Source organism: Stegostoma tigrinum, chromosome 19 (assembly GCF_030684315.1).
Source record: "Stegostoma tigrinum isolate sSteTig4 chromosome 19, sSteTig4.hap1, whole genome shotgun sequence".
NCBI lineage: Eukaryota > Metazoa > Chordata > Chondrichthyes > Orectolobiformes > Stegostomatidae > Stegostoma > Stegostoma tigrinum.
This window is the reverse complement of record NC_081372.1, coordinates 57,888,403-57,960,491: the sequence shown is the minus strand read 5'-3', so window position 1 is coordinate 57,960,491 and position 72,089 is coordinate 57,888,403. Positions and strand designations below refer to the sequence as shown.

At 42.2% G+C, this 72,089-nt stretch overlaps 2 protein-coding genes across 3 annotated transcripts; one reads left to right on the top strand and one right to left on the bottom strand.

Moving 5' to 3' along the window:
• Positions 1-10,252: 10,252 nt before the first annotated feature.
• eapp (e2f-associated phosphoprotein) lies at positions 10,253-22,921 on the top strand. Its single transcript, XM_048549674.2, has 6 exons — positions 10,253-10,451; positions 15,514-15,692; positions 18,392-18,496; positions 20,570-20,687; positions 21,199-21,312; positions 22,207-22,921. The coding sequence occupies exons 1-6, from the start codon at positions 10,381-10,383 to the stop codon at positions 22,484-22,486; spliced, it is 867 nt and encodes a 288-aa protein (XP_048405631.1). The 5' UTR covers positions 10,253-10,380; the 3' UTR covers positions 22,487-22,921.
• Positions 22,922-28,331: 5,410 nt separating this feature from the next.
• tpx2 (TPX2 microtubule nucleation factor) lies at positions 28,332-68,784 on the bottom strand. Of its 2 annotated transcripts, none has more exons than XM_048549666.2 (15): positions 68,660-68,784; positions 59,273-59,375; positions 57,844-57,957; positions 57,135-57,227; positions 56,122-56,258; positions 54,674-54,831; positions 49,126-49,303; positions 43,984-44,119; positions 42,000-42,219; positions 41,583-41,678; positions 36,630-36,806; positions 35,651-35,797; positions 34,886-34,997; positions 31,934-32,118; positions 28,332-28,632 (listed from the first exon to the last, which is right to left on the bottom strand). In XM_048549666.2, the coding sequence occupies exons 1-15, from the start codon at positions 68,775-68,777 to the stop codon at positions 28,522-28,524; spliced, it is 2,085 nt and encodes a 694-aa protein (XP_048405623.2). In that variant the 5' UTR covers positions 68,778-68,784; the 3' UTR covers positions 28,332-28,521. The 2 variants fall into 2 exon arrangements, with proteins under 2 accessions (XP_048405623.2, XP_059508858.1); XM_059652875.1 differs by having other exon boundaries at positions 31,934-32,100.
• Between the last annotated feature and the right edge of the window lie 3,305 nt (positions 68,785-72,089).

The window sequence follows — 72,089 nt, the reverse complement described above, 5'->3', positions numbered from 1 at the left end:
AACCAGCCAGATGTATTTTTACTACAGTGAATGGCAATTTCATCCTCATCACTAGTGAAACTAGCTACATATTCGAGAATCATTGATTCAATTTAAATTCCACTGGTTTTTGTGGTGATATTTGAACTTATGACCCAGAACATTAGTCATGATGCTACCGCTACCCCACCATTCCATGAATTACCATTCAATAAAGCTGTAAAAGATACATTTATTCTGATTCTCTTCTTTGTATCCTATCAGTTAGTCAATTTTCTAACCATGTTAATATACCAGCCCACTCTTAATTCTAAGAGCTGTTATCTTGTGCAGTAACCTTGTAGGTCGCACCTATTGAATGTCTTTCAGAAATTGAAATATACTTCATCTAATGATTCCCCTTTATTCACCTGCTTACTACTAACTAACAAACCCTACTAATTTGTCAAACATGATTTCCCTTTCATGAAACCATGTTGACTCTGCTTGATCATTTTATGATTTCTTAAATTCCTGTTATTACTTCCTTAATAATGGATTCCTGCATTTTCCCAGTGACAGATTGTTGTCCATGTGGATAACAACCTAGGACTAAGAAAGAGTTTATGTTAAGACAGTAACATGTCTATAATGGTTAGCATATCCTGCCATCCATTCAGTTATCTTATTACAAATCTTCCCAAATCTTAATCTTTTCTGCTTTCAGATAAAGAGCCTTTAATTCTGCCTTTTTAACCACTTTTCTTTAGTCTCACTCTTTTAGTGTGTGTATGCTCTGTCTCTTCCTGTCTGGTTATCATTACCCATATTGCGACACTGCACTACAGACTTGTCCTGTCTCTTTAACTTTCTAAGCCACCCCGCATATGAACCCTCCAGCCCTGTAAAAGATTAGCTGAAGTCCTCTCCACAGCCCTACTTGCCTGATTCACCATTGTACCGATCCTAGCACAGTTCAAGTGAAGTACATCTAATTGAAAAGCTTCCTATTTCCCCAGAATTAGTGACAAAAGTGCTCATCAGTTGAAGCCCATTTCTCTCACACTTGTCTTTGAACTTTGCATGCAATGTTGTTGATCTTTTTTTTAGATTATAGCAGTTTGCTCCTTGCTTATAACAAACTAACAGCCTGTTGCTTTAATGGTTCTGCTGTTTAACTTGGCCCATTGCCATTCATTTGGCCTTGACAAACACTCTTTCTTTACCCTATTTTGTTCACCTGGACAACAACAATGTATATTTACCTTACCCTCCCATTCTTAAGTCCCTTTCCAGCATGAAAGAGATTCCCCCAGACTGAATGTCCTCTGTATCATGGTGCTGTGATCAGTTTGCTCAACTCCACAGGTTGTAAGAACCTCCGCTCGGTTCGCAACAAACAACTGCACCTCCCAGTCGCGAACCATTTCAACTCCCCGTCCCATTCCTCAGACGACATGTCCATCATGGGCCTCCTGCAGTGCCACAATGATGCCACCCGAAGGTTGCAGGAACAGCAACTCATATTCCGCTTGGGAACCCTGCAGCCCAATGGTATCAATGTGGACGTCACAAGCTTCAAAATCTCCCCTTGCCCCACTGCATCCCAAAACCAGCCCAGTTCTTCCCCTCCCCCCACTGCATCACTTAACCAGCCCAGCTCGTCCCCTCCCCCCACTGCATCCCAAAACCAGCCCAGCCTGTCTCTGCTTCCCTGATCTGTTCTTCCTCTCACCCATCCCTTCCTTCCACCTCAAGCCGCACCTCCATTTCCTACCTACCACCTCATCCCACCTCCTTGACCTGTCCATCTTCCCTGGACTGACCTATCCCCTCACTACCTCCTCACCTATATTCTCCTCTCTACCTATCTTGTTTTCTCTCCATCTTCGGTCTGCCTCCCCCTCTCTCCCTATTTATTCCAGTTCCCTCTCCCCATCCCCCTCTCTGATGAAGGGTTTAGGCCCGAAACGTCAGCTTTTGTGCTCCTGAGATGCTGCTTGGCCTGCTGTGTTCATCCAGCTCCACACTTTGTTATCTTGTAAGAATCTCAAACATATTGGACAAAAGCAAGGGCTCAGTTTTTTCCAGTGCTACATTTTGGATCCCTACATGTGTCTAGTCACACTCTCTACAGGGACCACGGACCAAACTAGTGTTCACCAGCACCCACATGCTACAGGTTTCTGACAGATAGTAGTGGAAAACCATTGGGGGATTTTCCAATGATCAAAGAAGAAAAGGAGAGAAAAAGTGAATTTGAGCTTAGAATAAAGCCTCTTACTGCACTTGTTTCACAGTAGCCAGTGAGAAACTCTGTTTGTTGCCCGATTATGGACAGTTTGCTATGGACCAACGGAATCACCTAGGTCAGAAATCCGAAAGCTGGTGTCATGTGATTTCTGACCTCATTCACCCCAGTCCAACACCAAGACCTCCACATCATGGATCAGCTGGATTCTGCGCCAAACTCTTACAGCCAGTCAGGTGAAACAATCAACTTGTCTGAGGTTAAATCTGATTTATCTTTATGACATTCCCGAATGGTTTAATACTGAGCATTAAGGTAGAGTTTACGGTTAGGGGATCTATGAGCTTGGAGAATTTCTCTACTAGGCATTTTGATAAATATTCCTTTCACCTACATATACTCCTTTCCTGTCCACTCTAGACTGATTTACACCCTTTCCCATTTCCTTCCTCAAAACCTACAACAATTCACACTTCTGAGCTCCAATGAAAGGTTATCAGTCTTAAACGTTAACTGGCTCACTCTCCACAGTTTGTTTTTATTCTTTAATGAGATGCAAGCATCACTGGCAAGGCCAGAATTTGCTGCCTGTCCCTACCTGAACTGGATCTAACCAAGGCATTTTCAGAGAACAGTTGAGAAACACCACGTTGTTATGGATCTGGAGTCACATCCAGGCTAGTGCAGTTAAGGATGGCCAATTTTCATCCCTAAAGTTCTTGTTACAACCCCAAACTAGACCATCAAATTTATGCTACAATCTGACTAAGGGCAAGTCATTCTTTTTAAAAAGTGCACATGATGTCTGATCCCAAATCCTTGCAAAAGAGAATAAAGCCACAACATTCTAAGGTTTGGGCAAACACTAATAAACTTTACTATGCAAAGTCATAAAAGGATATAAGACAATCTACTATATATATGCCTAAATTCTAATATCCAATTAGAATTAATTTAAATATGGATAACAAATATATTGTGGGCAGTCACTCCATCGGACATATCAAATAGCAAATGCTGTCAAGACAGATCTCAGAGATTCCTAAGCAACCCCCTGACTTTATTAATATTGTGGGTCACCAATTAAAACTTGAGGTCAGTTTTTGAATTTCCTCAGAGAAAGTAAGGACTGCAGATGCTGGTATCAGAGGTAACATGGTGTGGAGCGGAGGAACACAGCAGGCCAGACAGCATGGGAGGAGCAGCAAAGTTGATGTATTGGGTCAGGACCCACCTTCAGAAATGGGTCCCGACCTGAAACGTCAACTTTCCTGCTCCTCCGATGCTGCGTGGCCTGCTGTGTTCCACTAGCTCCACACTGTGTTATCTTTGGAATTTCTTCATGAGCTGCTCCATCACAGGCTGCTTCAACAACATTCTGGTAATTCAATCTCCCAATCAGAACTGCATTCCCCTGGATTCTGGAAACTGCACTCCGGCATTTATCGACAAGCACAATTTCAGGTTGCAGAGACAGCTAGTATTGACAAAATGGTATACTGCATCTGTGTTTCTCCAAGTGCTAATTTTTCGCAGCAGCACAAAGAAAGTGTTGCATGGGGCTTCCTTCGCCTTGTCTTTTAGTTGTATCTAACTTCTTGAAAACATTCAATGTTTTGGCCTCAACCACTTTCTGTTGCAGAGAATTTCACAGGCCCATCACTGTCTGGGTGAAGAAATTTCTCATTTCAGTCCTAAATGAGCTACCTTTCCTTAAACTGTGAACCCTTCTTCTGGATTATTTGGTCATCAGCAACAGCCTTCCTGCATTTACTCTAACTAGTCTTATTTGAATTTATAGGTTACTATGAGATCCCAGCCCCACTTCATTCTTCTATGCTCCAGCGAATACAGTCCTAAACTGATCCAGTCTCTCCTCATATGTCAGTTCTGCCATCCCAAGAATCAATTCAGTAAACATTAATTGTACTCCCTCCATAGTCAGAAAATCCTTCCGCAGGAACGAAGACCAAAACTACACACAGTACTCCACATGCATTTCCACTAATGCTCTGTACAATTGCAGCAAGACATCTCAGCACATCTCAGCTCCTACAGATGAATTCTGACACTATGGGAAGGTGATGACCTAGTGATATTATCAATTGGCTATTAATCCAGACACCCAGGTAATGATCTGGGGATCCATATTTGAATACTGCCATCCTGAATTATCTCCCTTCCTGATTTTGCCACCAAAGTGAATAACTTCACATTTATCAGCATTGTACTTTATCTGCCATGCATTTGTCCACTCACTCTACTTGTCCAAATCACAATCAAACTCTCATATCCGTAAAACTCACCCTCCCACCCAACTCTGTGTCATCTGTAAACTTGGAAATACTATGTTTAGTTCCATCATCTAAATCATTACTATGTCTTGTGAATAGCTGGGATCCAAACACTAAAGTACCCCACTAGTCACTGCCTGCCACTTGGAAAAAGACCTATTTATTTCTACTCTTTAAACAGAATGCCAACGAGTTTGCTACCTGACAGCCAATCCATGCAATTCAGACATAGAAGCTGGGAGAGAGAAGGCATTGTAATCAAAATGGAGGACAGTGTACATGCTGTGAATTTGTTGAATTCAATGTGGAGTCCTGAAGGTTGTGTACAAAGTGAAGAATGAAATCACAGAGTAGGAGAGCATGGAAACAGGCCCTTTGGCACAGACTGGTCCATGCTGTCTGTAGTGCCCACTCAGCTAGTTCCAATTGCCCACATTTGGTCCATATCCCTCGAAACCCTTCCCTTCCTTCTGGTTTTGAATGTTTTTGTACCTGACTCAACCACTTTGTCAGCCTGTTCCATACACACACCACTGTATGTGCGAAGAAGGTTTTAGATTAGATTCCCTACAGTGTGGAAACAGGCCCTTCAGCCCAACAAGTCCACACCGCCCCTTGAAGCATCCCACCCAGACCAATCCCCCTATAACCCACAGACCCCTGAACACTACGGGCAATTTACCATGGCCAATCCACCCAGCCTGCACATCTTTGGACTGTGGGAGGAAACTGGAGTACCCAGAGGAATCCCACGCAGACACGGGAAGAATGTGCACCTCCACACAGACAGTCGCCCAAGGCTGGAATCGAATCCAGATCCCTGGTGCTGTGAGGCTGCAGTGCTAACCACTGAGCCACCGTGCCTCCCCTCAGGTCCTCCTTAAATCTTTCCCCTGTCACCTTAAAACTATGCCCTCTTGTTTTCAATTCCCCATCACTGGGGAAAAGACTATATGCATGCATCCTATCTATCCCCCTCATGATTTTATACACTCAGTAAGTCAGCCCTCATTCTCTGACATTCCTAGGAATAAAGTCCTATCCTGGCCAAACTCTCCCTACAACTCAGGCCTACTAGTCCTGGCAACATCCTTGTAAAGACAACAAAATGTGAGGCTGGATGAACACAGCAGGCCAAGCAGCATCCCAGGAGCACAAAAGCTGACGTTTCAGGCCCTCTGGGAGGGGTAACCGGTCTCAACTCCATGTAAGGCAGGAGGTAACGTCTCAAGGTTGCTGTCTCGGTATGGACCTTGTTGCGGATTTTGAGCATGTACAACCTAGCGACTTTGGAATTGTCCAGCGTCTGCAGTTCCCGTTATCTCTAACATCCTTGTAAATCTTCTTTGCACACTTTCCAGTTTAACACTGCCTTTCCTATAACAGGGTGACCATAAGGGCAGCCTCACCAACAACTTATACCATAGTAACATAATGTCCCAACTCCTATACTCAATGCCTCGACCGATAAAGGCCAGCATGCTAAAAGTCTTCCTCACCATCCTGTCCACCTGTGATACCACTTTCAACTTGTATTCCTAGGTCCCTCTGTTCCACAACACTCCTCAGGACTGCATTTGGTCCATATCCCTCTAAATCCTTCCCATCTGAATGTTTTGTACAGAGATAATGGGAACTGTAGATGCTGGAGAATCTGAGATAACAAAGTGTGGAGCTGGATGCATACAGCAGGCCAAGCAGCATCTTAGGAGCACACAAGAGCTGACTTTTCGGGTCTAGACCCTTCATCAGAAAAGGGGGATGGGGAGAGGATTCTGAAATAAATACGGAGAGAGTGGGAGACAGACCGAAGATGGATAGAGAAGATAGGTCGAGAGGCGAGTATGGGTGGGGAGGTAGGGAGGGGATAGGTCAGTCCAGGGAGGACGGACAGGTCAAGGGGGCAGGATAAGGTTAGTAGATAGGAAATGGAGGTGCAGCTTGAGGTGGGAGGAGGGGATAGGTGAGAGGAAGAACAGGTTAGGCAGGCGGGGACGAGCTGGGCTGGTTTTGGGATGCAGTGGGGCCAAGGGAGATTTTGAAGCTGGCGAAATCCACATTGATACCATTGGGCTGCAGGGTTCCCAAGTGGAATATGAGTTGCTGTTCCTGCAATCTATGGGTGGCATCATTATGGCACTGCAGGAGGCCCAGGATGGACATGTCGTTGAAGGAATGGAGGGGGAGTTGAAATGGTTCACAACTGGGAGGTGCAGTTGTTTATTGTGAACGAGCGTAGGTGTTCGACAAAGCGGTCCCCAAGCCTCTGCTTGGTTTCCCCAATGTAGAGAGAGCCACACCATGTACAGCGGATGCAGTATACCACATTGGCGGACGTGCAGGTGAACATCTGCTTGATGTCGAAAGTCATCTTGGGGTCTGGGATGGGGGTGAAAGAGGTGTGGGGGCAGGTGTAGCACTTCCTGCGGTTGCAGGGGGAAGTGGTGATGTGGTGGGGTTGGAGGGGATGTGGAGCGGACAAGGGAGTTGCAGAGAGAGTGGTCTCTCGTGGAGAGTGGTGAGATCGGATTGTAGATGGCAGAAGTGTCGGAGGATGATGTGTTGTATCCGGAGGTTGGTGGGGTGATATGTGAGGACTAGGGGATTCTCTTTTGGCGGTTATTGCGGGGGCGGGGGGAGGGTTGCGGTCCTTGAAGAACGAGGACATTTGGGATGTACGGGTGCGGAATGCCTCATCCTGGGACCAGATGTGGCGGAAGTGAAGGAATTGGGAATAGGGGATGGAATTTTTGCAGGAGGGTGGGTGGGAGGAGGTGTGTTCTAGGTAGCTGTAGGAGTCGGTGGGCTTGAAATGGACATTGGTTTGTAGGTGGTTGCCTGAGATAGAGGCAGAGAGGTCCAGGAAGGTGAGGGATGTGTTGGAGATGGCCCAGGTGAACTTGAGGTTGGGGTGGAAGGTGTTGGTGAAGTGGATGAACTGTTTGAGCTCCTCTTGGGAGCACGAGGCGGCGCCAATACAGTCATCAATGTAACAGAGGAGAGGTGGGGTTTGGGGCCAGTGTAGGTGCGGAAGAGGAACTGTTCCACGTAACCTACAAAGAGGCAGGCATAGCTTGGGCCCATGCGGGTACCCATGGCCACCCCCTTCGTCTGTAGGAAGTGGGAGGAATCAAAAGAGACGTTGAGGGTGAGGACGAGTTCGGTAGGTGGATGAGGGTGTCGGTGGAGGGGGACTGGTCGGGTCTCCGGGCCAGGAGGAAGCAGACGGCCTTTAGGCTATCTGCATGTGGAATGCAGGCGTATAGGAACTGGATGTCCATAGTGAAAATGTGGTGTTGGGGACCGGGGAATTGGAAGTTCTGGAGGAGATGGAGAGCGTGGGTGGTGTCATGGACGTAGGTGGGCAGTTCCTGGACCAAGGGGGAGAAAATGGAGTTGACATCAGTGGGGCAGGATGTTGTTTTTGTACCTGTCTCAACCACTTCCTCTGACATTTACGTTATATTCCATACAAGTTCTGAGGAAGGGTCACCAGACCCAAAACGCTAACTCTGTTTTCTTCTCCACAGATGCTGCCAGACCTGCTGAGCTTTTCCAGCAACTTTGTTTTTATTCCATATACGCATTTACTTTATTCCATTTAGTGAATAAATCCTAACGTGGTTTGACTTTCCAAAGTGCCACACTTCACACTTCTGTATTTTATTGCATTTGCCAATCTTCAACCCACTTCCCCACCTGATCAAGATCCCTCTGCAATTTTGATAACGTTCCTCACTATCAATGATACCTGTTATTTTTGGGTGTTGTTCTTCCTGCTCTTTCAGGCTCAATACCAACGGATGTTTGTAGCTCATATTTATTCTTTTTCTTTCTGTACCCTGTCTTTCTTTCTCTACTTCAACACTGGGTTTCTCTCCCATTTTGATGCTGGAACTCGCACCTTCTCATTTCAACACTGGGTTTCTCTTTCTTTCTCTTTTTCAATTCTGAGTTTCTGTCTTAGAACATAGAACATTGCAGGTAGAGTCCGTAATTAAGAAAGCGAATGTAATGTTGTCGTTTATCTCAAGAGGGTTGGAATATAAAAGCAGAGAAGTGCTTCTGAGGCTTTATAAGGCTCTAGTTAGGCCCCATTTAGAATACTGTGTCCAATTTGGGCCCCACACCTCAGGAAGGACATACTAGCCCTGGAGCATGTCCAGCAGAGATTCACACAGATGATCCCTGGAATGGTAGGTTTAGCGTATGATGAACGGCTAAGGATCCTGGGATTGTACTCATGAGAGTTTAGAAGGTTGAGGGGAGATCTAATAGAAACTTACAAGATAATGTATGGCTTAGAAAGGGTGGACGCTGGGAAGTTGTTTCCGTTAGGCGGGAAGACTAGGACCCGTGGGCACAGCCTTAAAATTAGAGGGGGAAAATTTAAAACTGAAATGACACAACATTTCTTCAGCCAGAGAGTGGTGGGCTTGTGGAATTCATTGCCATGGAGTGCAGTGGAGGCCGGGACGTTAGATGCCTTCAAGGCAGAGATTGATAAATTCTTGATCTCACAAGGAATCAAGAGCTACAGGGAGAGTGCAGGGAAGTGGAGTTGAAATTCCCATCAGCCATGATTTAAATGGTGGAGTGGACTTGATGGGCCGAATGGCCTTACTTCCACTCCTATATCTTATGGCCTTGTGGTCTTACGGAATGGGTGCTTCATTTTAGTGTCCTCCAGATTTAGCCTTCTGTTTAGTTCTATTCTTTTCAATTTTGGGTCTCTCTTTTTAAATATAATAAACTGTGACCCTTCGGTCTAGGCCCGAAACGTCAGCTTTTGTGCTCCTGAGATGCTGCTTGGCCTGCTGTGTTCATCCAGCCTCACATTTTATTATCTTGGAATTCTCCAGCATCTGCAGTTCCTATTATCTCTCTCTTTTTAAATGTTGGGTTTCACTATCTCTCTCCTCCCTTTCAGCTCTGGGTCCCTCTCTTTTCAATTTGGAGTTTCTCTTTTACCCTTTCAAATCTGGCTTCCTGGTTAAATGGCCAAAAACTAAGCAAACCAGTCACATAATGGCACAGCTAACTGATGATGCAGTGTTAATGTGGAAACAGCAACACATGAAGTTACAGGACAAGGATAATAAAGTGCTGAAAAGTCTGTCAAGGAATTCTTAAACGACGGCAATCAAAGTAGCATCTGCTTCTCTTACAGTCACACCTATCTGTCCCTGCACTACAAGTCAAATCTAAATTATGTAGCCTAAAATATGTGGTTGCTTCCTGGAACAGAGTATTCTGACAATTTACCTCCCCCGATACATCACATTGTGCAAGTTTCTGAATCCAGTTCCAGTGATTGTTGTGGACCACATGCTTCGGCTGAAACAGTCCACTGTTTTTTTTATATTCCATTACTGCTTCTGTACCTTCCTATCACTTTCCTGTTGTTTTTAAATAGTTTTCTGGTTAGATTCAGTAGTTAATCAGTCCACAGTTTCCCTTGTTCTTGATTCTGTTCCTCTTGAAAGTGTTACCACAGACGCAGTTTGAGATTGACAGCGCTGGTTTCATCAATGGGGCTTGGCGACGGGCAAAGGCTTAGGGCTACCAGGACAGGGAACCGGGCGAGTGGCTGGGCAGGGGCAAGACAGGGGCCAAGATCAGCACATGGATGGAGCCAGAACAGGTGGCCGTCTCACTGCAACGGACGAGGGTCAGTGGAGAGGGCGGCGTCTAGTGCAGAAAGCTCATTGCGTAATATGTCAGCGCCAAAAGTAACTCAGGCCCCTCTCCTTGCGGCGCGTTTTAGTGACGCGACCTAGGGGGTCCAACGGCAGCGTCGATAATCCCGATTCGAGTGAGGCCTTGGAGCGGGCCCGGGGCTCGGGTGAAAGGAGAGGGGCGGGCCCGGGCTCCAACATGAACCGCCAGGAGCAGGATGACCCGTATCTGGTGGAGGAACCGAGTGACCCAGAGGATCTGAGTTCCAGGTGAGGGGTGGGGAGGCTCTCAAAGCTGGGGTTTCCCAAACCCAGCGAGGTTGGTGCAGCAGGGGTCTGAGCGAACAGGCTACGCGGGTTATCGAGGCTGCTCTGCAGCCGAGGGCGAGTTCCCATCAAAATTACTGCAGTCGCTGCAACTCTGAAATGCAAACCTAGAACCTCAGCAGGACTGGCCGCATTTGTGAAGGGACTTATCGCCTCGGGTCAACATAACTTTTCGCCAGAACTGAGTAAAGATAGAAATGTAAATTTGGCTCGAAACTAAACACAGTCTCTGGACAAGGGCCCAATAACTTGGGACTGATGAGAAATTTCTTCACTTAACAGTTTATGGAATTCTGACCTGCAATGAGTTTTGGATGCTTCATCAACTTGTTGGAGGAGGTGTCTGTAGAGAGAGTTGCTATTTTGGTTATTATTTTCCTAGTTTCTTTTGACTCTGGAATGATTCCAAATGTCACCCCACTATTTTAGAAGGGAACAAGGGAGAAAACTGAACTGCAGACCTGTCAGCTTTGTATCAGTGGTAGGTAAATACTAGAATCTGTCATTAGGGATGGGATTTATTAAATAGACACCTGATTGATAATGAGAGATAATGGGAACTGCAGATGCTGGAGAATTCCAAGATAATAAAATGTGAGGCTGGATGAACACAGCAGGCCAAGCAGCATCTCAGGAGCACCTGAGATGCTGCTTGGCCTGCTGTGTTCATCCAGCCTCACATTTTATTAACCTGATTGATAATGATTAGGTTGGGCAATAGGTTAGTTAGAAAAGTTAAAGCACTTGGGATAGGAAGTAACTACTAGCATAGATTAATGACTAAAAGGAAGAAAAGAGAGTAAATCAAGTCATTCTCTCATTGGTAGCTTATGACTAGTAGGGTTACCACCAGGATCAGTACTTGGGCCTGAGCTTATAATATATATCAATGATGTAGAGTTGGTAACCAAAGGGAATATTTCCAAAATTACAGACGATGCAAAGCTAAGGTGGAATGTTTATTGTGAGTTGATTTCAGGAGGATTTGCACAATGGGCTAATCATGGCACATGGGATGTAATGTGGAAAAATGTAAGGTTTTCCATTTTGGTGGGTGTAACAGTCTATTTGTTAAACGGTAAGAGAGTGGAAAGTGTAAGTGTACAAATGGATTAGGAACCCTTATTGATAAATCAGTAAAAGCTAGCCTGTAGATGCAGTGAGTTATTAGCAAGGCTAGTAAAGTTTGTGGGAGTGTAGGAATAGTGAAGTGTTGGTTTAATTGTGGAGGAGCTTGGTTAGATCAAACCTGGGGTACTTATCACAGGAAAGATAATATTGCCATCGTGTGCAACAAAAAAATCCACCAAGACTTACTCCTGGGATGATCATGCAATATATTAATGATTCATATTAACAATATATATATTAATGATTTAGAGAGGAAGTTGTCAAATCTCCAAGTTTGCAGATGACACAAAGCTAGATTGTAGAGTATGATGTGAGAAGCATGTAGAGATGCTTCAATGTGTTTTGGGCAAATGTAGTAGAATGTGGGCCAATAAGTTATCACTTTGATAGCAAAAACAGGAAGGGTAGATTATTATCTGAATGGTGATGAATTGGCGAAGTGGGTAAACTCTGTACTTGTACACCAATCACTGAAACTAAGAATGCAGTGAAGAAGGCAAATGGTATGTTGGCCTTCATTGTGAGAACAGTCAAGTATGGAACCACGCATGTCTTTCTGCAAATGTACAGAACATTGGTAAGACAACACAAGGAGTATTGTGTGCAGTTTTATCTCCTTATCTGACGAAGGATGTTCTGGCTGTTGAGGTACTGCAAAGAAGGCTCATTCCTGGGATGGCAGGACTGACATACAGGGAGAGACTGGATTGGTTAGGATTATAGTCACTACAATGAGGGATCATCTAGAAAAATATAAAAATCTGACAGGATTATACAGGGCAGATACAGGAAGGATGTTCTTGTTGACCAGAGCATCCAGGGAGTCACTAGTTGAGAATACAGCGTAAGACATTTAGGACTGAGACCAGATGAAGTCTTCACCCAGAGAGTGGTCAGCCTGTGGAATTCTGTCTCCGAAGACAGTTAAGACCAAAACATCGAAAACCTTCAAGACAGATATAGGTATAGTTCTTAGGACTAAAGGGATCAGAGTATGAAAAGAAAGTGGGAACAAGGTACTGAAGCAATCAGCCAAGATTATACTGATTGGAGCAGGTTTGAAAGGCTGAATGGGCTGCACCTATATTTTGTTTCTGTGAAATGAGATTGGTAAACTGGACTACACATATATTTAAGATTGGGACAGACTTAATTTAGATTTCTTGGAGAGTTAAGTGTTATGGGTGGTGGATGAGACAGTGGGGTTGAGTAGAAGGTAAGCCACAATCATATTGAATAGTTGAGCAGGCTTGAAAGGTTATGCAGTTTATTCCTTTGCCTGGTATAAGGAAGGATAATAAACATGTGACCCTGTATAAGCTGCGCAGATGTTTTTGAAATTGTTATCCAGTTCGCTTTGGAAAAGTACCATTTGAAAATGTTTCCAGCATCCTCAGGCAAAGTATTCCAAACCAGAATAATGTGCTGTGTTGGAGGAATGAAATTCATTGTTTCATGTCTGATTCTTCAATTTTGGTATTGTGCATTTTGATTACTGACCATTCTGCCAAAAATAGCATCTATTTATTTACACTTTTCAAAATCCTTGAATTTGAGCATCTCCCCAATTGCATTATGGAGAAAATCTACAGGTCCCCAGTTGACCATGTAACTAAAGTCTCTCATCCCTGGAACCATTCTTGAAAATATCTGCCATTACTCTCTTTAACATCCTGAATAGTGGTGCCTAAAGTTGCACAATATTCTCTGCCTGTAACCTAATCAGTACTTTTATAAAGGTTCAGCATAACATCCTTGCTTTTGTTCATTATTCCTCTGTTAATATAATCAAGGACCTCATTTGCGTTTAACATCTCTCTCGACTTTTCTGGCCACCTTCAAAGATTGGTGTACAAATATCCCAAGTCTAACAGTCCGAACGTGGACAAAAGAGCTGAATTCCAGAGTGCGATTGCCTTTTACATTAAAGCAGCATTTAACCAAGCCTGGCATCAAAATGTTCTAGCAAAACTGAAGTCATTGAGAAATGGAGGGAAGCTGTCCACTAGATGGAGTCATACCTTGCAAAAGGAAGATGGTTGTGGTGGTTGGAGGTCAGTCATCTCTGCTGCAAAACAACTTGAGGTAGTGTCTAGGCCCAACCATCTTCAGCTACTTCATCAATAACTTTCCCTCCATCATAAGGTCAGAATTGTGGGTATGTTTGCTTATGATTGCATAATGTTCCACACCATTTGCAACAACTTGGGTACTGAAGCAATCCATGCTACATTGCAGCAAGACCAGAAAAAACACTTCCTTTAAGCTATGGCAGTTGTACACATGCTATTTGATGTGCTGATAAATTGTTTTATCATTTCAGAAAATTCTGCTAAGTATGGACTTTTGAGATCCATGCATTTGGGAAGAAACTAGGAGGAGATCAGCACCTGAATAATATCCAGGCTTGGATAAATGACATTATGTCACCCGAAGTGCCAGGCAGTGGCCATTTCCAAAAGCATAGAATCTAACGATCTCCCTTGACACTCCCTGTCATTACCATTGCATAATCCCCCACTATCAATGTTCAGGGGTTTCCTTTGACCAGGAAATGGGCTGCCCATAGTGTGTCTACAAAAGCAGGTCTAAAGCAATTAATTATCATCTGACACCCCCAAAACCTGTCCACCATCTGTAGGATACAATCGGGAGTACTCCCCTTTGCCTGGAAGAGTCCAGCTCGAAACCATCCAGTGCAAAGAACCCAGTTTAATCAGCATCCTATTCATCAATTTAAACATTAATTCCCAAAATACACTGCAGCAAGTCAGCCAAGCTGTTTCAACAGCACCTTCAGAATTCCAAGACCTACCAAGTAGAGGGACAAGAAGAACGGATTGATGTCTTTAATATCTCAAATTTAGTCTTGTTCTTGAACGTGGTCAGTAATCCAACCTCTCTGGTGGACCTATATCCTGACACTGACGCAACCAGGGAAATATCATCCCTGCATCTATTCTATCCACTCTTAAAATTCTCAATCAGACACCAGACATGTTCTAAACTCCACGAATACAGGCCCAGTAGAGCCACTTTCTCGTAGATATCAGCTGAGTGAACTCCTGCTGTATTCACTCAAATGCACCGATATCCTCTTTTAGTTAAAGAGAGCAAAACTGCATTCACTACTCCAGGTGTAGTCTAACCAGAGCCTTGAAGAACTGAAGGAAGATATACTTCTAAACTCAACTAAAACTAGACTATTGTTCCTTCATTTGTCACAGGGTCAAAATCCTGGGACTCCTTTCTTAAGAGTGGGTGCATCTATAGCACATGGACTCATAGTTTGAGAAGGCAGCTCACCACCACCACCATCATTCTGACCATTCCTAATCATTCTGACCATTCCTAATCATTCTGACCATTCCGAATCATTCTGACCATTCCTAATCATTCTGACCATTCCGAATCATTCTGACCATTCCTAATCATTCTGACCATTCCGAATCATTCTGACCATTCCGAATCATTCTGACCATTCCGAATCATTCTGACCATTCCTAATCATTCTGACCATTCCGAATCATTCTGACCATTCCGAATCATTCTGACCATTCCGAATCATTCTGACCATTCCTAATCATTCTGACCATTCCGAATCATTCTGACCATTCCGAATCATTCTGACCATTCCGAATCATTCTGACCATTCCGAATCATTCTGACCATTCCGAATCATTCTGACCATTCCGAATCATTCTGACCATTCCGAATCATTCTTTGACTAAGATTGCCAATTTTGAGATATTTCCAGAATTGATAAGAGTATGTTTCTGGGTTCTATTGAGTGTATTTGTTCCTCTCATATATTTTGAGTATGGATAGGCCTTAATTGGTGGTAAGCTCTGAATATATTTTATGCTTATTCCAGCTCTGAGGATGAGTTGGACGTTCTCCTCCATGGCACGCCTGAACGCAAGCGTAAACTGATCAAGGAGTACTTAACAGGAGAGAGTGAGTCCAGCGAAGATGAATTTGAGAAAGAGATGGCAGCAGAACTGGATTCCACCATGAAAATTATTGAGAAGGGTTGGGAATTATCAGCTGAAGGTGTGTTTGGAGGGTTTTCAACATGTTTCCTGAAATTAAACATTTTGCATCATTCTTTTTGTTTTAGAAAATTAAACACCAAAGATGGTTATTTCCTTCGCATCAAGTAAATTTCAAATTCTAGCCCATTCTAATGCATGCATGTGTAAGACAATCTCCTGTCTAAATTCCCAGCTCAGTTTCTTTTCAACACGCATGCAGCAAACAAAGCTGCCTTAAATTCACTTAATGTGAATTGATGATCTAAGTTAACTGCATTCATTAACTTGGACAATTTAAATATAAAATTTTAGTTAAACTTTTAATTTTCACATTAGCGCTAGTGCATATGTTAGCTTTGCTTTGTAACAAAGATAGCATAATCCCAAAAAAAGTATCATTTTGGATTCAAAGTTAATTCTGATTTTTCTGTCTGCAAATACTACCAAATCTACTGAGTTTCTCCAGCATTTTGTATTATTTAGTGAAGATAATACTCTTAGGCACTTAGCTCCAAAGAAGCACACCCCAATGTAGACCACAAACAGCAACCTCATGGCAGTCTCGTATAAAAGGTGAAGGCACATGATATCAGGGATGAGCTGGCAAGATGGATACAGAACTGCCTTAATCATAGGAGACAAGGAGTAGTGGTGGAAGGATGCTTTTCAGAATGGAGGATTGTGACTAATGGTGTTGCACAGGGATCAGTGCTAGAACCTCTGCTGGTCGTGGTCTACATAAATGGTTTGGAGGAATATATGGCGGGTCTAATTAGTAAGTTTGCAGATGATACAAAGATTGGTGGAGTTGCAGATAGTGAGGAGGATTTTCCAAGGATATAGATCAGTTAGAGGCATGGGCAGAAAAATGGCAGATGGAGTTTAATCCAGACAAATGTGAAGTGACGCATTTTGGAGGTTAAGTTTGGGTGGAACTTATACAGTCAATGGCAGAACCTTTAGGACTATTGATATGCAGAGGGATCTGGGTGTGCAGGTCCATAGATCACTGAAGGTGGCAGCGCAGGTAGATAATGTAGTAAAAAAGGCCTGTGGCATGCTAGCCTTCATTGGGAGGGGCATAAGTTATGCTGCAGCTTTTAAAGAACTTTAGTTAGACCACAGTTGGAACATTGCATACAGTTCTGGTCACCACAGTACTAGAAGGATGTGAATGCTTTGGATAGAGCACAGAAAAAGTTTATCAGATGTTACATGGTATGGGGAATTTTAGCTATGAAGAAAGATCGGATAGATTGGGTTTGTTTTCACCGGAATTCGGGAGGTTGAGGGGTGACCCAAGGAGAAGTTTATAAGATTGTGAATGACCTGGATAGAGTGAAAAGTGTGAGACTTTTTCTGAGGATGAAAGGGTCCACTGCTAGCGGATACAGGTTCAGAGTGGGGGTGGGGGAGACGGAGTTTAAGAGATGTGCGAGGCAGGTTTTTCACAAAGGTTGGTGATGCTTGGAACGTGCTGCCCGAAGAGGTGGTGGAAGCAGACATAATAGCAGCATTCAGGAAGTACCTGGATAAATACATGAACAGGAAGGGAATAGAGGCATAGCGATCCTGTAAGGTTTAGTATGGAAGGGCAAAATGTGTCGCGTGGGTGTGGAGGGCCAACGGGCCTGTTCTTGTCCTGTGTGGTTCTTTGTTTTCCAGTGATCCTTTTCAGAGGGAGAGGAAGAAATCACAGGGTTGTTACAAATCAGAAGGGGGACCATTCAACCCACCTTGTCTGCTGGCCTTCTGGAGGAGCAGTGCACTTAGTGTTGTTTACCATTTCTGTCTACATAAAGGGAAGTCACATCCTAGTGGTATTATCACTTGACTGTTAATCCAGAGACCCACTTAATGTTCTGGGGATCCAGGTTTGAATTCCACCATGGTAGTTGGTAGAATTTGAATTCAATAAAAATCTGGATTTGAGAATCTAATGATGACTGAATCCGCACCTAGTTCACTAATGTCCTTTTAGGGAAGGAAACAGGCATCCTTCCCTGGTCTGGCCTACATATGAGTCCAGACTCTCAACAATGTGGTTGACTCTTACCTGTGACAGCTAGAGATGGGCAATAAATGTTGGCCTAGCCAATGACACCTACATCCTGTGAATGAATAATAAAAACCCACATTTGTATCCTTTCCAGGGAGTGTTTAATGGGGGTGGTGCCGAAACAGTTTTATCCTGTTTTTTAACCTGATAGTGTACCCATCCTGGGGACAGTGTAGAAGTGGTTTTTCTTTCAGTATGGAAGAGAAAAATTTTCCATCATTTCAGAAGAGTAGCAGGGACTTTACTCTGTGTGTGAACCCCTTCCTGTACCTCTCGTTGAGGTGTTTGATAAGGATAGTGCAGAGAGCATTACTTTTTACCTAACCCTGTGCTATCTCCACCCAGGGAGATTGTGTAGAGTGAGCTTTACTTTCAGCTTGAAAGTAGTGGGGCATTTAACTTCTGTTTAAATGAGGGAGCTTTATTGCCTAAACTTGTACTAAATCTATCCTTGGAGTGTTTGATGTACAGCATTGGGGGATCTTTACTTTCAGTTTAAAAAAAGCATTACTCTATCTAACCCTGTGCTGTCCCTGTCCCAAGTGTGTTTGATGGTGGATGGAGTTTTGTTCCTTGTGCCAGCAGCCATGCCCTGAAGATTATAAATGTCACACACAAAAGCATTTTTTTATTGAATTGATCATTCTTCATCTTGTTAGGTGCTTCCTCGAGCATCGGAAGTTGTTACTCTGGAGCTGTACCTGGACCACAGTACTATGATGAAGTCTACTTCGACTCGGACTCTGAGGCTGAAGATGAACAGAGTAAGACTCCATCCATTCTGTTTTCCTACTTGCTTCCTGAGAACCTGCTAAAGTGAACTTTGGTACAGTACCACAGGCTTTATATTATACCTGAATTGGACCTCTGATTCACACAGAAGGTTCAAGTTTGCATCTAAACAATAACAGATTATGGCAATGAGTTATCCTGTTACAAAGGAGAGGGGATAATCAAACCATTGTTCCAGATCAGAAGAGGGCTATTCAGCTCATTGTGACTGTGCTGGCTTTCTGAAGGAGCAGTTTCAGCCAGTGCCATTTACCTATCTTCTCCATCTACCCCTGCACATTCTTCTTCAAATAATGATGCAATTCCCTTCAAAATATCTTGACTGAATCTTTCTCCACCAGACTCTGACACTGCATTCCAGATCCTGACCACTCACTGTCGCTCCCAATGAGGCTGGAAGTCTTGCCTGAAGTTAATTTACAAACCAGCAACTGAATTGACTCTGCAGGCCTTGCTGGTCACATGGGAGTAGGATAACCTTAACATTATTGCTCGAAGGTGAGAACATCGCCGCTGCATAAAATTCAGTGCCGTGTTGGGATCCTTGATCCAGGCTTCTGAATTACTAGTCCAGTAGTAGGACCACCAGCAGATTCATCAGTTATCTACAAATCTAGAGTCTAAATTCTGTTTGATATTAAGAATTGTACAGGTCTCTCTCTACACTGGGGGAGGGGATCAGTTTCTCTCTTCTCAGTGTGGGAGGTCTGGTATCAGTGACCCTCTTTGAGTTTACCTGCTATTTTGTTACCACTGCTAATGCTGCTCTGAACACCTGGTTGTGTAGCAACGAATTGGAGAATTGACCTAGCCTTTTGATCTCCATAATGTGAACTTGGGAGGTGTAGCGTTGGCAAGGATAACATTTATTGCCCACCCCCAAATGCCTTTTGAGGTAGCAGTGAGCCATTTTCTTAAAATACCCCATTTGGTGTAGGGACCACCTACCATGCTATCAGGAAGGGAGGTCCAGGATTTTGACTGAGCAACAGCATGGTGATAATTTGAAGTCAGAATAGTGTATGGTTTGGAAGAGTCTGTGCAGGTGGTGGTGTCCTTTTTAGATGGTAGAGGTCACAGTTTGTAAGGTGCTGTCAAAGTAACTCTGCTGATTTACTGCAGTGTGTTTTGTAGATGGTACAAGCAGCTGCCACTGTGCCTGGTGATAGAGGATGTTGAAGGTGATGGGTGGGATATCAATCCACTGTGTTGCTTTATTCTGAAGTTAATTCCAAGCCTTTCCTGAGAGCAGGAATTCTGTGTCGCTAACTGGTTAGGTGGTCTAACCAGTGTAACCCCTCTTCAGAACTTTCAGATAATGTGCTTTTCTAATATTGCCAGTTTCTGGTGCCTGACAAGTGACCTCGAGAGAAGTCTCTTGCCTTTGCAATTGCTGCTTCAGTCACATCAAGGAGAATGTACAATAGTGATTTAATTGGAAACAACACAAACTGGACTATTGGAAGGATCATGAAGAGTCATGCAGCCAGAGGCATTGACAGATTACATATTTAGCCTTCCTCATAAACCAGGAGGGGTGGGGGGTGAAGGGTAAGGAATTCTCCATACACCAGAGTTGACCTCTATAGGGGGACATATCTACATGTTAATATTGATGGTTATTAGTTAATAATGGAAAAAGTGAAATACCAAATGCCTCAATAGTTTAAGAATTCGAATTCAGTCTGGAAATAAAGATTACTGAGGCAGTTGAATTAATGCTTAAAAAAATTCTGATTCTTTTAAAATATTACCCTTGCCCATTTGGCCTGCATATCATACCAGCCACAGCTATGAAGGGCTGAATCTAAACACTGCCTGAAGAATTTCCTAGCTCAGTTATATTTGAAAAAACACAAAGGAGCATATTGCAACATTCTCTGGGAACTAGCATGGCAATAAATATGAACTGAAACTTCTGATTGACAAATTTATTTCTCTTTTCAATCAGAGGATTGGAGCGAGGGGAGACCTCTAACTTTCTCTTCCATTCAAGAGTTCATTTGCTGACACTTGGACACTAAACATTGCCCTAATCTTTGCAGAAGGATGTGATTCAAAGAAGAAACGCAAGAGGCACAAGGTTCTGACAAACGATGAGCTGTTGTATGATCCGGATCAAGATGACCGTGATCAGGCCTGGGTTGACAGGCAGAGGAGAGGGTAAGTGAGTCTTTTCTTTGAAGAAGGGGGCATACTCCTGACAAGGTGGCTAGTGTTCTCTACAAGCAAGACACTGTTGTGAAGTCCAAGGCAGCCTGTCAGTCTGGCTTGCAGTACCATTTGCCAATCAGCAAATGCAAGGATTTACCAGACATCTCCAATTCCTAATCAAAATTTAACAGTAGAACAATGCAAGGGTATTAGTCTTGGAGCTGGGGATGGTGGGCATATTGTTTCTGGTGTATGTTGATTCTATGATCAGGTGATGATTTGAGACCAATGTACAAGAAGGACTGGAGATCTTGCAGTGGCAAACTTCATTTTTAAAGCAACAATAGTAGCCTCTTTGAAGGGGAAGCTGGATGATGAGGAAAAGCAACTGGATTAATGATTTGGTCAAGTGAAAACAGCGAAGTGAATTAGAGGTTGAAATTTTCTTAAGCATAGAATGTAACGGTGAATCTCGTAAAATCTCGTAAAATCTCAGACACCCAATATTCTTCCTTTGAAGGTATCGTGGGCTTCATAACCAGTCAAACCAGTCCAAAGCCATACCAGTTCCAACCAGTGATGCTGTTCTAAACTGTCCGGCATGTATGACAACCCTGTGCCTGGATTGTCAGCGGTAAGCAACACAAGCAATTAGTTCCTGAGCAGATGCCCAACTAGAAGACAGTCAAAATATTTCAGATTCAGTTCCTGCTTAATGATAAGTTTGATGATCACTGTCAGGCTAGGGCAGGAGGGTGAATTATGGTTCTAACACTTCAGTGGCATCTAGAAGATGTAGCCTATTTGAGAATAATCCGATTAGTCTGAGCTGCCATCTACCAAACAGCCTCAGACTTTGTGTAAATGAGAAGTTGCAGCAGTTACCCAAACAATATTTCACACAGTTGAGTGGATGTTTAGATCCTGTAAATAGCCACTCAAACATCTTTTGAAATGACCGTTTTTAAATGCTGTGATTTATCAATTTGTGTGGAAAGCAAGTATTGATAGTGAGATGTTTGACATTCATGTGCAAAAGCAGTCTAGGGTCTCTTTCACTCTTGTGGATAAGGAGGAGACAGTAAGGGAAAAAGGCATGTTACATCTATTTTGTTTCCTAAATCTTAAAGTCTTCATTTAAGGAAGACTTCAATGACCTCAGCATGCTCTAAATCAATTAAGCACATAAAAGTGCTGGTGATCTTCAGTAGGCCACAATCAGTGAAGAGAGGAGAGAGTTAATGATCCAGAAGTGCAAACAACTCATTGTAATCAGGAGGCTGACTGTATTGCTTAATCAACAATAAATTTATCACGACATCAACTCCTAGTTTCCTGCTCACAGTCTGCACATCAGCTCCCATACAGGTGCACAAGTTGGAAATGGAAGAGAGGCACTTGTTTGGTGAAAACAACCCCACCTCACCTACATTCCATCCCAAACTGGTAAACATCTGACACGGAGGTGTGTTTTGCACAGAAACTTGAGTGCAGCAATGTAATTTTGTTCTCTCCTCTATATTTCCAGGCATGAATTGTATAAAGAGCAATATAGGGCTATGTTTGTGATGAATTGCATTATTAACAGAGGAGAAGTTCTCCGATACAAGCAAGCAGGAAACCGCAAGAGAAGGAACAAATACAAGAGAGTAAAAGGACCAACGGCAGAGATCGTGCATGGTACACCACAGGATGGCAAGGAAGAGGTGTACCATCCAGTGCGCTGTGCAGAGTGTTCAGTGGAAGTGGCAGTGTTTGACAAAGATGAAGTGTATCATTTCTTTAATGTTCTTGCCAGCCACTGTTAGAAAATCACATCATATTTTAAAAACAGTTGTGTGTCTGCTCCTTTTGTAAAATAGAGGAATGAATGAACGTAAGTAGTTGGTTCAGCTGATCTTGTTAGAGGATCCTAACTAACAGGGGCAGTAGGGAACCATCATAAGCAACAGAAATCCAATTGGTATCTACTGCTGTTCATGTTAGGATATTTGGTCTCACATTTCCCTTCCTAGAACCTGCTATTAACTCCATTAGTAAGTTACTGGGCTGCTTGGACTACTTGTGCTTAAACTTGTTCCAATGGGCTGGGTGATGTATTAAAGCAACCCATTTCACGGTTTAAGTCTGAAAACAGAACATCCTGTTGTTATTGTTCCTTTTAAAAAAAAGAACTTCCTGAAATTTTCAATGGTTTGAAGTCTGGATGCTTGTGATAATAAATAAAAACAAACAAACAGTCACACTTGCAGGTACGTTGGTTTGCACCAAGCATGTGACAGGTAACATCTGTGACCCTGTTGCTTGCAACACTTATCGACCACCCTAAAGCAAGTTGAAACTAACCAAATTAGTCAGTTGGAAGTAATCTATATTTAGGCATTTCTCACTTTTGACTATTTGACAGTTGGGTCCTTTCAAAACCTTTATCACCTTGAACACTTGACACCTAATTCTAGCTTCAGTCTACTGCATTAACCTTTTCACACTGTTCCTTTTTAACATGGGAATGATATATCAGATAACTCAAATTTTGTGTGTTTTAACTTGGTAAAACAGGCAGGTGCTTCACTGAGGACAGTAAGCCTGTGATAATGCTACTGAACTGGAACAATGTTCAGACATTTAATGGACTGATGCTAGTTTGTGGAATTAAAATGCAACAAATTTGGATTTTACAGTGCATCAGTAATAGCAACCATTAAAAGACCAGTTTATTATGGGAAAGCACTTGTTAACTAATCTGATCCCTTACCTGGACTTTTCTACATATGACGCCAGGTCAAGATAGAGAAGGCAACTGCCAGACCATGACCCCCTCGGATTACTGTGAACAGCTTCAAAAGGGTATTTTAGCTTTCCAGTGAGTATGATCTAGGTTTATGAGAACAATGCCTGGATTTCTGGGATTAAGGTTGAGGGATGAGCTGATCAAAGTCTTCATGCTGTTAACAGGAAAAAAGAGACATTAACCACCCCACCATCCTCTAACACTTCTGCCATCTACAATCTGACACCACCACCCAAGACATTTTTCCATCCCCACCCTTGTCTGCCTTCTGGAGAAGGCACTCTCTGCGACTCCCTTGTCCCCTCCACACCCAGCACCTTCCCCTGCAACCGCAGGAAGTGCTACATTTGCCCCGAGGCCCCAGATGACCTTCCATATCAAGCAGATGTTCACCTGCACATCTGTCAATGTGGTATATTGTATCTATTGTACCCAGTGTGGCTTCCTCTACATTGGGGAAACCAAGCAGAGGCTGGGGGACCGCTTTGCAGAACACCACCGCTCGGTTTGCAACAAACAACAGCACTTCCCGGTCGCAAACCATTTTAACTCCCCCCTCCTATTCCTCAGACAACATGTCCATCATGGGCTTCCTGCAGTGCCACAATGATGACACCCGAAGGTTGCAGGAACAGCAACTTATATTCCGCTTGGGAACCCTGCAGCCCAATGGTATCAATGTGGACTTCACAAGCATCAAAATCTCCCCTCCCCCCACAGCATCTCAAAACCAGCCCAGCTCGTCCTCGTCCCCTCCCCCCCCCACCAGTGCATCCCAAAACCAGCCCAGCCTGTCTCTTGTTCCCTGACCTGTTGGTCCTCTCACCCATCCCTTACTCCCACCTCAAGCTGCACCTCCATTTCCTACCTACCACCTCATCCCACCTCCTTGACTTGTCAGTCTTCCCTGGACTGACCTATCCCCTCCCTACCTCCTCACCTATACTCTCCTCTCTACCTATCTTCTTTCCTCTATCTTCAGTCCACCTCTCTCCCTATTTATTCCAGTTCCCTCTCCCCATCCCACTCTCTGATGAAGGGCCTAGGCCCGAAACGTCACTTTTGTGCTCCTGAGATGCTGCTTTGTCTGCTGTCTTCATCCAGCTCCACACTTTGTTATCTTGGATTCCCCAGCATCTGCAGTTCCCATTATCACTTAACTTTTTACTGGTTGGGGATTCTACAACTAAAGGGGCATAATCTGAGAAAATCAGGCTAGACCATAGAATTGGATCCCATCTACAAACATACACTGATCAAAACCAGAAATGACACTACTCCCCATAATGAATTTACAGTATAAATTCCAAGTGGAATAGAATAACATCACTTCAGAGGCTCTACTGATGACATCACCTAGCATAGTGACACAATGTCTGAACGAGAATAAGCCAGCTCAGTTGTGCAAGTCAACAGCCTCACCCACAACCCAAGCGACAGATCTTTGCCAAAACTTTGAAGAGGGCCAGATCATTCAGAAGCACTTCTACACAAAGCGTGTTAGATATTTGGAACTTTTCCATGAGTGACAGTGAATGCTTGATCAGTGTTAGTTTTAAATCTGAGCGAGAACATTTTGTTAGTTCAAAAAAAAGGATTATGGGGCTAAAGGCAGTTCTATGGCATTAGGCCACAGATCAACCCATGACTTTGGTAAGTAGTGGAACAGTCTTAAGAGGATGGCCTCTCTTGTACTATAAAAGTAATGTGACGAATCTGCAGTGGAATTGGGGCTGAATACAGTCTAATCTCAACCATCATATCCCTCAACCTACAATCAGGCCAGAGGTGACCTGGCTTCAATGCGTGCAGAATATGCCAAAAATCAGTATCTAGTATACCTCAAATTGAGGTGACAACCTAGCAAAGTTCTATACTAGAAAGTCCTTAGTGTCTTTGTCCATAGACCTTGGAAGTCATGGTAGTAGGGTGGTGAAAAAGACATAAGGCACTATCAAAAAGGGCATAGATTATAGTAGTAGGTAAGTGATGTTGGAGTTGTATGGAAGTTGGATTTGAATCCTTATCCCCATTGGAGGCTCACTATTAACCAGAAACTGAACCGGACAAGCTGCACATGGATGGTGAGAATTTTCCCCACTTGTCTGGATAAGTGTGGCACTAACACAAGCAAGTCCACACAATCCATGACAGAACAGTCTCACATCATTACTCCATGTACCCTTTTCCCTTCATGTACAAGATAGATGCAAAAATATCAAAAAATGGAAACAATGTTTAGTGCATGAAACAAAAAGATAGCTGAAAAATTGGACATTGCTTTGCCATTCAGAACAATTCTCCATGCTATTTAAAAATAGTTCAGTGCCCAAACAACATGTGGTCTACAGCACACACAGCCCTGTGTTTGAATCATGTATACATGGACCATCAGCTATTAGTTATTGCTCACTTTCTTGGTGCACCGAGGAATAAAGGGGAGTGCTTTGTTGAGGACTGACTGTCATCTTCAGTTGGGGGTGTGCACATGCGAGGCAGTGATGTCATCAGCAGAATGGCATCATTGTCCTTGATGTCAACAACTGGAGCAGCCCACGATAAATTCAGTTCATGTTTGGATATGGAATAACTTTTTCCAAACACTTTAGTGCTTATTTCTTTAAGCCATGAGTCTAACCTACCCTACCCTTTGCTGACCCCTTCTCCTGCCTGCAACACACCGTGTCCTCCTGGGCACCACCCCAAGGCCACCTACCCTCCCTCACCATCACAACATTTGATCGCCTCAACCTCACCACCCCTCAGCTCAGTCCAGCTTCTCCCCACCCTGCAACACGCAGATTTCTATTCCCACCCCAGCCTCCCCATCAAACCCTCCTAAAAAGTATGGTACACTGACCTTTATAGAGAGGGGCCAGGCACCAACTCTTGACAGCCCCTACTGCCCCCTCAATTATGACTCCACCACTGACCATGAAGCCATCATTTCTCAAAACTGTTTATCACTCAGGTGACCTCCTACCCACAGCCTCCATCCTCACTGGCCCCCCACTATGCACTGCCCATTTTTATCTCCTTTCCAAAATCCACAAACCTGACTGTCCCACCTGACCCATTGTCTCTGCCAGCTCCTACCCTGATGAACTCATCTCCACTTACCTTGACTCTTTGGTCTCCCTGGCCCAGGAACTCTCCACCTACATCTGGGACACCACCCGCACCCACCACCTCCAAGACTTCCAATTCCCTCATGTTCGCTATGGACATCCAATCCTTGTAACATATACATTACCCATGCAGATAGCCTAAAAGGCCCTCTGCTTCTTGCTCTCCCACAGGCCCAACCAGTCCCCCTCCACTGACATCCTCAACTGCTTAACTCCTCCCACTTCCTACAGTGGAAGGGGGTGGCCGTGGGAACCTGCATGGGTCAAGCTATGCCTGCCTCTTTGTAGGCTACATGGAACATTCTCTCTTCCACTGCTACATTGGCATTATTCCCCACCTCTTTCTCTGCTATATTGATGACTGCATGGGCACTGCCTCATGCTCCCATGAAGAGCTTGAACAGTTCATCAACTTTATGAACACTTTTCACCCCCAACCTCAAAATCATCTGGACCATCTCCACTACCCCCCCTCTCCTTCCTGGACCTGTCTCCATCTCTGGTGACTGCCTTGAAACTGACACCTATTTCAAGCCCACCGCACAGCTACCTGGACTACACCTCCGCTCAGCAACCTTCCTGCAAGAATGCAAGCCACTGCTACCAATTCTTGCACTGGGTCTGCTCACAAGATGGGGCATTCTATTCTTGCACATTCCAGAGGCCCACCTACTTCAAAAAAGGACTGTAACAATTCCCTCCAGTGATCAAAAATGCCCTCAACCGCATCACTTGCATTTCCAATACTTCTGCCCTCACATCACCTCCCCTGCAAAAATAAAGACAGAATTCCCCCTTGTTCTCACATCATCCACCAATCTCCACATCTAATGTATCATTCTCCAACACCTACAATCCAACCCCACAACCTAAGATATATTTCCCTCCCCACCTCTATGTGCCTGTGGTAGGGACCACTCTCTCTCTGCAACTCCACTGGCAGCTCTACACATCCCCACATCCTTCCCTGCAACCACAGGAAATGCTACACCTCCATTCAAGGCACAAAAACTTTCCATATTAGATGGAATGCAGGTGAGCACCTATCAACTTGGCCTATTATATCCACTGCCCCCAATGTGGCCTCCTCTCCAATCGCCAAGACCAAGCATAGATTTGGAGACCATTTTACAGAGCATCTGTGCTCTGTATGCAACCAACACCACCACCTTCTGGTCACTGATGATTTTAACCACACCCCCACCCCCTGAGACTCAATGGCATGTCCATCTTGGGCCTCCTCCAGTGTCACAATGACATCACTCACAACCTGAAGGAGCAGCACCTCCTATTCCAACTCAGAAGCCTACAGCCCAGCGGCCTAAATGTGGATTTCATCGGTTTTAAAATCTCCCTGACCCGGCCTCATCCCATCCCCAAACCTCCCTCTCAACCCCACCTCCTTGACCCAACACCTATCCATCTTCTCTCCCACCTAGCCACATCACCCTTCCCACTGACCAATCCCCACCACTCCTTACCTGCACTCAAGTATCACCATCCCACCTACCTTCCCCAGCCCCACTCCTCCTATTTCCAAGCTCCCTTCCCCCATCACCATTTCTGAAGGGGTCCCAACCTGAAACATTAACTTTCCTGCTCTTCTGATGCTGCCTGGCCTGCTATGTTCCTCCAGCTCCACACTTATCGGATTCCATCCAGTTACCAAATAATTTTCATGTTGACAATTAAATGTAACAAGCTGAGAAACAAAACACAGACAACTTTCAAATATTTTATAATATTTAAGATAGTGTGATTAAAATGCCTAACTTTATTGAGTGAAACAAAGTTACAAAATTAATGATCATGAACCAAATACAACAGCTATAGCAATAATCCTGAAATGAAGTTAGAAACATTACGGACAGCTACACACCCTCCAGTGATTCCGCCCACAATACTGAAGGTAGTGTAAATTACATCACAGCCTGAATCTATCTGAAAAATGAGGAGTGTGTGGAACTGTTAGTTGCTGCTCACTAGGTTTGATTTCCACTTTCTTGTAATGTCGAACAGGATGTGCTTTGTGTACCTGGAAAACAAAAAGTCAAGACTCAGTTTTTTTTCCCCCTCCCCCTCTTACTTAACTATTGCAGTAGATGACCTGAAAACTGCAGACTCAACCAACACCAGAATATTAGAGTACCTCCGTGCCATATCAAGCCTTATGGGAGTACATCACTATAAATCCAAGTAAAGAACTTCTTCCCCCTGTAATACACTCTGTACAGACCAGCTCTCTCAATGAAATAACTACAATGCTAAGTAAAATTAATATTCCTTTTAAAATCAATAGCAATACCATAGTATCTTATCTGTTGTTTAAATGATTGTGGAGGAAATTTACTAATCCATGTTCAAGCAGCAAATGCACAGAATTAGAAATAACCAGCACTGAACTTGTAACTCATACTCAGTTGTTAATGACAGCCAAATAACCTGAAAATTCAAACAAATACCTATCACCAATAATAATACTGGCAAAATATTTGTACATGATGGCCCAAAAGATTGAATGACCAATGGACAGAATCCTAACATGGCTTTGGGAGCTGTTAAATTGAAAGCTACAGATCATTGAAACGTCCAATATCTACAGGTCTGCCCGCCCGTTACAAAAACCACACCATTTTGAACAAAGTCCTGTCCTCCAAATCAGAAGTCAGAATCAGTTCCAGACTAGTAGTAACAGGAATCGTTTTTCTATCTTTCTTCTAAAGAACAAACTAAAGTTCAAAAGGACAACATTGGAATGTAGCTGGAAAATGTGTTAAGAACTTCCAAACCACCAGCCCCACTGAGCAGTTACTTCACATACCTGCTGTGAGATAGGAAATTGGATGTATATGTTGCACAGGTGGATCCAAATGAAGGAACATGTGACAGACAAAGCTCTTTGGTCCTTTTTAAGTACCAAATCACTCAAGATAATCAAGTTTAAAAACTTAAAATCCTGTCTAGCATAATAGAAGAACAATCCATTCGGGTCTTCTGACAAAGTTCAAGCTATATTCAAAACAATGATGTGATTGTTCAGTTACATCTGCCATTATAAAACAATGATAACTTAGGGAAGATTAAAGGAAGGCGATCTGTCCAGACTATGGTATCAGGAATTAAATTTAAAAAGCAAAGCCATATAAAAGATTACTACCTGAGTCTTGAGCAAGGTTAGAGTAGGGTGTGCATGGCACACAGATGGATGTGAAGAAGTATATGAAAGCTATTAACTTAGTTAATGATAGTTGTTGCCACATTTAAACAAATGGAGTACAGTAGTAGCGAGTTTTGAGAAGATTTGTAGCTCAGGTTGAGGTTCTGGATGTGAGCTTGCAGGTTTGTTTTCAGACATTTGATCACCATTCTAGGTAGCATCAGTGAGCCTCTGGTGAAGCACTGGTGTTATGTTCCGTTTCTATTTATGTGTTTAACACAAGCAAAACAAACATCATTTACAAAATACCTTGCAAGAACTGTGACGAACACTACATTGGACAAACAGGAAGCTAGCCAGCCACCAGGATACATGAACATCAACTAGCCACAAAAAGACATGATCCACTATCACTAGTATCCTTACATACAGATGACGAAGGACACCACTTTGATTGGGACAACACATCCACCCTAGGACAAGCCAAACAGAGACACGCACGAGAATTCCTAGAAGCATGGCATTCCAACCGGAGCTCCATCAACAAACACACTGATTTGGAGCCCATCTCCCAACCTCCGAGAAAGAACAGGAAATTACATCACCAACCCAAGGAAACCTAAACACAAATAGAAAGCAGGACATAACACCTGCACTTCACCGGAGGCTCACTGGTGTTACCTAGAATGGTGACGAAACGTCTGAAAACGAACCTTCCAGCTCAGCAAGCACACTTACATCCAAGAATACAGTAGTTGAGGCTGTTTAACTTAGATTCAAAATTACCATGAATTGAGTAATAAAAAATTACCTACAGAACCTTGAAGGGATTGCAAAGTTTTGTTTCATTCATAGCATAGGAAAATCAAAATTGTTAATTGTTCAGTAACTTTATAGATCAAAAGGTGAAACCATGCCAATCTAAATACTCAGCCAATTATCCATAGATATATTGTAGGAAAGGGAAAATCAACATAATCTCACAAGAACCATTGGGCTGCTTGCTCATATTGACATCACTCTGCAGTGCAAACAAGCTAAGTTAATGAAAGCTTTCATATACTTCACATCCATCTGTGTGCCATGCACACCCTACACTAACCTTGCTCAAGACTCAGGTGGTAATCTTTATACGGCTTTGCTTTTTAAATTTAATTCCTGATGCCATAGTCTGGACAGATCGCCTTCCTTAATCTTCCCTAAGTTATCAGCACCCTCACAATAACTAGATGCTTTCTCTCCGACTCAAAGTTCCTCTCCCAAGAGATCATTAGCCAGCCCAGAGGAACAGATAACAGCCTTCAGGACTCTCACTCTTGAGACAGTTTTATTCCTCCCTCCTGAATAGCCTCCTGCTGCACAGGGCTCTGTCACTTCGCCCATCTCCCTGCAGTCCCACTCCTAACCACACAAGGTGCAACAACCCAAAACAGTCAGCAATTCTGAAGCTTTGAGACTCCTCTTTTGCTCTTCCTTGATCACTACCTAACCTCCTGTACGGTCCAACACCTAATCTCAAGTCAAATCTGAAGTACCTAGAATAAGGGATGGGCCTGTCTTCTGGAAGAAACAAAAAAAAGTGTCCAGGTTACTGTTTCCTCAGGTTATAATAGAGATACTGCAACTAATTAATTTAATATAAAATACTGTTCCTGTTTAGAGGATGAACCACCCCAAATTGTAACTAAGTACTGCATATTTAGTTAATGCCTCCAGACCCAAGTCGTAAAGTTTCATCTCTCTCGAGGTTCTGTTTGTACGTAAAAGGTCATGCCACCTCCCCCTAACACAGATTTCAAATACCATACTCCTGGATTTAAGCACTCTGCAACTCAGTACTCCTCCTCCAATGTAATACAACCTAATCAGAAACAATTAGAAAGGAAAACTGTACCAAGCAAATACACTGACCCATTTTTTTTTTTAAATCTGCTGACTTGAAGACAATCAAGTCACCACAGTCTTAACAAACTATGAGGCTGCTCTCTCATTAGAGACGTCTGGTGGTGATTTAGCCAGAGGGCCACCGTACTTCAGGCGGAGGGAGAGGTTGAGTTCAATGGTAATCTTTGGCTGGAGATGAAAATTGAACCTACACTATTGGCATGATGCTGCTTCGCAAGCTAGCCATTAATTCAGCTAACTGAGCTAAACCAACCCCAAATAACCAGTTACTCACTAGCTCCTGCCGAAGTCGAGCAGTTTCTTCTCTTTCTCGCTCTTCATTTTCTTTTCGTTTTTCCTCCTCTGCCTTCTCCTTCATGATTTCTTTCTCTGCCTTACGCATTTCGAATTCTGCACGCTCTTTTGCACGCTTCTCTGTTGCCAGTTCAAACGTCTCCTGAACTGTGGAATCAATATTTTCTAAGTTTGAAAAGCAAGGGTTCAAATAAAATATTAATCACGTGTGACAAAGGGAAAACACACTTTAGGGGGAAGTGATGAGACAAAAATCAAAAACAAAATAATGAAAGTAACCTCTTCTTGCAATTCTCAGAATCCCTACAATGTGGAAAGAGGACATTTGGCCCATGGGTTCTTTACCAATCCACTGAAGAGCACCCCACACATAAAAGATTAGCTCGCAAGAGTGACCTGGTCAATCAGGTTACAGCAGAGAGATGCAGTGGTAAACATTTAAAGGAAATATTTCAGAAGTGTCATATTCCAATTAGACCCAGCATCTGTGGCTCTTTTAATTAAAAAAATTTTGAAAAGATTGTATCATAAAAGTATATAATTATTTCTAAGGGTCAGCAGCTGCTCAGCAGGTAGGACAGAATGTAAAAGTTTGACATTTTTTTAAAAAGTTAATTTTCTCTCCTAAGTAAAGAATAAAGTACAAGAAAAAGTCAACCAGAAATTTAAAAAGGCAGCTAATAAAAAGAGTCTCTATACTTTATTAATGCCTGTTTCTATGTGTTGGTCCTATTGACAGAAATCCTGAGAAACTAATAATGGAAAAGGAACAAGATGGCAGATGATTTGAACAGACAGAAGAAACAACCCAGAAATATCTGTAACAGCAAGAAATAGAAGGGAGGAACATAGGGGAAAGAAAAAAAAAATCAAATCTCAAAATCACCAAGGAAGTGATACTGAGCAAATTGTAACAGCTGCAGGTCAACAAGTTGTCAGATCCTGATGGAATCCATCCCAGGGTCTTAAAAAGGAAGAGGCTGGCAAGATAGTTGATGTATTGATTTTGATTTTTAAAAATTCCCTAGATTCAGAACGTTCCATGATTTGGAAAATGAAAGACAACTCCATTCTTTAAAAGAAAAAGGGAGACAAGGCAAGGTAAAAGGCCAGTTAGTTTAGCATCTAGCAAGTTGAGAAGATTTGTAGCTCAGGTTGAGGCTCTGGATGTGAGTTTGCTCGCTGAGCTGGAAAGTTTGTTTTCAGACATTTAGTCACCATTCTAGGTAACATCATCAGTGAGCCTCCAACAAAGCGCTGGTGTTATGTCCCGCTTTCTATTTATGTGTTTAGGTTTCCTTGGGTTGGTGATGTCATTTCCTGCATTGGTGATGTCATTTCCTGTTCTTTTTCTCAGGGGATGGTAGATTGGCACCAAATCAATGTGTTTGTTGATGGAGTTCAGTTGGAATGCCATGCTTCTAGAAATTCTCGTGCATGTCTCTGTTTGGCTTGTCCTAGGATGGATGTGTTGTCCCAATCAAAGTGGTGTCCGTCCTCATCTGTATGTAAGGATAAGAGTGATAGTGGGTCATGTCGTTTTGTGGCTAGTTGATGTTCATGTATCCTGGTGACTAGCTTTCTGCCAGTTTGTCCAATGTAGTGTTTGTCACAGTTCTTGCAAGGTATTTTGTAGATGATGTTTGTTTTATTTGTCTGTACAGGGTCTTTTCAGTTCATTAGCTGCTGTTTTAGTGTGTTGGTGGGTTTGTGGGCTACCCTGATGCCAAGAGGTCCGACTAGTCTGGTAGTCATTTCGGAAATGTCTTTGATGTAGGGGAGAGTGGTTATGGTTTCTGAGCCTGTCTTGTCTGTTTGTTTGGGTTTGTTGCTGAGAAGTCGGCGGACCGTGTTCATAGGGTACCCGTTCTTTTTGAATATGCTGAATAGGTGATTTTCCTCTGCTCTGTGTAGTTCCTCTGTGCTGCAGTGTGTGGTGGCTCGTTGGAATAATGTTCTACTGCAGCTTCGTTTGTGGGTGTTGGGATGGTTGCTCCTGTAGTTCAGTGTTTGGTCCGTATGTGTTGTTTTTCTGTAGACGCTGGTTTGAAGTTCCCCATTGACTGTTCGCTGTACTGTGACATCTAGGAATGGCAGTTTGTTGTTTTCTTCCTCCTCTTTTGTGAATGTTATGCCAGTAAAGGGTATTATTGATGGTCTTGAAGGTCTCCTCTAATTTGTTTTGTTTAGTGATGACAAAGGTGTCATCCACATAGTGGACCCAAAGTTTGGGTTGGGTGATTGGCAGAGCTGTTTGTTCGAGTCTCTGCATTACTGCCTCTGCTGAGAACCCTGATATCGGAGATCCCATGGGTGTACCGTTGGTTTGTCTGTAAGTTCTGTAGTCTGCCATCAACAAACACATTGACTTGGAGCCAATCTACCATCCCCTGAGAAAAAGAACAGGAAATGACATCACCAACCCAAGGAAACCTAACCAGATAAATAGAAAGCGGGACATAACACCAGCGCTTTGGAGGCTCACTGATGTTACGTAGCATGGTGACGAAACGTCTGAAAACGAACCCTTCCAGCTCAGCAAGCAAACTCACAGAGTTTAGCATCTGTCACAGGGAAGATGTTAGAATCTATTATTAAAGACTTTTAGCAGGGCACTTAAAAATTGAGTTAAGTGGACAGAATCAACCTAGAGAAAGGGAAATCACGTTTCAATGTGTAGGTTTACAACAAGCAAATAATCCTTCAAGATTTGCAATGACCCATACCATATCTCCACATTGACAGCATTCAGCAACTAAAGATTTCAGTTGTGGAAGCTTTGGGGGTTAAGTAAATGGAAACTCCCATGATCTGCTTACAGGACCCTCCATCTCATGGCCACTGGTAATCAGTTGATTCAACAGTCTAACATTTCACTGTTCAGTTCCCAGCCCAGAATCCCCTTTCCAAATAATAAAAATTAACAGATTACCTATTAATGACCGGTCTGCTTTCTTTGGGAGAAATGGTTCACGATAAATGACAGAATTGGGGTTAGCTTTAAAGCACGTTGCTTCTTTTTGTTGTCTCAGCTCTTCTTTCATCTGTACAAAGAAATTATATCTTAAAACATTACTGTTCACATGCAGGACTTATACTGTTCAAAAAGAAACATCTGTCATCCCCTATCTTGCTTGAGTACCTACACCCACACACAATTTCCAGCAGGAATAACTATTATACCCTAAACAAAAACAGTTGCTGGAAAAGCTCAGCAGATCTGGCAGCATCTGTGAAGAGAAATCAGTGTTTCAGGTCTACTAGCCCTTCCTCAGAACTCAGGCCTGCTGAGCTTTTTATTTATGGATTTACAGCATTTGCAGTTCTTTTGGTTTTTAATATAAAAATACTGAATTCGTCTGATTATCCAGTGATGGTCTTGACACATTCTGTCTTTAGTGTAATAGAGTTGAAAGAGTCTAGATGCAGTTGGGTGGGGACAAGCACACACGAGAGAGTGCACGAGCGACAGCACGTGCATGGAAGACATACTCATCCTCTCGCACAACTTCCTGCTTTTCCCCCTCCCTACATGGTGTTACAAATAATCGGTACTGATTGTCAAGAAAAGGGGACGCAGAATCATCCATTAGAGGAGGGGCTTATCTTTTGATTAACCAGATTATTGGAGGACTCAAAAACAAAACCAAAAAGGAAAACAATGATAAATAGTCAACAAAGGATCATAACTGCTTACCATCTGTGCCCAGCGTTGATCTCTGATAGCACCACGTTCATCTAAACGCAGGTGGAATGGCTGCACTTTAGTTGGAGACTTTACCATCTTCTCTGGTAACCGAGCAGAATTAAAGTCAGGGAGCAGTTGAGCTTTAAAGCTAGGGAACTGTACAAGGCACAATACAGACATTAAAAATCAGAGTCTGTAAAGATGTTCAGACAAGTACAACTTTAACTGAAACAAAAAAAAAGCTTTTGTCCAATTCAATTCCACACAAAGGCTACTTTTTCCTCCATAATCCTGTGGGGGAGAGAAAAAGCAAAAATTTCTCCCCTTGTTCCTCTGTAAACCATTTTAAAGCAATGACCTGTGGTTAGTGACATACTTCTGTAAAATCTTTAGCTATATCTGCTCAAACAAAAACAATCCCAATTTCTTGGTTACTAAGCTCCAATCTCTTTGGTAAACCTCCTCTTATCTCACAAGAGGCTTGATATTCTTTAAAGAAAGCAAGATGGCTGGCATTATACAAAATAATTCAGGTGAGGCTGTGCGTTTGTAAAGGCTTATCATGACTTCCTCGTTTTTCCACAGAATTCCAACGGGGTAGAAAGACGCAATTCAGCCCATCAAGTTTGCACTGACCCTCCAAAGAGCATACCATCCAGTCCCACATTTACCATGACTGCACATCCCTGGACTGTGGGAGGAAACTAGAGCGCCCAGCGGAAAGCCACAGATGGGGAAACGTGTAAACTCCACACTAACAGTGTCACCCAATGCTGGAATCAAACCCAGGTCCCTGGCACCGTGAGGCAGCAATGAACCACCATTTTGGTATTCAAACATGCCCATTTACAAAGCATGTACCCTGTAATTAACTATATTCTCAATATGTCTGGCTAACTTACAAGACGCAAGATTTGTGTAACCTCTCAAACTGGATTCTGAAGAATGATTTTTAAAAACAGCCAATTAAAATGTTAAAATGAATTACCTCAGTCAACTCTTTGCGCAATTCTTGTATTTTCTTCTCCTTTAAAGCTTCCCTCTGCTTGTCCCGGGCAGCAAATGAGAATGGCTGAACTTCTACAAGCTTCTCTTCCAAGGATTTTGGTTTGAATGGGATAGCAGAATGTGGCATGGGATTTGCTTTTATTACACGTTTCTCCTCCTACAAGTTTACACAGGTAAGAAAATAGTGAGTCTGCATTCACCATACAAAACAAAGACAAGTACCACTACACACAAATCTGTTCTAGCAGCCTACATGCAAGTGAAAAACACAATCACACAATCTCTTAAGACACCAATGGTGTGCATTACGAAACCTGAAATTCATTTACTCCAGCAAGGACAGCAATTCCCCATTAGCCCCAGGAATATGCTTAGACTGGTAGCACAGAAGAATTGAAGTATGTGCAAGCTTCATCTATTACAAACAGCTCAACCATCTGGACCAAGGGTGTGCACAAAATGGATAACTCACCCTGGGACCAGGACTGGCACAAAAACTAGATAGATGAGGACCTGAAATAGCCATATAAATGAGCCCCCCCCAACAAATTAGTACAAGAGATTCCACATGGGTAAAATGGTGCAGTTGCAGTAAGATCCAAACGGTTTTGGCTCAGAACTGCCCTGGGACCCAGCTTGTCATATATAGAGACATCAAGCATGGAAACAGACCCTTTGGTTCAACTCACCAATGCTGACCAGATACCTTAAATTAATCTAGCCCCATTTTCCAGTATTTGGCACATCTCTCTCTAACCCGTTCCTATTCATAAATTCATCCAGGTGTCTTTTAAAACACTAATTGGAATGAGCTGTTGGAGTTTCATACATAGACACGCACACACCACCTTCTGCAAGAAAAACGGTGCCCCTTTGGTCTTTAAAATCTTGCCCTTCTCACCCTCTAATTTTGGATGCTCTACTCTGGAAAAAGACCTTGGCTATTCTCCCTATCCATGCCTCTTGTGATTTTACAGGCCTCCCATGCTCCAGGGATAATAGCCCCAGCCTATTCAGCACCTCCCCAAAGCTCAAATCCTCCAACCCTGGCAACAGCCTTGTAGAAAACAACTTCTGAACCCTTTCAAGTTTCAGAACATCCAGCCTATGGCAAAGAGGCCGGAATTGAACACGGTAATCTAAAATGCATCCCACACCCCACCCCAAGTCTTGTCACTGGAACTCAAAGTACCCAAAGCCATCCACAGCCTTCTGTGCTCAAAAAGGAGAACCATTAATAATTTAGTGTAGTGGGAATAGGAGTTTGGAAGCCAATAAGCAGCATTTGCTTGGAGCAGAAAACCTTGGGCAATGTGGGCTTTATAAAGTTAACCATGTCTGCAAGTGGAAAAGTTTCTCAAATTGGTCCTAGAATACACAATCTCAAGAATTCATAGTAACAGATCAGGCACTCAAGACTTGAGCAATCAATGCAGTATGTGACAGATCATCTGAGCATGTTCTGTGACTAAATTCTCTAAGTGAAGAATGAGCAATGTTTATATCAATAGGGTTTCAACAAGATTGCAAGACCCTCTCAATGCCAGTGTCACTGACTTGGAGTTAAAGCAGAGAAGTCAGAAGTGTCTCGACAGCATTTTAATTCATAGGTAGTGCATCACTGGCTAGGCCAGCATTCATTGCCCAATTCCAACTGCCCTCAAAACTACGGTGAACAGCTTAACTTTTGAAGTCCTTGGTGTGTAGGTATAGTCTCAGCTACAAATTGGTCTAGTCTGACATTACACTCTCAACACTACAATGAGTACAAGTTCAAATAATTTAGACAAAGACTCTTGACCAACAGTTTATGCAGGTTCATTAATAATGGTCAACGAGCAAGGCTACAGGAGTGCACTGTCTACACTAGCCCTACTACCCACATCATAAAACAAAACATATTTCGTCCAGCTATCAAAGTGACCAATTAAAATGCTTCATTTATAAATCAGGTTTTAAAACAAGGATCCAACAATCACATTGAATAATTAGAGAAGCAGGAATAAACATATTTTCTATATCATCTTAAATATCCCCAAAAACACATTCTTCAGTAAAGAAATAAACCTACACACTTCCGCAAATGGGCTATTCTTGAAGTCAGAAAGAAGCAGACAATGTTCTTGATTAACAGACTCCAATGTTCTGGCATGTGGTTAAGTCACTAAATCATATGCAGCTGTCTTAAGTCTTGCAGACAGAGTTTGGTTTTGAAATACAAATCTGGAGAGGTTTTCTCAATCAAAGGCAAAAGATGGAAAATTATAGGCCGATTAGCCTAAGCTCAGTAGTTGGTAAAATTCTTGAATCCATTGTCAAGGATGAGATTTCTAAATTCTTGGAAGTGCAGGGTCAGATTAGAACAAGTCACATGGATTTAGAAAGGGGAGGTCATGCCTGACAAACCTGTTACCTCTTCAAAGAATTCTAACAAGTAGGTTAGACCAGGGAAACCCAGTAGATGTTATCTAGACTTCCAAAAGGCCTTTGATACGGTGCCTCACAGGAGGCTGCTGAGGAAGGTGAGGGCCCATGGTGTTTGAGGTGAGCTACTGGCTTGGATTGAGGATTGGCTGTCTGACAGAAGGCAGAGAGTTGGGATAAAAGGCTCTTTTTCGGAATGGCAACCAGTGACGAGTGGTGTCCCGCAGGGTTCAGTGTTGGGGCCACACTGTTCACCTTATATATTAGTGATCTGGACGAAGGGACTGGGGGCATTCTGGCGACGTTTGCCAATGTTACGAAGATAGGTGGACAGGCAGGTAGTACTGAGGAGGTGGGGAAGCTGCAGAAAGATTTAGAGTGTTTAGAGGAGTGGTCCAAGAAATGGCTGATGAAATGCAGTGTGAGTAAATGTGAGGTTTTGCACTTTGGAAAAGAATACAGGCATGGACTATTTTCTAAATGGTGAGGAAATTCACAAAGCAGAAGTACAAAGGGATCTGGGAGCGTTGCTCCAGGATTTTCTAAAAGTTAACTTGCAGATAGAGTCCGTGATTAAGAAAGCGACTGTAATGTTGTCGTTTATCTCAAGAGGGTTGGAATATAAAAGCAGCGATGTGCTTCTGAGACTTTAGACAGCTCTAGTTAGGCCCCATTTAGAATACAGTGTCCAATTTTGGGCCCCACACCTCAGGAAGGTGATATTAGCCCTGGAGCATGTCCAGAGATTCACACGGATGATCCCTGGAATGGTAGGTTTTACGTATGATGAACGGCCAGGGATCCTGGGTTTGTATTCATTGGAGTCTAGAAGGTTGAAGGGAGATCTAATAGAAACATACAAGACAGTTTATGGCTTAGAAAGGGTGGATGCTAGGAAGTTGTTTCTGTTAGGTGGGGAGACTAGGACCCATGGGCACAGCTTTAAAATTAGAGGGGGTAAATTTAAAACTGAAAGGAGGTGACATTTCTTCAGCCAGAGAGTGGTGGGCTTGTGGAATTCATTGCCACGGAGTGCAGTGGAGGCTGGGACGTTAGATGCCTTCAAGGCAGAGATCAACAAATTCTTGATCTCACTAGGAATCAAGGGCTACGGGGAGAGTGCAGGCAAGTGGAGCTGAAATGCCCAATTGGCCATGATTTAACTGGTGGAGTGGACTTGATGGGCTGAATGGCCTTACTTCCACTCCTTTGTCTTATGATCACTTTTTCATCATTAAAATAGATTTCACCCTGAATCAAGCAGGGTTACTTTTAAAGGAAAAAAAGAGCAGCTGGGTAACTTCTTTCCTCCACCTTAATCAGATAAAAGAAGTAGTACCTCATTAAGCCAGTCTCTATGCAAAACAGTACTGGCTGTCTGTGGCAAAGCAAACTATTATCAGTCACATCTTTGGATGTTGGAAATATTTTTAACAAGACCACAATGAATTTTCAGTAACCTGGAGTGATTCCTTAAAAGAAGTTTAAATTCCTTTCACAACATTTCTTCAAAATGAGAGTCCTCCAAGTAATACTAAAAATCTTCACAACAAAGACTATTAAATTAGCTTTCTCCTACTCAATGCCCAAGAGACACAGGTGGGAGAAGGGCTATTTCCAGAATGCTCATGCACACTTGACCTTCATACAGATCACCCAGTAACATTTAATTTTTAAGGTGGTAACAGTTATGGAACAGCAGGAAAAGGAGAATTAGCCATAAACAGATTAAAATGGAGGTTTGAATTACATACTCCCACTTCCTGTCCTTATAACAGCAGCCATCTTAGCTTGCCCACTAAGATAAAAGAAAAATGCTGCTTAGACAAAAGCTGAAACCATCCAGATGAACATTCTCTGCAGAGAGAGGGGGCAGGAAAAAGAGGAGAAAAAGAGAGACATCTTGAAACAGATACGTTGGGTGCAGTGCTCTCAGCTGCCCCATGGCATCAGAAGCTGTAAACCTTGCGCTCTCAAACCCTGCTGAGTTCAACTGCAATAGATAACAGAATCTGCTGGATTGACTTAAAAGGATTAAACTCTTCACGGCAAGAAACTCGAATTGCCGACTGGTATTCCTCTACTACTGGTGGCCTTCATTTTGTTTACCCATCCCAAACTCAAAGGTTCCCTCCACAGCTCTCCGGTCCCTACAAGACATTCTTTAAACCCTCCATCTTCAACCAAAATTTTTATTACCTGACCCAAACTTTTATTGCGATTCAGCATCATTCTTTTGCTTTACAATGCTATTGAGAAATACCTTGGGATGTTCCATTATATTAAAAAAGTTGTTGTTAAACAAGTTACTGCTAAGGTTACTACCTGGCAGTGTGCATCAGGTCAAATGGCCTCCTTTCACATTGAACATTTCTAAAATTATATGGTGGCACCTGGGTGCTTTGTCACTTTCAAAATGAAGCGTGAGTAAATAGTTTGTATTTGTAATGGTCAGAAGAGGGCCTGAGCTTTTAGATTATAATCTAATAGATGACAAATATGTTCTTACCTTCTCCTCCTTGCGTGGAATTCTCACTCTGTTCTTCATTGTGAAAGCTGGGGATTTAGGCATGGTTATAGGTAGCAGCCTTTTCTCTGGAACTCCCTGCAAGAAAGTATTCATAGGTTGTGAAACAACACATGCAATTAAAATTATTTTTGTACAAATGAAGTGAATCAACAGGTTAGGAACCTGACCAAATATTGCTTTAGCTCAAACAAACAACAGCAACTCCAATCAAAGGGAAGGTGCCCCTGAAGTGATCCAATTAACCAATTATCTTATAATTTTTAGCTGTTTTATCTTTGGGTAGTTCAGAGCCAGATTTTCCTGCTGTGCAGAACCTAGGAATTAATTCTCATATTACAATAAACGCTTTAAGCTCTCCATTTTCCTTGCAGAGTAAAGAAACACAAGAAAGCTTACCACTACGTCTTCTAGTATCTTAGTAGGACAAGGGCGCGAGTGGAAGCTGTGATCCTCTGCCTCTTCCGGCTTTCTGTTTTCCTCTCTCTCACGGATGCGCTTCTCTATCTCCAGATCAAAACCAATAGCTTTTGTTGGTTCCTTAACTTGTGGCTTCTTTGGAAGAATGGGGCCTCCCTCGAGGAGTCGGGGATTTACTTCCTGGGCTTTAAATTTGTACCTGTAAAAGTAGGAATTGGGTCCAAATTAGTTACCAGTCCAATATCTCAATCACTAGCTTGGATCCCTAACATTTCAACATGAAACTGTAATTGGTTCCTTAACTTTCACTGAATATCCAAGGAGAAAAGTCCAAATGGACCAGTGTTATCTATGTTCCCTCTAACCATCTACTCAAGGCCTCAACTCTGAAGACTGATCAGCAAAATGTCACAGGAGTGATCAACAGTGCTACCAAGCTACACTTACTTGGTGATGACCTGTTCAAATGATGCTCAATTCAAGTTCCATCGGGGCACTCAGTTCCTGGCTTCATATTTGTCAAGGCTACAATTATCTGAGTGGGAGGGAATGCCTTAGATATTAAAGCAGCATTTATCACATCAAGCAAACTGCATTCAGTGGGAATCTGGGTGGGGGTGGGGCACAACCCTTCAGCAGTTGGGAGTCAAATTGAGGACAAAGGAAGATGGTTATGTTTGTTGACTATCAATTGTCTCAGATCCAGGACATCATTGCACATTGTTGCCTTGGACTCAAGCATGTTGACCTGCAAATGACCCTACCTCAAAATCATGAGATCACAAGTGGACATGTTCACTGGCAGGAACAGGAGTAGACCATTCTGCTCAAGGTCTCAAATGAAGACCATGGCTGATCTGTGGACTACCTTCTTATACCTTAATTACTCACATTTTTGTTAAGCAAGCTCAGATTTAAAATTAACTGATGAACACAACATTCAGCATCATTTATGACTCCTTATAGACAGGAACAGTGTTTCCATATGTACCAAAACCTGATCTAATTATTGGGTTTTTATCTATTAATTGGCATAAAAAGAGCCATTGCCTGGCAATCTCCAATGTGAGACTTTAACCATATGCAGGAATGGTTAACCAACCCTAGAGCCAAGCAAACAGACTTTGAATGCTTTCCCATGACCAGAGATTGGCAGTCTCCATAGCCCTTCTTTATGCTCCTCAAAAAGATTCAGCACTTGTATTCCTTTTGTCTCCATAAAACAGGATCCAGTGTTAAGACGAAGCTCCTAGCATGTGTGAATGTGAACCCAACATTTAGTTGGTTTCAGTGTAACTCTTAGCAAATATGATATTAGCATAGAGGATCCTGCTCTATGTACGCAAAGGATTTGCACAAATAGTGCAGCATTTTAAGCTAGGAAACAACTAAACTTTGCTAGCAGCGCCCTTAACAGTCTGCTTAGTCAGGGAAGGAAGATTGATGGTTGCTTATTTCATTTTATGCCATTTAAATTTGTGTCCCTTTTTCTTGCATCTTAGGCCTGATGTATGTAAAACAGAGGCTTCAGTCTCATTTACTTTAGTGGATGTAGTTTTTAGAAATACAAACTAAAGTGACATTACTCCATATTCCAGTAGGTCTGATACTAGGACTTAGAAAGCTATCTGGCTGATTCCACAGTTCTACAAGCTCAAAAGCCTGAACAACCATTTGTAGCTTCAGTCAGGGCTATCCACATACAAGGATGGACTTTACATAGATCTAAGAAAACCACCAAGAGATTGACAAAATTCAAGTGGACATTTATACTTTTGCAATTTAAAAAACAAACAATCTTCACACATATTTCAGTAATCAACCTTGTAAGAGAAAACCCTAATTGCAATTCTGACAAAATACTTGTCAAGTGGAAACTTGGTGCACCAGTTCTAAAATATGTATTTAATATACTGAAAAAAGTGGAGGGAAACATTCTAGGCTTTTGAAATCACACACTTACGACTGTATTTTCTCCAGTTCTTCAGCTTCTATTTCAGCTGTACTCTTGCAAGTTGTTGGCCGAGCACGGGTCTTAGTTGCCAGCATGGGTGTATGTGGTCTAGTTAGCTTGGTCTTTTCAGACACCTTGCAATGACCTTGGGAGAGAATATAATAAATCTTCATCTTGCAAGTCAGTGACTTCATGCAACCCTGATTAGATTTTTAAAAATCAACAAATGCTTTTAAATTCTGGTCCTCACATGTAGCAATCTTCAAGTAATCAGGAAAACTAGCAATACTAGATTGGTTCGGACTACGTTTATGGTTTGAAGTTTGGTGGGGGATGATCGCTCAGAGTTCAAACGTGAACAGAACTAGACAGGGTAAATGCAGGATGGATGTTCTCAATAACAGGGGGACTCCAGGACCTGTGGATACACTGTAGACCATTTAGGACTGATAGGAGGAGAAGTTTCTTCACTGGGCGAGAGCACGAGCAGTGTACTTAATGGAATTCTCTACTCCACAAATTGTTTGAAACCAAATACTGAATTGTTCCAAAAAGTAGTTAGATCCAGTCCTTAGGATAGAGGGATGAAACGGTATTAGAGCCAAAAAAAAAAACAAAACCACAAAGTTCCTGAGAACTTGACCAGGTGGATGAAGAAAGAATGTTTCCCTTTAGGGGAGCATCTAGAACTAGGAGTCATTGTTTAAAATAAAGCTGGAAACCAATTCCAGGCAATGGAGTACATGTGCAGGTAAGGAAGATTGGTCAAGTTAAATTGCCCTATCTTGGACAGGGATGGGGACATGCACCTGGGTGGGATGTTCTGAGAGTTGAAGTGGATGGGCCAAATGGCCTGCTTCCGCACTGCAGAGATTTTTTATTCTTCAAAAAGGCAGTGGATGTAGAATTTTTAAATTTTTAAAGGCAGGGGTAGATAGTTTTTTGATTAAGGGGATGTAAAACTAAAGTTCGAAGTATACAGGAATGTAGAGTTGAGATTCAAATCAGATTAGTTAGGATCTTATTGAATGGCAGAGCAAGCTTGATGGGCTAAGTGGCTAACTCTTTCTCTTTATTCATATGCTGCAGTTAGACTCAAAAAGGTTGAGTAAGGCCAATATGTAAGTGTAAAACATGTCACTTTAAACTCAGCTGTCTTTTTTTTTAAAAAACAAAAATAGTCAAAAACACCCATTTGAGGCGATGTTGTTATTAATATGAAGGAATCAGCTACTGCCTATATGAACAAAGTATATTAAGCAAGCAGCTTAGGGTCAATGAGTAGATATGTCCCATTAGACAAATTTAAATCCAGGCTAGACATTTGAACATCTTTTCTCTTAAAGATCTTTTGAATAAGATCCCAGTTTGTGCAAGTCTGCACTTCCAGCAAACACTAAGAAAGTTCAAAACTCCTGAAAAGCAGCACAAGCTTGCCAGGATGCATCTTGGTCACCTTTTATCAAGGGCTTGATCTGATAACATGGGGCAGTTATGATGTTCATTTGCAACGTGGCTGATTGAGCCTGCCTCAATGCACCAATTGATCTTTGTCTCTTTCTATATTACAGTCATATAGATTCATACAGCATGGAAACAAGCCCCTCGGTCCAATTCATGCGACCTAGTCCCATTTGCCAACATTTCTATTACTACTCATATACCCATACAGATGCCTTTCAAATGTTGTATTTGTACCCACCTCCACCATTTCATGTAGCAACTCATCCCATACACACATCACCAGCTGAGTGACAACTTAGGTTTAAGGTGAGAGGGAAAAATTTGAAAGGGACCTGAGGGAAACCTATGCCCTCCCCCATCCAAGGAAAAAGACCATGCTATTCAGCCTATCCATACCCCTCATGATTCTACAAGATCACCCTTCAGCATCCACTCACAAAGGAAAAAAAGCCAGTCTATTCGGCCTCTCCCTATAACTCAAATCCTCCAGTCTCTGTAATATCATTTTAAATCATGAATGTGTGCACAGTGCGCAATTTAAGTTTCAAATATTCAAAGCAGACCTGGGCTGTTTGTCAACTTCAGTGTCAGTGCCAAAGACAGTGCATTTGTAGTTTGCATTAGATTTCAAATATAGCTAACATGACCCAGCTGACAAATTGGTGTGAACTTAGAATGCTTTGCAAAAGGAGTAGCTGAAGCAGAGTCCACTGAATATAAGAGAAATTGCATAAATATCTGAAGAGAAGAGGATATGGAATGCAGGAGTGAGCAGATTAGTTATGGTTTGTTCCAATGAAAACAAGCTAGCAGACATGAATAAAGTTTAAGTGGCTCCATTTTGACACAATCTAGACACAAACTCTGTCATGTTCAAAACTCTGGACCATACACGTTCCTCAGACAGACAACAGGAATGAAAAAAGGGATGGGGTTCAGTCAACCAGTCATTCCAGTGAAAATTCCATTGAATTTCTCTTACTTGGGAGCTGACAGATGTCTGTTAACTGAGTACTTAAATAGTTGGAACAAGAGGTATCAATATGTAGCACGAAGCGAGAAAAAGCATTTAGGAGATCTGGTAAGGACAAGCAGAATAAATAGTTTGAAAACAGGTAGACTCTTGGGGATAAATACATGGCAGGTTACACTGTAAACAGTGTGCAGAATGACTAAAACAACTCACGAAGGACGCTGGCAGTTTTGTAGTGTTCCCTTCCAGGACTAGGCAAGAAAGTATTAAAAAGAGAATTTCAACACCAGTTTGTGTATTGAGCTATGGACTAGAATGTGTCTAGTATTCTGTGGAAGTCAAAGCTTTAGAACAGCCAATAAACACCTGCGCAGTGGAGGTAAATAATGGATGACTTCTTTCTCAAAGTGTTGTAAGCCAATCGAAAAAGAAATCAGGAACTTTCGTCAGCCTACCAAACTAAGGATTTTGAAAATTGACTGTTCAACTGCAAAAAACAAAAACACCAACTCTAATAGTGCAATCTAACAACGACCACAACATTGAGCTTTTCAAGAAGATTAGATAAAGCATGCGACTTTTACGACACAACTCATTTCTAGTTACATGTTTTGGGTCCGGACCCTTCTTCAGAAATTGTCCTTTCTGAAGTGTTCCGACCCGAAACAAACTTTCCTGCTCCTCTGATGCTGCTTAGCCTGCTGTGTTTAACCAGCTTCACACCAGGTTATCTCAGATTCCCCGGCATCTGCAGCTCCTACTATCTCTGATTACATGTGTTGTGCTAGTATTTCTTTTTGCATTTCAATTTTGCAATTTAAAATATCTTTAAAAATGGAGCCAAATTCCACTTGGTCTGGAAGAAAAAGGGATCTTTGAGATTAATTTAAATATACTCCCAGAGGGAGTAGTTGAATAAACAAGAAAAAAAAAAGCAGAGTCAGGGTATTAAGAGTTTGGGGTTATCCAATCTGGAAAATTGCCCAGAATCTGAGCATAACTGGTACGAGGTAATAACGTCAGGATAGGAGACCAAAAGCCCTCAGTTTGGAATTATTCTTAATAGTTGATACTGAAGCAGGGCATTTAACTGAGCAGGTCCATATAAGCATTTATTCTCTAATTGAGCACCCTCCCTTCCAAGTTCCCCTCAACCTCAATTTCCCACACCAGTTGTCCAGCTTCCTCTTAAAATATGGCTATTATAGTCTCCTCAACATTCAGATAGGAAGTTTCACACACTCAGAGTGCAAAAATTGCTTCTAAATTTTGTCATTGGTGTGTTGGAGATTATTTACATTGATAGCCTCCAGTTACGCTCTTCCTCACAAGACCGCATCCACTCCACCAAAACTTTATATTGTTTTGAAAACACCTGTTTGGTCACTCCCAAGTGGTGCTTAGTCTAGAGATAATGGGAACTGCAGATGCTGGAGAATCCAAAATAACAAAGAGTGGGGCTGGATGAACGCAGCAGGCCAAGCAGCATCTCAGGAGCACAAAAGCTGACATTTTGGGCCTAGACCCTTATTCAGAAAAGTTCATCCAGCCCCACACTTGGTTATCTTGGTGCTTAGTCCAATTTTCTTTCTAGCTGCACAGTCATTCAAGGTCTGTGCATAGCAGTGACTTCCAATCATGGATCCTTGGAGCAGCTGAATGCCCAGAGAAGGAAAGTACGTCCTTCTGTTATGTATAACCCAACATTTCAGACACTGTCCATACAATGTTTCTATATATCCTCACCAGTGCCTCAATACTCTTTAGATACTATGTACCATTCTGGTTGCCATTGTTATTAAACTGGGAGGTCTAACCAAGATTAAGTACAAATTTTCCCATGTCTTCCCTTTCTTCCAATTCCCCTTCTCTACAAACAAAGCATAGGGCTTGGTTAGCTTTGCATGGCCTTGCCCAACTGTTAGTGATCAATGCGTCTGCACTTTTGTTTCCCTTTGTTCCTCTACTTCGTCTACATTGACACTTTACAAGTTTTAAGTGACCCCATTCAACCCAACCAAAAGAAATGCACACAATTTCTTTAGAACAGACAAATTATTGCCCATTCTGCTAAGTTTATAAACAAACATACCTGCAATTTGTTGTAGTCGTCTTCAGTATTAACCATCACCCACTCAATTCACCAATTGGGTGCCATCCATAAATTTTGGATTCAGAGACATAATTGACTAATACCTTGGACATAAATTATGAGTGGCAGTATTTCCAGCATGGACCTTTGTAAGACATGCATCCTGACTTCAGCCACACTATATAATTACCTATTATTCCCACTTTGTTTGCTATCTCAAAAGGCAGCTAGCAATCCAATCTCCATGCTCCTGGACATCATTCATTGATATATTACAGGGTAAAATATCGATGCTTTTTAAACAATCCAAATAATGCATTAGAAATAATTTATTACTGTTCTCAGTCACCTCAGTCAAAGTTTTCTATTAAATCTGAAGTACAAGGAAAACTGTTCTATTAGAAGCTAATGTGCTTGTTCAGTACAATGATGAGTTGTATACAATACAGGAGGTGATCTTGTTGAGAATTAAATTCTGAGCTAGATGATCTACCAAACATGGTTGAAAGAATCCAAGAAAACAAGGATATGTGGCAGATAGGCACATTTATCTTTAAAAAGGGTAAAATGGTTATTTTAGGATTTAGTCACCTGTTTAAAGTTAGGGGAAATTTCTGATTACCTTCTTCTACCTGATGACTGCTTCTCAGCTGGTATCGTGACGGTGTGCGACACTGAAATGCTTCCACCTGCTGTGCCAGAGAAATGTACGCTTCGGTGTTTGTAGCCTCATGCTTTCTTTTGTTCCCACATGACAGGTTGAAGGGCTTTGGTACTGTAGCTCCTTTGTGTCCACGTGTCTGTACAGCAAGTGGTCAGGATGAATAAAGCAGATAGCACATATTGCAAATTAACATATTGACATAGTTAGCTGCCAACACTTCAAACTGGTTCAATTCTCGGTCAAAACTTTCAAAAAAAGGGAAAAAGAGGCTTGTATTTAATAGCACCATTCACAATCACAAATAATTCCCATGCATTTTACAACCAAACAGCACTTTTTAAAAAAGTGCTGTTAATATTGCAATATAGGAAAAGCTAATTTGCACGTAGCAAGCTTCAAAACAGCAGTGTCAAAAATGACCAAAACATCACATCATTCAATGGGATGTCAACCCAGGGATAAATATTGGCCAGAGCACAGGGTTACTCTCGGCTCTTCAAAATATTGCCACTTGAGGGAATAGAAAAGGGCATCTGGTTAAATCAACTCATCTAAATGATGGCACCTCAATGCAGTACAAAGTGAGTGTTGTGCTAAGTGTCAACTTTGGTTTTCATATTAAGAGGTCCAGAGCAGCACTTGTGCACAATATTCAGGCTCAGTGAGTGCTACTCACTGAGTCACAGTTGGCAGATGGCATTAACTTATAGAACTGAATGGACCAGGACCAAATCTGAAAGTCAGCCAAAGCATTTAAGAACTAGAACTTTCCCAAGTCACATTTAGTAGTTTGGCATTGCCTCTGTACTTTCAAGGCACAACATTAGGAGCACAAAAAAAGCAGCAGCACAATGCAGGACTTAACAGACAAATGTCATTATCTGCATAAAATCAGCCACTAAAGAGATATATCAACTTGACTGATATTTCCCTAACCCAGCAAACTCCATGATCACAGCACAAAAAGGAAACTGGAAAGTGGTTCTCATTTCATTGCATAAGTGGTGACCATTTTGTACATCCAGCTTAAGATGGCTCACCTCGGAGCTTCTAGTCAGTCCCACACTCCCATTTGATCCCCACAGCCCTACAAGTTTGTTTCCTTCAAGTTGCTGTTGAATTTCCTTGCTCAAATTCAGAGATTGTGTGTCTCCGGCCCTGATCTTTACCACAGTCACACTCAAAACTAAAAAATAAAAACAAATTCTTCCTCACGTTTCATCCAGCAACTCGCACCCAAAACCTTAAATCTGAATGGTTCTGTAGTATAGTCATCCCATTCATCTAACAAAATAAAATCGCCAGCTCAAAATGGGAGATATCAACAGTGCTTTGACATTTGGCTGTGGGGAAAAGATGCTTTGTTCCCATTAGGCAGTCTTGTGGTGCTGTGCTAGTGCCCCTACCTCTGGGCCAGTGTATCTATGCTCAAGTCCCACCTTCCCAAGAGGTGTGTCATAACACATCTGAACAGGTTGTTTAAAAAAAGCTTGTGCTCCTAAGATGCTGCCTGGCCTGCTGTGTTCATCCAGCTCCACACTTTGTTATCTCAGATTCTCCAGCATCTGCAGTTCCCATTACCTCTCTCACCCACTTTAATTATACACTTCATTTACATGCCAGGTGAAGATTTTTGTGTTCTTTAATTTTCACAGCCATTCTAGAACAAAAAAAAAGAAAATTACAGCACAGGAACAGGCCCTTCAGGCCTCCAAGTCTGCAATGATCCAGATCCTCTATCTAAACCTGTCGCCTATTTTCCAAGTATCTGTATCCTTCCGCTCCCTGCCCATTCATGTATCTGTATAGATACATCTTAAATGAAGCTATCGTGCCCACTTCTACCACCTCCACTGGCAACGTGTTCCAGGCACCCACCACCCTCTGCGTAAAGAACTTTCTCCCCCCCCCCGCCCCCTTGCACCTTGAAATTGTGAACCCTAGTAACTGAGTCCGTCACCGAAAAAAAGCTTCTTGCTATCCATACTGTCGATACCTCTCATAATTTTGTAGACCTCAAAATCAGGCTTCACTCCCCACCCCCAGCCTCAACCTGCATCTTATCTTTCTAATGTAAATAATCCTAATCTACTCAACCTTTCTTCATAGCTAGCGCCCTCCATACCAGGCAACATCCTGGTGAACCTCCTCTGCATTCTCTCCAAAGCATCCACATCCTTTTGGTAATGTGGTGACCAGAACCGTACGCTGTATTCCAAATGTGGTCGAATCTAAGTCCTATACAACTATAACATGACCTGCCAACTCATACTGAATACCCAGTCTGATGAAGGAAAACATGCAGTATGCCTTCTTGACCACTATCAACCTGCATTGCCACCTTCAGGGTACAATGGACCTGAACACCCAGATCTCTGTGCAGGGCTTTTCCATTTACCGTATAATTTGCTCTTGAATTGGATCTTCAAAAAAAATAAAAAAAAGAAAAAAACCACACACACACCCCCCTTGCATTTGCTCCGCCCAACTGTTCGATCAATCTATCTATATTCCGCTGCATTCTCCAAAAGTCCCCTTCATTATCTGCTACTTCAATCAATCTTAGTGTCATCTGCAAGCTTGCTAATCAGACTATCTATACCTTCCTCCAGATCACTTATATCACAAACAGTGGTCCTAACACGGATCCCCATGGAACACCACTGGTCAGAGTTCTCCATTTTGAGAAACTCCCTTCCACTACAACTCTCTCCTGTTGCCCAGCCAGTTCTCTATTCATCCAGCCTGGACACCCTGAACTCCATGCAACTTCACTTTCTCCATCAGCCTACCATGGGGAACCTTATCAAACACATTATTGAAGCCCATGTATGTGGCATCTACAGCCCTTCCCTCATCTATCAACTTAGAATTCTTTGGAGGAAGTGACAATCAAGTTGTTAAGACATGACCTTCCCTGCCCAAAACCATGCTGCCTGTCACTAATAAGCCCATTTTCTTCCAAATGTAAATAGATCCTATCCCTCACTATCTTCTCCAGCAGCTTCCCCACCACTGATGTCAGGCTCACCAGTCTATAATTACCTGGATTATCCTTGCTACCTTTCTTAAACAAGGGGGCAATATTAGCAATTCTCCAGTCCTCTGGGACCTCACCCTTGCTCAAGGATGCTGCAAAAATATCAGTTAAGACCCCAGCTATTTCCTCTCTCACTTCACTCAGTAATCTGGGATAGATCCCATCTAGACCTCGGTGGGCAAGTCCCCTAATGCCTTTTAGAATACCAAAAACTGCATTTCCCCCCCCCCCCAACCCCCCTTTATGCTGACATGACCTGGAGTAATCAAACATCAATCCCTAACCTCAACATCCGTCATGTCCCTCTCCTCAGTGAATACCAACGCAAAGTACTCATTCAAGAATCTCACTCATTTTTTGACTCCTTGCATAACTTCCCTCCTTTGTCCTTGAGTGGGCCAACCCTTTCTCTAGTTAGCCTCTTGCTCCTTATGTACAAGCAAAAGGCTTTGGGGATTTTCCTTAACCTGTTTGCCAAAGATATTTAGTGACCCCTTTTAGCCCTCTTAATACCTTGTTTCAGATTGGTCCTACTTTCAATATTCTCAAATCCACTTTCCCCAGCTACTACCAAATTTTGCTATAGTTGGCCTTCCCCCAATTCAGCACTCTTCCTTTAGGACCACTCTCATCTTTGTCCATCAGTATTCTAAAACTGAGGGAATTGTGATCATTATTCCCAAATTAATCCCCTACCTGAAACTTCAACCACCTAGCTGGGCTCATTCCCAAACACCAGGTCCAGTATGGCCCCTTCCTGAGTTGGACTATTTACATACTGCTCTACAAAACCCTCCTGGACACTCCCTATAAATTCTGCTCCATCTAAACCCCTAGCACTAAGTGAATCCCAGTCAACACTGGGAAAATTAAAATCTCCCATCACTACCACCCCGTTGCTCCTACATCTTTTCATGAAATCAGTCTACAGATTTGTGCCTCTATTTCACACTCGCTGTTGAGAGGCTTGCAGTACAGCCCCAACATTGTTACCGCACTCTTCCTATTTCTGAGCTCTGCCCATATTGCCTCACTGCTCAAGTCCTCCATATTGCCCTTCTTCAGCACAGCTGTGATATCCTCATTGACCAGTAATGCAACTCCTCCACCCCTTTTACCTCTCTCTATCCCACCTGAAGCATCTATATTCTGGGATATAGAGTTGTCAATCTTGCCCTTCCCTCAACCAAGTCTCAGTAATAACATCATACTCTCGAGTATGAATCCAAGTCCCAAGTTCATCTGCCTTACCTATTGCACTTCTCGCATTAAAGCAAATACATCTCACGTCGCCTGCCCATTTGCGTTCATCATCTGCTCTCCGCCTCCTCTTCCCCTTGGTCACACTGACTTCATTATCTAGTTCCTTACAGGCTTTAGTTACTACCTCCTTACTGTCCACTAACCTCCTCATTTAGTTCCCATCCCCCTGCCACATTAGTTTAAATCCTCCCAAAAAGCACTAGCAAAATCAGCCCCTAGGACATTGGTTTACATGTGGGCAGGACTGGAACCACCCAATTTGCAATAGGCTACTCTCATACTTAGAAGGGAATAGAACTGCCCAAGTGTATTTTACATGCAAGGACCATGTCTTAATTTTCTTTTAATTTTTAAAAAACTGTGGGATGAAACCAGAATACAACAGTTTCAAAAATCATTGTTTGAAAGAGTGGCTGGAATTTTTGAAAACAAGTAGTCAGACATTACAAAACAACTGCAAAGAAGCAATAATCAAAGTTTGACAAGAGGAGTGTAGATGCATTTTTTGTAGGCAACAAGATATTGAAGGAGCTACGTATCTACAAACCAGTGACCAGTACCAATGACAGATCTGTGTGTCAAACAACTGTTCAGCCACAGTTTCTTTCCTGCAATTGTGGTTTTATGCTGTGATTTTTCACTAAAAAGTCAGAAGGCTAGGCAAGTTTGGCAACTTTGCATACTTTATAAAATTTTCAACTTGTGGCCACTCCAGGGAGTATAAGGATTTAAATTTCCAGAGCGCAATCTGAGCCATAACATATACCAGAGAAATATTTGATGTAGTAGGGTTGTGATGGGTTTCAGAAGATGTAAAGATGACTCCTTAAGGAAAGTCCCGAAGAAGGAGTGATAAACACAAGCTTAACACGGATTTATCTGGCTTTCATTATCAATCAAGATTCAAGAGTGGTTACTATTTGTAATCTTTAAGGGCACACAAGCCAAAATAATTATGATAGCATTGCATCAAGCACCCAACAGTTGAAGTAAAAATGAGACAGAAACATTGCTTGTAGAATGATTTGTCTATTTATGCATTAAATTTCAATTTAATTAATATTTCCATTTTTAAAACATGCTCAACCACTCGGGAAAGAGTAGAAAAGAATTAATCTAATACTTTGCACCCACTTTGTGCTACCTGTTCATCATAATACTACAGGCAATCCATAGATCTAGTGGCAATACCAAACTACTCACAGGAAATTGCTGATGTTTACGTAGTTCACTGGTGAAGTCTACTTCCTTGTATACTGTGTCCACTTGACTCTCATTGTGCATTTTAATGCGTTCATCTGTGTGAAACTTGATATCCACTGGTTTTGTAGGTGGGATGTGCGTTCTTTTCTTGTTCTGACCTGAAAAGGCAAAAAAAAACCAAAGCTGGAGCTAGTACATTAACAACCTTCTTGGTGTACAGGATACTACATTTGGACAAAAATGCAATTTTTTTTAAAACTAAAGGATTTAAGATAAACAATTTTAGGACAACCTATGCAGTTATTTCATGGGACTAACAGAAGGTATCATTACTTGCAGCAAAGCAAGAGTCATTAAATATTCACCTAATGCGTCTCAGGCTGGATACAGGAAGCATTTTATTAATCTGCATCAACAGTGTATAATAAATGTCACATTTTTCTCCAAACTGCATATTTGGATAACGATCCAATAAAAAAAGGATCTCACAGGTTATGCACATGAAAGCATGCCCATGTAGCCACACAAAATAATTTAGAAGGAACCAGACGTACTTCCATGAATTTAGCAACATGACATGTGACACAACTGCAGAAAGAGACCACGAGGAACTTAATACTGCAGAAAAAAAGTGTAATCTTCACAATGCTACAGCATTTGCTTTGAAAACATAAGTAGCTTTAAAGAGTTGGTAGCACACATCTCAAATTGGAGGGTTTCAGAAGATGTAAAGATGACTCCTTAAGGAAAGTCACAAAGAAGGAATGATAAACACAAGCTTAACATTGATAATGAAAGCCAGATAAATCCATCAAGATGCGAGAATGGTTACTATTTGTAATCTTTAAGGGCACACAAGCCAAAATAATTGAGGTAGCATATTCAGCTAGTAACAAAGATTATATTGCAACATTTAAACACAGATGCACAGCTTTTTAAAAAAGCTCCCAAAAACCTAACTACCGTTAACAGCCCAGAAGCTATAGAAGTACTTAAATGGCACGTCCTTGCAATGAATATATCAGATTGAAATAAACAAGTGCAAATAATGAGGCTGGAGGATATGGTTAACATTGCAAAACGAAACCAAAGCAAACTGAAAGAGGGCATCTTCTAACATGCATTAGATTCAGTTTCTGCATTAGCATAAAGCTTGAACTTTAGCTTTCTCCAGTGATTCAGTTCATAAAAAAATCAACAAAAAAATCAACAAAATCAAAGCTTCATGGCATGGGGGCGTCATGAGTTACACACACTCAGAAGGGAAACAAACTACAGAGTTTCTGTTAGCAAGTGGGAAAGATTGACACTTGCAATCAACAATCCTGCTATCAAAATTACCTGAAAGACAATTGTGATAACAGTTCACATTATGCTGAGTTGCCACATCTAGCTTGTGCAAAGAGGGAAATACAATTCTCCTCCCAACCTTAGCTTGCCTAGTGTACCTGCACCAGATATGGCCAGTTTCAGTGATTCTTCATTAAGTTTTCTCTGCTCTGCTACTTCTTTCTGAAATTGAGCAATTTTTTCCATCTCCAACTCTTCTGTGCTTTTCCCTTTTGACCCCATGTGTTGCTTCCTCCTGTAGAATAAAAATTGATGAATCACTATCTATAAAATTTCAGCTGCCAATGTGCTAAGATGTTTTCAAATTATTCCATTTAATAAAATTTATTTTTACATGGGATCACTGACTCTGTCGGAATTTATTACAAAGCCCCAATTGGCCCATAGAAGGCCAACATCTTGAAACACTGAAGGCTATTGATGGATTTCACCCCAACACTTATGGAGTTCCAGAATTCTGACCTAGCGACAGTGAAGTCTGATTACAGCTCTACGTCAGAATGTTACATGTCTCAAAGAGCTTGCAGGTACTGTTCCCATCCATCTGCTGTCCAAGTCTTTTAAAAGGTGGTGAAGTTGTAAGAGTAGAAGATGCTTCCAAAAAAAAAAACTTGAGTTTCTGTTATGCATCTTGTTGATGGCACACACTATTATATCAGTGAAGGAGGGGCTGAATCTTGAAGGTGGTGGAACGGGTGCCAATCAAATGAGGATGGTGCCAAGCTGGAGTGTTGTTGTAGCTAAAACTATCCAGGTCAATGAGTATTCCATCACGTTTCTGACTTGTGACTTGTAGATGGTCAATAGGCTTTGGGAGTCAGGAGGGGTTACAACTACATGATCAGTGTCCAGCCTGAATATATTTACATAGTACACTCAGTTGCACTATTAGATAATTAAAAAGGTACATTGACAAGACAACAGACTAGCGCAGTCATCTAGTGATTTTGCAATCAAATCTTAAATTGAGACATTAGGGATCAAATTTACAAGTCACAAAACAAGTGGCATAAGCCAAATGCAAGCCTCTCCAGAACTTGCTATAAAATGTCAAGGAAAACACAAAAAGACCCAAGACAAAAGAGGTGTATTCTTCAAAAATAACACTTACTTGAGAACTGTTGGTGTGCCTGGCAAAGTCAATTTAGTTCGAGTCCGAGATACACTCCCTGGTCTACTCCCAGAGCTCTTCCCAGTCAGAGCCCTACATTTAATACAAAGGTAATATTTTAGTTTTTTGATTTATTTCTCTGCAGCAACACAGCTCAAACCAGTTCATTGTTGGCTAGGTACATCTGTTTTACAGAAACAAGCTTAAAATGGCTAATCAAACAAATTGAGCAAGCTCTTCAACATGACAAACTTTTAGACGACCAATAAAGCAGAATAGTATTGACAACATCACAACTCTATCTTGCAGTGGAAATATGGTTGCAATACCAGCCAACACATTAAGTAAACAATGCATACCTCATTTGAAAACTTCCTAGGAAACGTTAAATTTGACAAAGGTTGCCTGTTTCCACAGTATACATCATAAAAGAACATGAAGCCACCAATAACTTGAGGTTCTATTAAGTACCTGCAGCATTTTACAATCCCTGCTCAACGTAGAAAGATACTGACTTGGAAGTCAGCTGTTCTCCCATAACCATTCTAACATTCATTGCATCATCAGGCACAGAAATATAGAAGGGAAAGATGAGAACAACCTGTGTCAAGTAGGAGACCAAACACACACACTCCTCCTGCAACCCCCCACCACCCCCGATCAAAACCATAAACCTTCAAATTGGAGCAAATGTAAATAAGCAGCTCACAGTTTGGCTTTTTTGTTCACCGGAGGCTCTGAAGATTCCAGTTCCTTAGAGAGTTTTGCATCTCTAATTTTGCCCAATTGCTTTCTTAATTGTTCAGATGTTCGTCGGGTTGATCTAGTGAAAATTGAAATTTTAAACAAGTTAGGACCTACAAAGGTATTAGAATGCTACAATTAAAAGTCACTTGTCTAGGTACATATGTCAATACGCAGCCATTTCAAAACACATAACCTGGGTTTGAATGACCACTAATTTCTCATTGGTTTGTTTCTAAATGCTTGCATTCATTCCCACGTATTGCATACTTGCAATCAGAAAATATTCAAGCTGCATGGAAAGTCAGTTAACATTAAAATAAATTTTATACCTAATCTTTTATTCAACACCAAAATTGGAGGTGTAGTGATAGTAAAGAAGGTTACCTCAGAGTACAACAGGATCTTGATCAGATGGGTCAATGGTCTGAGGAGTGGCAAGATAAGAGCTTAACTTAGATAAACAGGGGCTGCGACATTTTGCAAACACAAATCAGGACAGGATTTATATACTTCACAGTAAGGTCCTGGGGAGTGTTGCTGAACAAAGATCTTGAAATGCAGGTTCACAGTTTCTTATAAGTAGTGGAGCTCCAGGTAGACAAGATAGTGATGGCAGCATTTGGCTTTATTGGGCAGTGCATTGAGTATAGGAGTTGGGAGGTCAGGTTGCGGCTGTACAGGACATTGATTAGGCCACTTTTGGAATATTACATGCAATTTATGGTCTCCCTGATAATAGGATGGCTGTTGTGAAACTTGAAAGTATTCAAAACAGATTTAGAAGAATTTGGCAGGTTTAAGCTATAGAGAGGCTAAATAGACCGGGGCTATTTTCCCTGGAGGGTTGGAGGTTGAGGGGTTATCTTATAAGCCTTATAGAGGTTTATAAAAATCATGAAGGGCATGGATAGGGTGAATAGACAAGATCTTTTCCCCAGGGTACAGGGAGTCAAAAACTAGAGGGCATAGGTTTAAGGGGAGAGGCAAAGATTTGAAAGGGGCCTAAGGGGCAACTTTTTCCAATGGTGCTGCATAAAGGGAACAAAGTAACAGAGGAAGTAGCAAAGGTGAATACAATTATGACATTTAAGACATGTATCAGAACAGGAAAGGTTTAAAGCAATATGGGCCAAGTGCAGACAAATAAGACTAGCTCACATTAAGAAACCTGGTTGGCATGGATGAGTTGGACCAAAAGGGTCTGTTTCTGTGCTGCGTCAATAATGTTGATCGAAAGCATTCACAGCTGTCCATTGCCAGTCTCAACTTAGTACCAGAAATCACCACAGCTGAAATGTCACCAACTCTATTCAGGGACCATGTCCCCATAGCCAACCAGCCACAGGTTGAAAACAGGAGCAGTCATGCATTTGTACAAACTTATTACTTGCCTCCTTAGTGGTGCTGCTTTGTTAGGAATAGTCTTGTTGGAGTTGCCTTTCCATGCTTCCAAGGTAGTAACCAGATTATGCGGAGGTCTATTAGTAGTATCTTCTAAAGAGGGGGGAGAAAAAGCCCCAAACAAGGAATTTAGCAAGCATATTTTGAAAAGCTATTTCCCCAGATGAACTGCAGTTCAAACTCAAAAAAGTGTTTCACAATAATTCAAGACCACACAATTGTATAATTCTAACTATGCAACATGATTTTGCTTGCACTGAATCTAGAAGTATTTAGAAGTGACTTAGCAGGACCACCCACTAGTGTTCAGAAGTGGATGTTAGCATAAAACTAAAAAAACTTAACACTTAAATGCAGTTCTAAGAAAAGTACTTCATCATCCAAAAGCGAGATTAAACCACCTGTTCTCTCAAGGGAAAATAAGAGCTCCCATGGCACTATTTCAGAAATCAGGATTATGGGGAATAGGGTAGGGGTGGGAAGCTCTTCAGGAGGGTCAGTGCAGACTCAAATGGTCCAAATGGCCTGTTTCAGCACTGTAGGGATTCTTATGACAGGCTTGATTCATCACCTTATCTCTTTCCAGCCAAGAATAGAGTACAAAAACACAGTGCTGGAGAAACCCAACAGGTCTGGCAGCATCCGGAGAGAAACAATGACCCTTCCTCAGAACAGCATTTAAAATTATACAATTGAAGGATAACTATATACCTTTGTCATACATTCAATTATTTTAAAGCTTTCCTAAATTACTTGCTACACCTACAAAGTAGCTTTTCACAAATTGTATACTCGAACATTCGAGTTTCAAAGTTCTACTACTTCTCAACATTTAGGTACATTTCTTTTCAATTCCTCTTCCTATCAGAATGAAGATTTTCTCAGTAGGCAGACTATATCAACTTAGAAAGGTGTTTGACAAAATTCAACTTGGTAGACTGGTTAACAAGGTTAGGTCACACAGAATACAGGCAGAACTAGCCATTTGAATACAAAATTGGCTTGATGGTAGGCGACAGAGGGTGGTGGTAGAGGATTGCTGATCATAGGTCTCATAATTTTGCAGGTGACACCAAAAGTGGATAGCAAATGATTACCTCAGCACATCTGAGCTTTGATCAGATGGGCCGAGGAGTAGCAGATGGCGTGTAACCTAACTAAATGCTAGGTGTACATTTTAGTAGGGCAAATCAAGGCAGGATGTATACACTTAACGGTAAAGTCCTACGGAGTGTTACTGAAGACAGACTTAAGAGGGCAAGTTCACAGCTCCTTAGCAGGAGGAGCCACAGGCAGGTAGTGAAGATGGCGTTTGGCACATTTGCCAATGTATTGCACGTAGGAGCCAAGAGGTCATATTGCAGCCATACAAGACATTGGTTCAGCCACTTTTGGAATACAGCATTCCATTCTGGTCCGCCTGCTACAAGGAGGATGTCCTAATTTATAGCTATTTTGGAGACCATTTGCATCCTCTCGTGAAAACTAAAGCAAAATGCTTCTTTGAATCATCTGCAACCTCATTTTCCATTTATGAATGCCTAAACTTATTCGGTCACCCCAATGCTGACTCAGTTGAGCTCTTTCCTCATTAAATATCCAATTACTTATTAGCCATTTGCATCATAAACCATGTCTTTTTATTTTTCTATTTATTATTGCAGATTGAAAAATCAGAAGAAAATGGTTTTAAAACAAGATTGGCTAGAAGGTTGCTATTGTTTAGACAGCCAGTAACTTGATAGTCATTGCAAGCATCCTTTAACAAACTGCTTCTTCAAGCAGTAGTCGAGGTAGATGCACTGGAACTGAAAAGAATGTGAACATATGACAAGTTTTTTTCCTGAAGGAGGGTCTAGGCCCAAAACGTCAGCCTTCCTGTTCGGCCTGCTGTGTTCATCCAGCTCTACACCTTGTTATCTTATATGACAACAAGTAGCTGGTTGGCTTGCAGAGTTGTGACCTATTGTTGGTAGGCACCAATAACAATGTGATTGCTTTTAAAGTTGAACAGTTTGGGTTGGGGAATGATAAGTCTGTTTGGATAAGCTGTTGCTGGAAGCTGCAATTTTTAAATGAATAAGTTAAAGAGCTTTTATCACTGAAGTAGAACCTGCTCCTCCTGCAAATCACTGGAAGCCTCAAGGTGTCTGTGTGATTTAACAGAAGTGATATGCTAATGTCACTAAAGACTAGTGATTTGTAATACACAATTTTTGTTAAATACAGAAACGATCCATGCTGTCTCAACTTAGTTTTTAGTCAGGGAAATTGGCAAATCTCTGCATACTTTTCAAAGTTTTTGTGACATCTCTAGACTTAGCAGGGCTTGTTTTCCAGTGTGCTAAGCCAGTGAGGCATTACATTTTGAACTAGCTTTCTCATGTTTTAAAGTTTCCCCATCATTTATCTGTTACTTTTTTTAAACTTAATTGTTCTTTCTAATCTTCAAACCTGCCATCCAAACTTGCACAATATGTTTCTTTACATTTTCTATGATGTTTAATATTTCTTAGATGATGGGTCCTATTTCTCTTTCATTGGAGGATAGCCTGTGCATTGAAATACTTCCTTAAAAATTTGCCATAGCATCTCTACTGATCAATCACAACTGAATTTTGCAGTTCATTTTGGATAGCTTGACTTTCGTGCCCTCATATATTAGCATTCTAATCTTAAAGGAGCAATCTTGGACTCACTGCTATGGTCCAATGATTCTATTTACCTTGAAGAAAAGTGAATATTACAGCAAAGAAGCCATTTCAGTCCATTGTGTCTAAGCCAATTGAATAAACTAGCCATCTATTCTAATCCCACTTTCTAGCAATTGACCTTGCATGTTTCAGCACTTCAAGCTTAGATCAAAATTCCTTTTTGAGTTGAAGGTTTCCAACTTAACCATCAAACCAAGCAACGAATTCTCTACACCCACCACCCTCTGGTGAAATATTTTTCTTCATGTCCTCTCTAATCCCAGTCTTCAATCTGCTCTGCCTGGTAACTGACATCTCTAAGGGAAGGAACTTTTTCCCCTGTTCACTATATCCAACCCTTCATTTTGTTCTCTGATGAAGGGTCTAGGCCTGAAACATCAGCTTTTGTGCTCCTGAGATGCTGCTTGGCCGGCTGTGTTCATCCAGCTTCACACATTGTTACCTTTATTTTGTTGACCTCCAGCTGATGTACCAAAGGAAAACAACCTATTCCTATGTAATCTATCCTCACAATTTTCAAGCCTTGACAACATTCTTTTAAATTTCTTCTATAGTCTGTCTACAGAAGTTATGTTCTTTTATAATGCAATGGCCAGAACTGTACACAAGGCTCTAGCTGCAGCCCAAGCAGTATCTTATGCAGTTCCAGCAATACAATCGTGCTCTCATCTTCCTCAGTCACTCCTCATGACAAGCCCATCATGCCCAGGAGAAGTCTTGTAAACCTTCTCTGAACCCCCTCCCATATCAGCACATCCTTTCTTAAAAGAAGGGGCGCACAATACTCCAAATGCAGTCCAACCAGAGCCACATTACAGACTTGGCAGTACACCCTGCTCTCGTATTCTAGCCTTCTTGAAATCAATGCATTTGTGTGTTCCTAAATATCAACTGAATCTGGATGTCAGCCTGAACAGAATCATGAACTAGGACTCCCAAATCCCTTTGTGCTTCAGACTTCCAAAGTCTTTTCCCATTGACATCTACATCTCTATTCTTATCAAAATGCATAAACTCACTTTTGCACATTATATTCCAATTGAGCAAGTAAGTGGCAATCTCCTAACTTGTTCCAAGTCCTTCTGCAGCCTCATTGCTTCCTCACCACCACTTGCCCCTCCATTTTGTGTCATTTGCAAAACTAGCAACAATGCTTTCAATGCCTTTGTCTAGAATGTTAATGTATAAACATGAATAGTTACAATCCCAACACAGACACCTGCGAAACTATCAGTCACCAGCCGCCATCCTAAAATAAAAAAGATACCCCCTTAACCCCAATCCTTGTCTTCTGCCAGTCAGCCAATCCTCTACCCATGCCCCTAACACCATGGACTCTTACTTTCATTTGGCAGCCTCCCATGTGGCACCTTGTCAAAGACCTTCTGGTAATCCAAATAGATCACATCCATTGTGTCTCCATTGGTCTAACTTGCTCATTACTTCCGCTATCGATCCTAACAGATTTGTCAGGCATGGCCTCCCCTTGACTAAGCCATGCTGACCTAGCCCTATTTTAGTACATGTTTCCAAGTACTCCACAATCTCATCCTTAATAGTTGTTGATTAGGCTTTAGATCTACTAAAGTTGGCTAACCAACCTATAGTTTGCAGTCTTCCAGCTCCTCTCTTCTTAAACAGAGGTATTACATTAGCTATCTTTCAATGTTTGGGACACACCCCAAACTCCAGCAATTTCTCAAACAACACCACTGACCTTACAAGCTCCTTAGCGAACTCCTTCAGAACTCTGGGGTGCTATCCATCTGATCCAGGTGATGGATCTACCTTCAGACCTTTCAGTTTTCCCAGTATTTCTCTGTAGTGACTGCTATTACACTCACCCCTGTCCCCTTTACTCTCGAAATTCTGGCATGCTGCTGTTGTCTTCCACTGAAAAACTGAAGCGAAGCACCTATTTAGTTCCTCCACCATTTGTTTGGCCCCTATCAGCAAGAGATCCTCAAGCTACCAATACTTGAGAGATGTGGTCACTATGGACCTTCTTGCGGATCGAGTTCCCATGTACGTACAGAATCCTGCCTGGTCCTGCACCTCAAATTTTGAATACTGAGTTCTTAATATCATTTTTAAAAATTTTACACTGGTCTCTTAGTTTGTAGACTATAATTATTCCCCCTCTTTACCTTCAACCTGAAAGTAACATTAAATAGATAGTCAAACTAAATACCAACTAATGAACTTGCAGTTTTACCTGTGATGTCACCTTTCTCTGGGCCCTTGATCTCGGGCTTCAACTTATCCGGTTAAAAACATCTTACAAACTATGAGCTCAAAAAAAATGAAAAGCAAAAAGAAAAAAGTGAATAAAAGTAACTGAGTTCCAACACTGCCTTCAAATTTCCCAAACTACATCCTCACGCAAGCTTTGTCTCACTGTGTGATATGCTCTTCCTGACATCCCAGAACTAATACCAATAACCCCAGATTCCAAGGCGCTCCTTACAGCACCTTCTCAGAAGCCAATCTATTGTGCTTCAACAAGGCAGCAATGGCCTAGTGGTATTACCACTGGACTATTAAGAGACCCAGATAGTGTCCTGGGGACCCAAGTTCAAATCCCACCTTGGCAGATGGTGGAAACTGAATTCAATAACATACCCGGAATTAAGAATCTAATATGACAACTGTGAATCCTTTGTCGATTGTTGGAAAAAAAATCCATCTGGTTCACTAATGTCCTTGAGGGAAGGAAACTGCCATCCTTACCTGGTCTGGCCTACATGTGACTCCAGATCCACAGTAATGCGGTTGACTGTGAACTGCCCTCTGGGCAATTATGGGCAGACAATAAATGCTGCCTAACCAGCAAAACCCTCATCCCGTAAATGAATAGAGGGGGGGGAAAAAAAAATCTATTTCTGGACTCCCTAACCACATAGCACAAGGGCAATCAGAAGATGACTGATTTGGTGATGTCATTTGCTAATTGCTTGTCAATTTCTCCAAAATTAGTTTATCCAATCCAAACCCTCCAACTATATAGAGTTCATGTTAATACAAGTGACAGACTCTGGCTGTTCACTGCCTCCAAGACTTCTGCAGTAACTCCACATAATTCACAGCGACCTTTTTCCACAGTTCACAATACTTCCAAATTTTGAAGTTACACCCTGTACTCCTGAAAAATCTAGGTCACTAACATACATCCAGAAAATCAATGATCCCCAGAGAATTCTACTACAAATTTCTCTCCTGCCCAAGGAATTCATCTATTGTCATTGGTCTGATTCCTGGCACTCTGCCAATTTTGCATCTACAACGCCACAGTGCCTTTTATTCCACATCCTCTAACTTGCTTCAGTCTGCGCAGCACATCTTCCTTCTGGAAGTCCACATACACCTCATCACTGGCACTGCCCTCATTTATTTGTTCTAATAGCTAAAAAAGGTACAGTTTAAATATTTTACATATTCAAGCAAGCTGGCAAATTTAATGTTGCAATCTGGCTTAGGAATAGTGATTTTTTTTTTAAGTTTTTCTTGTCTATAAATCTACTGATTTGTCAAAGAACCTGTTGGAGTAGCAACAGATCAGAACAAAAAAAGTGAACCTGAGGTTTAACGGCCTGCAGCGATATCCAATGAAAGCCCAAGGAGTGAGAAGTGTATCAAACCCAGTCAAAGCAAGAGCTAAACCTTAACAGGAACCACACCAGAACGCAGAAAAAAGTAGTGGCACAGAACAATGAGCTGATTGGTAGACAAAAGGCAAGTTGTTTTTGTTCACTTTAAAGTTAAATGGCAAAAGCAACATTTTTTCTAGAGATTAAAGTCACAGCCCAACTTTGGGGGGAGGTGGGAGATTTGGGAAGAGGAGAGATGGCAGACAGAGGAAGACGAGGATGTTATTGAATGGCTGTAGAATATTCTTTCAAAAAAAAAAAGGACGGGGTAAAAAGGTGAACAGTCAAGAGGACGTGGCCCAAGTTGATACAACAACATTGGCAGAAAGAGAGGTGGTCCTACGAGAATTTAGGGAGCTAGATTTTAAAAAATCAGAGCTTCAAAAGATTGTAATCTCTGGACTACTCCTGGTTTCACATAGTACAAGTATTAAAAAAGGTAGCTAAACTAGATAAGTGTGTTGTTGAAGAGTTGGTACCAGAGGGAGGGCTTTAGATTCAAGGATCACTTGGTTACTTTCTAGGGAAGGTGGGACCTGGGGGAGTATGACAGGTTGCAATTGAAACACAATGGTGTGAGTGAGTCAGCAAGTGCTGTTTCGCAGTGAAATGGGGTAATCTGTGCGAGGTGCAGTGGGTGACGCATGGACAGATATAGAAGACAAGTCAGTCTGACAAGGCAGAGAAGACCACAAGGGAGGGTGAAAAGGTTTGATGGCATTTATTTTGATGCATGGAGTTCTGCAAACAAGGCAGATGAGATAACAGAACTGATTAACACTTGGGAATATGCTATCGTTGCTATTAGAGATACAGAGGAGAATAAAGGGAAGATCTTTTAGAACAGAGACAAGGAGAAACTTCTTCAGCCAGAGAGTGGTGAATCAATGCAATTCACTGCCACAGAAGGCTAGGTCATTGAGTGGATTTAAGACAGAGATAGATAGGTTCTCGATTCTCAAGGGGATCAAGAGTTATGGGGAGAAATCAGCAGAATGGGGTTGAGAAACTTAGCAGCCACGACTAAACAGCAGAGCAGACTCAATGGGCTGAATGGCCTAAATTCTGCTCCTATGTCTATGTATATTTTGTCTAATAGTAGAGTATTTGAACTTTCCCAGTACTAATTGGGATAAAGTGTGTGAAAAACTTACAGGGGTGGAATTCTTAAAAGATATCTAGGACAAGCTTTTAAGCCGAATGTAGTACATCTTACAAGATATTGGTAGTTCTAGGCCTCATTTTAGGGAGTGTGCATTGGTAAAAATTTCAGTGAGAATGACCATAACTCAGGAAGATTTAAAAGGTAGTCAGTCATGAAGAAAGACAAAGATGGCCCAGAAATAAGAATTGGGAGAAGACAGATTTTAATGCAGGACATAACTGGTCAAAGTGCTTTAAAGCAAAGTATTGCGAATGCTGGAAATCTGAAACAAGCACAGAGTGTCGGAAAAACTCGAGGTCTAACAGCACCTGTTGCGACAGAAAGAGTTAAAATTCCAAGTCTGGTGAGTTTAACACGACTGGTAGGGCAACTCTTGAAAAATTCCGAAGAACAAAATTCATTATCTTTTGGATAGGTAAGGATTAATCCAGGATAGTCAGCATGGGTTTGTCAAGGGAAGATCATGTCTGACAGGTTTGAGTGAGTTTACAGGAGGTGACTAAGTGTACAGATGGGGATAATGCAGGGAATGTAATCTACATGAATGTCAGTGAGGCTTTTGACCAGCGGTTACATGGAAGATAGGTCAAAGGTGTTAAGAATCCATGGAAATCACAGGCAAGGCAATTTGTTAAAAGCTTGCGTGACTGGAAGCCTGTGTCCAATGGCATGCCACATTACAAACAGTAAGGGAGGCATTGAATACCGTATATTTTGCTTTAGGAATGAACGTAGAACCATCACAGCACTTGAGATGCATTCAGACTGTCACATGGAGGCACTTTGTATGCCAAAGCAGGAAACCCAAGTACTGGAAAATAGTATAAGTAGGTAGATGCTCAATAACCTGCAGGGACATAATGGGCCAAAGACTTTTCCCCATGCTGTAAAATCTGACACTAAGCAGAAATCATGGAGATTTTTAAGATAATAAAGCCCCGGGATTCCATTGTTTGAACAAACTAATTCTACTACAAAAACGTACAATCTATTTAAAACAAATCTTATTTGTTACATTATACAGTAAATAGGCAAACAGTTCACCTACAATAGCAAGTGCAATCAAGAGCAATATCATTGATTGCTCAGCAAATACTCCCCAGATGTTAAAGCTATCTCATTAATTTTCAGTACAGGCTACAACTCATCTGCCTATATGGGCTGGAGACCTCTTTCAAAATCCTGTCACATACTGTGTTTCAGCAACTGCTCTCATGTATATTGATCACCCTGTTATTACTTTTGGCTCACAATTTCTAGAAGCTTTTCCACTACCACAATCAAAGTGATAGATCTGCTGCTGTGCTCATCTGCACAGCTTTTGTGGACAGTATAAAATTTGTAATTCTCCACGTCTCTGGTACCACCTTAATCCATGAAGAACTATAAAAGAAGCTGAAATCAAAAATTGCTGGAGATGACAGCCAGTCAGGCAACATCCATGGAGAAAAAGCAAGCTAACATTTCAAGTCTAGATGATTCTTCAGGAGGTGAACTATGATCTCCAGAAATTTGTTTTCAGTTTAGATTCCAGCACCTGCAGTAATTTGCTTCTAGAAAATGAAGCCAGTAGCTCCACAATTTAAACTCTCATTTTCCTCAGCACCAGGCGTACATCTCATTCAGTCATGGGGCCTCAAGTACAGACCCTATCCAATACTACCTCCGTAGCTATTTTTAGGCACTTCACATGTTTGAAATATCTCATCTCTTGTGTAAGGTACAAGTCACTGAATACAGTGTTGACTTTTGGTTGGGGGGGGGGGGGGGGAAGAGGGGGAGAAGAGAAGAGGAATTAATTTTGCACAATCCTGTGTGCTGATACTAGAAGAAAAAAAACCAAATTCTTACCTGTAGATGTACCATCTTCATTGAGTTCACTCAATACAGAGTTTGCTTCATCACAAGAAAGCTCCTGCGAAGATTTTGTTGAAGCTTGAGTTTGGGTGACAGGACCTCCCAAAGTCATCCCAACTTGCTCATCTAGTACAGGAGGATATCAACATTTAAAAAGCAAAACAGGGTTTGCATAATTCATACTAAAGCATTTCCAAGGGTCAATCTTTTCTGCAACACCTGCATTGGACCAGTGCCTTCATTCCAATGCTCATACGAACAAAGGGCAGCAGGCAGTGTATCAGTTTGCCTCGAAAACAGAACCGGAGCAACCCACTGCACCACACAACCAGCCCAGCTCTTCCCCCCCACCCACTGCATCCCAAAACCAGTCCAACCTGTCTCTGCCTCCCTAACCGGTTCTTCCTCTCACCCATCCCTTCCTCCCACCCCAAGCCGCACCCCCAGCTACCTACTAACCTCATCCCACCTCCTTGACCTGTCCGTCTTCCCTGGACTGACCTATCCCCTCCCTACCTCCCCACCTACACCCTCTCCACCTATCTTCTTTACTCTCCATCTTCGGTCCGCCTCCCCCTCTCTCCCTATTTATTCCAGTTCCCTCCCCCCATCCCCATCTCTGATGAAGGGTCTAGGCCCGAAACGTCAGCTTTTGTGCTCCTGAGATGCTGCTTGGCCTGCTGTGTTCATCCAGCCTCACATTTTATTATCTTGGAATCTCCAGCATCTGCAGTTCCCATTATCTCGGAGCAACCTAGTGTTTGTTTGGAGGCAGAATCAGACAGGTGCTACTGCTCAAATTAGATTCTGTACCACTTCCAATCTAACCAAACGTTCAACACCCTTTAAAAGGAGTAAAAGGCGGCCAAATCCCTAGAGGAAAGAAGAAATAAGAAAGAGATGGACACAACCGTAAACTCAAAAGAACGGCTGAAAGCCATATCCCGAGTTCTCCTATCAAAAACAGAAGCAACAGCTGGAGAAGTGGCAGTAGCCAATTCCTGGTAGCTCAAGTGAACAATGTACAAGCAGCTGAAGAGTCAAAAAGCAGCCTAATGGGTCTCAAGTTAAGCCCTTGAAATTTTTAAAAATTTTCAGATGTATCTAGGTAGTGAAAAGTTTTGATTTGCGTGCAGTACAGGCAGATCATACCATGCAAAATACAATGTTACAGCTTCAGAAGGTGCACAAACAGCAAGATCAACGTTAAATTTAAAGGAGATTGATAGCTCAACTAATAGCGACAGAACTTGAATACAAAAAGTGGGGATATTCAAATCAAAAAACAGCATTTCAAGAAACTCTCAGTCAGGTAGAGAGGGGTGCGTGTAGTCTGCACAGTTAACTGACGATGATACATCATAGAATCCTTATAGTGTGGAAACACGCCCAACAAGTCCACACCGACTCTCCAAAGAGCATCCCACACAGATTCACCCGCCTACTCTATACCTGTTACCCTGTATTTCTCAGCTAATCCACCTAAACTACCGACAAACCCTGGAAGCTATGGAAACTTTAGCATCGCCATTCCACCTAACTTTCGTTCACTGTAATTAGGATCTCCTGCACAATGAGAACTACTCGAACTTCTACAGCCGGGGTGGAAAATCCATCTAGAGTACTGCAATTAACACTTCACAACCTCAGAAAAACTGTTTTTTTGATGAAGCCATGAAAATAGTTGCGTCGCCACTTGTCGAAAAGATTAGGGGGGAAAGAGGGTGGGAGCGGGAAGATCTAAACTGCGGGCAGTATCCAGAACTGACCATAACTTAATAACCATTTGGAAAAAAAAGCCTTCAACAAAACAGAAAAAATACTGAGACCTAGCGATCTCCTCCAAAATAGGACAGGCACTTGATCAACTGAAAGTGTGGCAAATGAAGAGCCGTCAAGCAAAATCAAAGAAAATACGGGGGTGGGGGGCGCTGATGATTTTGGTAAAGTGGGAACATAATTTGTGCCAAAGTGCCCCGTGTTCTCTAAATATTTACGTCTCTAATCTTGCATGCAACACAGCGAGAAACAACCCTGGAACAAGAGTCAACAATACTGTCCTCACAGCGGGGGGGCGGTGGGAATAGGCGTTGTTAATGTTTGGGAGCACCAGAAGAGAGAAAAAAATGGTCGATGCGGGAGGGGTTGTTAATCCTGGCGGCACCTTTTAACATCGGGGAGGGGTTGTTAATGTTTGCAAGGGGGCGTGGGGGAAACAGAGAAAAGTAAAAGCGAGTTGTTGATGCAGGAAGGATTGTTAATATTTTAAAAGGGGTAACGGAAGGTAGTTGAAGTTGGGGCGGGTGAAGAAAGGAGATGGGAGAGTGCAGAGCTGCAGCTGTATCCCAATGAACAGCTACCACCGACAGGGGCTGACATCTGTCCTCCAGCCTCCCCCTTAAGCAACAGTGAGCCTAAGCTAGCAACGGGGGGGGGGGGGGGGGGGCGCGGCAATTTCGGGGACCGAAGGAGAGGAAAATAAGAGATTGCCAGGGGAAGGGGGGCACAGAACAGGGTGTACGCGTAGGGGGATGGCGGAAAGGAGATAGAGTGATGGGGGGGGGGGAAGGAAGCAAGAGGTTCACCTCCAGCTCTTACCGAACCAGCGGTCAGCGCTCGGATCGTCCTGTTCCTGCAAGTTGTTGAAATCGATGTGAGTCGGTGCATCGTAACTCCAGGTGAACGCAGACTCCGCCATGGCTCCGGCTGTCTGTACCTCAACCTTCTATCTGGATGTCTGTCTCTGTCTCTGTCTCTCTCTTTGTGTCTACTTATCTCTCTGTAGACTCAACCGCCTTTTTTGATTTCTCTGCATATGCTATCTATATTTTTTCCCCTCCCCACCTATGTCTACGTCTGTGTCTGTCTGGACAAACTTATCCAACTCTTTCTCCCTTTCCCGCTCTCTCTGTCTGAGAACCTTCACCGTTTAACGGTTGAATTTTGAATTGCTTTTGGCCAATCATAGCCCGCTCCACACAGGAGCGGCTTCTGATTGGCCAACCGGCTGAGTGACGTTCGACAGGCCGTTACGCTGGGAACGGTACAACGTCTCCCGGCCGTGGAGCCCAGGCTGCCAGCCGCTGCTGGCTGGCCGGCCGGCCCACCGACGAACTGAACACCGAACCCGGGGGTCCAGCAGGCCGTCGGCACCTCAGGCATTTGTTCCACTGTGCCGCATCCGCATTGGACAATCGAAGTTAGCCAATCATCCCCCTCCAAAGGGCCTCCAGGTAGCCAATCACCCCCCTCCAAAGGGTCGCCAGGTCACTGTTTAATCTGACCAATCAGAAATCAGAATGCGTGGCCCGTGCTCAGTCAATTGCAACAAGCTCCAGAGTGGACTATAACCAGAGACCCTATCCACCATGTACAGGGCAGGAGTGTGATGGAATATTCCCCAATTGCCTCAGTGAATAACACT

Bases quoted from the DNA above. Each gene is read 5' to 3' on its own strand.
- eapp (XM_048549674.2), top strand. From the start codon at position 10,381: ATGAACCGCCAGGAGCAGGATGACCCGTATCTGGTGGAGGAACCGAGT. The intron at 15,693-18,391 runs GTGTGTTTGGAG...TCATCTTGTTAG, and splicing joins TTGGGAATTATCAGCTGAAG to GTGCTTCCTCGAGCATCGGA. The intron at 20,688-21,198 runs GTAAGTGAGTCT...CTTCCTTTGAAG, and splicing joins GTTGACAGGCAGAGGAGAGG to GTATCGTGGGCTTCATAACC.
- tpx2 (XM_048549666.2), bottom strand. From the start codon at position 68,777: ATGACTTTGGGAGGTCCTGTCACCCAAACTCAAGCTTCAACAAAATCT. The intron at 41,679-41,999 runs GTAAGCTTTCTT...ACTTTCTTGCAG, and splicing joins AGATACTAGAAGACGTAGTG to GGAGTTCCAGAGAAAAGGCT. The intron at 28,633-31,933 runs GTGAGTAACTGG...TTTGTTTTCCAG, and splicing joins CTCGACTTCGGCAGGAGCTA to GTACACAAAGCACATCCTGT.